This window comes from Scleropages formosus, chromosome 20 (assembly GCF_900964775.1).
Source record: "Scleropages formosus chromosome 20, fSclFor1.1, whole genome shotgun sequence".
Classification (NCBI taxonomy): domain Eukaryota; kingdom Metazoa; phylum Chordata; class Actinopteri; order Osteoglossiformes; family Osteoglossidae; genus Scleropages; species Scleropages formosus.
Window position 1 is genome coordinate 22,593,604 of NC_041825.1, and position 60,948 is coordinate 22,654,551.

The 60,948-nt window shown below is 42.1% G+C and overlaps 1 protein-coding gene across 2 annotated transcripts; it reads right to left on the reverse strand.

Moving 5' to 3' along the window:
- Positions 1–2,601: 2,601 nt before the first annotated feature.
- grin2bb (glutamate receptor, ionotropic, N-methyl D-aspartate 2B, genome duplicate b) lies at positions 2,602–59,724 on the reverse strand. 2 transcript variants are annotated; one of them, XM_018761578.2, is made up of 15 exons: positions 59,364–59,724; positions 47,298–47,924; positions 29,175–29,318; positions 28,486–28,756; positions 27,279–27,471; positions 20,709–20,823; positions 20,235–20,443; positions 17,397–17,568; positions 16,332–16,485; positions 15,981–16,106; positions 14,454–14,683; positions 14,124–14,284; positions 13,580–13,767; positions 8,957–9,195; positions 2,602–5,561 (listed from the first exon to the last, which is right to left on the reverse strand). In XM_018761578.2, exons 1-15 carry the CDS (start codon positions 59,370–59,372, stop codon positions 3,078–3,080), a joined length of 5,322 nt encoding a protein of 1,773 aa, XP_018617094.1. In that variant the 5' UTR covers positions 59,373–59,724; the 3' UTR covers positions 2,602–3,077. The 2 variants fall into 2 exon arrangements, with proteins under 2 accessions (XP_018617094.1, XP_018617095.1); XM_018761579.2 differs by lacking the exon at positions 59,364–59,724 and adding an exon at positions 57,332–57,377.
- Between the last annotated feature and the right edge of the window lie 1,224 nt (positions 59,725–60,948).

Sequence of the window (60,948 nt, forward strand, 5' to 3'; positions counted from 1 at the left end):
GCAAATAGAACTGTTTTCAGATTCTAATTCATATACACAACCACACACTCACTTAAATGGAACTATTCTGTCCTTTAAACTTTTCTTATTCTTATCAAAAATTGAAATCAATATGTGAAATGACAAAGATGTTCCAGAAAATCCTCAGACAATACAACGGCACTTTTACACATACAATGATTGCTCACATAGTCTCATACCTGCACCTGCACACGCATTCATCAGTGCATGCTGAACTATTTGTCCATAATTAATGAAAGTGCCAAAAAAGTTCACAAAAAAGTAAAATCATTTGCACAAATGTTTCATTCGGACAAAAGACATTAGGATGTTTTAATTCATTTGACGAAATAGTAAATAAAGCCAAATATTGTTTGATATAAAACAAGTCATAAAACTGGAAAATTTCACAGCACATTGACCAAGTGTGACCAAGTTCTATAGATTTCAGATCACCTACCTTAATGTTCTCCTTATTAACTGTGGAAACCATGGCATAAATTAACATGTTATGATCTGAATGTGACAATTACTTTACAGTTTTGGGCACTAGTCCCACTGACCAGTTCTCCGGGGTCTCTGCAAGAGTAGATAATAAGTGCTTGGCAAACAGCAGAAGTCCATCATTTAGTTTGCTATAATATTTATTGAAGTAAAGAACTGCAGAACTTTATATTACATATATATACATATATGTATAAGTACATATATGTACTACACATATACATGTGTTTGTGTATGTATAGCAAATGCATCAAAATTTCTCTATGACCTTAAATGTTGCAATGATCCCATAACTTTTTTAATTCCACAAAAAATTTCCATAACTATTTTTGACCGTCAGTTCTCAACATCTTAATGAAAATAAGCAAAAGCAGTGAAAATAACTGTGATAAATAACGTATATAAGTAACAAAGATATGTAAGTACCTAGAACCAAATAAAAGTATTCCTATTTGAAGCTTAAGTTGTAAGATTTTTCATTAAACATTTTTTTATTTTTTCATTTTTACTTTTTTCATTTTTATCTGATTCTATTTCTTGATTTTTTTGTAAAACAGTATATTGAAAGTTACATCCTTACTGTCTGCTTTCTGTGCAAAGTGAAAAGGTTTTTTATTTACAAGGATTCAAGATAACACACTGATACTGACCATGATTGATGTACTCTCCCTTCCTTTCCACCTACCCCTTGCTTTTGGCCACTGTGCGCTCAAAACACTTTCGCTTTCGTGTATAAAATGGAAAACAGAGAGCTTGGTTCAAAGGATAACAGCAACAACTTCATATTAGTCAAGAATTAGCCAAGTTCATTTTAATGGGATGGATGAGAAAGTAAGATAGGAAAAAAATACTGTAAATAACTTGTCAGTGGCAACTTGTCTTAACATTAACCTCCTCCACTGTATTTCCTTTCAAGTTTTGAAAAACTAATTATGCAAAACGTCATACACAGTATAAGATTATTTATAACTTTCATGAGATTAATCAAGTCAAATATATATTTCAACAACCAGAGAATGGTTTTCAGTTCAACATCTCAATCCACCATCAGCCCTTATGAGACATCTTTTGAGAAGTATGGTATTAAGCCTACTTCAGGCATATGATGCACACAGAAACAGGCTTAAGATAAACCCTATTCAATAACCTGTGTATTTAAATGAAGCTTGCATGACAGTGCATATTATTAGTTAGTGTGAGACTAGTGGGCTATACAGTGTTCTGTATATAAGGTCTTGAAAGAAACAGGTGTTGTGCTATGCTGTGTGGAACACTTTTTCACATTGTGATTAGTTTAAATTTACCAATGTCTTTACATTTATTACTACATATATCTGTGTATATGTAGTGAGGCCAATAAATAATAAAAGACAAATGCTTGAACTACAGTGTCCCATTTATACACAGTGTGCTTACTGCACTGCTCAGCAGTTCAAGGACATTTTTAGGAAAAACTCTGAGGTGTATTCCACACAATATGCTAAACCCTATTAAACTTGCCGAGACAAATCGTTTTATATAGTCTTTACGTCATTATCCAGTAATGCGCTAAGTTCAGCTCTGTGAGATGCAACTTTTGGAATCCGATTATACACACTCAACACCATTTCTTAAGCCCACTCCAATCAGCAAAACATACATTCTGACATTTTGTCAGCCAATAAGATTTGAGATATGTCTTTCAAAACACCATGAAACATCCCAAACAAGTATTGTTTCAGAACTGTGCAAATCATGCCTTTTACAAACTTTAACAACACTCCAAATGAGCAAATAAATAACCAAACATGGATAATAATAATAGTAGTAGTAGTAATAATAATAATAATAATAATAATGATAATAATAATAATAATAATCATAATAATAACAACGGGAAACCCAATTATGTTCAATTCTACAAACTACTCAGTTTCAACTGATTATAAGCTTCCTGTTATGTAGTGAGCTAGTAAAGATTTCTACAAATATTCAACAGCATAAAGTATTTTCATAAATATACAACCCAAAACTAAACATTGTTATTACAGTCAATTCCTATATTAACAATGCTATTTTATTAATAGCAATGCAGTGTATTTAATGTTTACCCTGTTGTTTAAATTAAGCATTTCTTTTTTGAGTCATGATTGTATTTCCACAGCGAACCAGGTTTAGGTGAAACAGTTTATTTTGTCGTTTTGCAGCAGTGGGAGAGAGGAAGAGTGAATGAGAGAGTTAAATGCAAAAAGTGCAGAGTAAAGGCATTTTTAGAATGTCCACAGTTATTTAGTCATGTCTGGTTTTTGTCTTTCTTTTAACTCTCTCTGTTCGCTGGGATATGTTCACAGGTAGCCCTTTCCATGTTGACGTATGTTGTAACTTTTCAACAGTTTCTAATTTTTACTGTCACAAATGGCACAGACTCATCTTGGCAGCCTTTCCGGTCTTTCAGTTGGTCTGCTCTCCCCTGGTTCCCTGGTTTATATTCTCTTCCTCTTTTCAGCAGATGCAAGGACTCTGTAGACGGCACTCGTCCATCCGTTCTTGCTGCGGTGCCTGCGTACCTCTTTCCACATGCGTACCTCCTTGTTTCAGACGTCAGACTCAATGCTAGACAGCTTCTCATACACATGCCCGTTGCTCGAGCTGTTGAAGGGCCTTTGCGTTGGCCCCAGTCCAAGTCCCTCCCTATTGTTTGGGCCTCCGTGGTGGTTTCCCAGTCCACTCCCAATTCCTCCCAGACTCAGCTCTTTAGGAAGCCGTGGAGCCACATTGGACATCACCCCAGTTGTGGCTGATGTAGGCAAGTAGGAAGTCACGCTCATCGAGCTTCTGAATTCATTTCGATTATTCTTCATGAGCTGCTGCTGCTGCTGCTGCTGTTGCTTTTTGATGTAGTATGATTTGGCACCATGTAACAGACACTGGTCATCACCAAAGGTTGGAATGAAAGGATTTTGGTTGACCTTATCTGGGTAAAGCGATTTGGACAAGGAGTATGTCCCAATCCCTCCTCCACTCCCACCTCCCCCCATCATCCCTCTCTCTCTGTCTCTGCTGTCCCTCTCCCCCATGGAACGACGATGAAGTCCCCCTTCTCCTCCACGGAACAAGCCAAAGGATGACCCTTCTTTTCCCCTGTCCCCTCCAAAAAACAACGGGTCTCTGTCTCGATCCCTGTCTCGCTCAGATCCCGCATGCCTCTCAAACATGTGGGCATATGGGCTGACTCCTTCCATGAATCTGTCTTTGTCTTTCAAGCTCACACTTCTTGGCTGTGGAAGCATGCCTCCCATCCCACCCCTCCCCATTCCCATGCCCATACCACCAATCCCACCTGCTTCTTCTTTCTGCAAGTCTACAAACGTATCGTATGAATGCTGCCTTCGCAATACTTTCCCTCCTAAGCCTGGTTTCCTTCGCTGAGCTTGTGTCTGGGTCTGAGCAGCCCCTGTACTACTCATTATTGCCCCCTTTCCACCCCCCAGTTGATCCAGAAGAGGGTTATTGTCCTCGCTGATGTCATACAGGTTACCAGTTTTCTTGCATGCCTCACACCGTAGACAGGCAGAACTGGGGCGTCCAGAAACGGAACTGTTCGCCCCACCTCCTCCACCCCCAGAGCAACTGCCTCCCCCTGCTGAATACACTCCACTACCACCACCATGCAAAGGCATTGGCTTGGACCCTCCGCCACACCCAGGGCAGTTTCGACATTCCCAGTCACCCCCCGTCAGCCCCCCACCTCCAATCCCAGTCACATTCTTTTCCCAGCAAGCCTGTGTTTGTTGCCCTGGAATGGCTGTGCTGGTTCCTGGCCCTACCCCACTTTTAACATCTGTCTTTTTGGCTTTGCCTTTGAGGAAATCATCCACTGCCACCAGACTGGTGCAGTTACCTCCTCCACCACCAACTCCACCACTGTTACCCCCAACTCCTCCACTCACTCGGCCCCCTCCACCTCCACCAGGCACATCCGTCAAATCTACATGCTCCCATTGTGGTACCCCCTCCTTGGGGCGAAACTGGTCCAAGTAGAAATCTCTCAAATTCTCTTTGTCACGAAATAAATATGAGTTTCCCCCAGGACCCCCTCCCCCTCTTTGGGAGTTTTGCTCCAGGGGCAACAGCGGAGGTGAGGTTGAGCGGTGCCCCTGGGAGCTATGGTAATGGTGGTGAGATGAATGATAGGCACGTCTCCGGTACCCCAGCTCGATCTCATCTAGCTCTCGCCTCGATTTTGCCGAAGCAGGCCTCTTCTTCAGGCTGTCACGGTACTGCTTCCGCCTCTTGGCATTTCCCTCCAGGTTCCCATAGGTGACAGTGTGGGTAGAAATGTCCGACACGTCTGATCGGATGTTGCCATCCTCACCTATTCCTCCCCCTCCCCCACAGTACCTGTCATGTCCCGCAATAAAGCCAGAGCTTGATGCCCCACCTTTGAAGGAAAACTTTCCATAGATATCAGACACACCTTGCTTGAACCCTTGGCCAGAGGACTGAGTGTGGCCTGCAATAAGGTCAAATTTACTATTGTTTCTGTGTGTCAGAGAGGCACGGGGTTGTGTGGTAAAAATTGGAGCAACCCCACCCCCTATGCTGTCGCAGTCATATAAACCTCCCTCTAGTGAACTTGCACTCCCTAGACTATGAGGTCTGTTGGGTGGAGGGCCAGTCAGTCCCAAACCTATTCCAGGCCCTGAGCCCGAGTGGTGGTGTAGGTAGTGGTCCTGATACAAATTACTGTCCTTCAAGTGCAGGTTCCCAAAAGTCCTCTCCACCTCACTAATGTAGTCACTGAACATGTTGTCCTCTGGCAGGTAAGGTGGCTTGCAGTCAGAATGGCCAGCCAGGCTACGGCGGTGTTCAGAGATGTCATATACACTGGACTCGCGACGGATGAAGTCCAGGGCACTGTGTGGTGAGCCATTGACCCCAGAGACAGAGGTCATATTCTTGGCGGTGCGAAGTAGCCTCAGGATGTTGGAGTGTGTGTTGTTCATGGTGGCTGAAGGGGAGTTGAGGGATGACTTGGTCTCTTCAATCTGCACTCCATGGATGCAGCTGTAGATACCCTGTTATAAACACAAATGACAGTTTACTTGGAGAGCAATGGAGATAGACTGTGCAGTACATTAAACACTGCTCTGACAAGCTAATTAACACAGTATATATTGTACTGACAGCATGGACTGGACCCAGTGGTGCTTCTGAAAAGCTTAGAGGGAATGGCTAGGAGAGGAGGAGACTAGGGCCAAATAAATTACTTCCGACAGAGAGATGCAGTAACCTTGCAGTTTTTACTGTCAGTCTGTTCATTCAACAGTATATCTTTGTAAATCCATGTACAAGTATATTACTATTGCAGCAGTAATGAATTAAGTTGGATTATAAAGTGAAGACTACTAGCATGTAAGCAGTTGTTCAGGAACAGAGGGATGGAGGCATGGAAAGATATAATGATTAATGTAAGGGTGCCCTAAACAATAAAAGTCCAATATGCATATTTTGCATATTCTGGGCTTGGAGTTAAGACCCTTTGCTGCATTCAGAGGTAAATTGCATGCTAAACAAACAGGGGTTCATTGTGCTGGAGTTTGCTGAATTCAGAATACATTTTTTTAAATTTGTCTCTTCCTGTGTAGGGGGCGTGGTGGTGCAGTGGGTTGAACCGGGTCCTGCTCTCCAGTGGGTCTGGGGTTCGAGTCCTGCTTGGGGTGCCTTGCGACAGACTGGTGTCCTGTTCTGGGTGTGTCCCCTCTGGCCTTGCGCCCTGTGTTGCCGGGTAGGCTCCGGTTCCCCGCCACCCCGTATGGGACAAGCGGTTCTGAAAATGTGTGTGTGTGTGTGTGTCTCTTCCTGTTAGCTCTATTTTTTTCTTGAGCATCTTAGCATAAGTATGTTACCTCTGCCTTCGATATATTTGCTTCTTTTTGGTTTGGCAGTAGGTTACTTGTGTTTATTGTCCATTGTGGGGTCTTTGCTTTAAAAATCTCTTTTCATATTCTATTTTTCTTGTCTGCTTATACTTGGTAAGATGTCCATTTTTCTTTCTCTGTTCTTCTGTGGTGTTGTCTTCCATCCTATGTGCAGTCAACCCATGGTGCTTAGAGGAACTGTTTCGGGTCAGGACTCAAATAGTTTCATTATGGTTGAGCACAGTTCTGGCCATTGGCATAGGATGTGTCGGGGGGACTCTGCCCTTAACTTTCCAAATGATATCATTTATCATCCACTTCTACAGATCTCTATTTTCCCTCCCATGCGCAAAGCTTTTTAAGATAAAAGTTGTACACTTGCTTTGGGCAATAGAAATGCATCATTTTAACCAAGGTCATTCCATGGGACAGATCTAAACAGTCTATGAAGTGAACATCTACTTCTCCACAATAGGTATTTCACAAAAAACACTTTCAGGATTTACATGGTTGGCAGAGAAAGGTATCAGGCATTTGTGCTGTTTCATTTTTCTTAACAGGTTTTAGGTGGTCAGTTTAGAGATTAATATGAAGGACAGAATTTGCATTACAGCAACACCTTTTCATAATTTATATATATAAACAAAAGTAGGAGGTGTGGGAAACACCACCCACCTTAACATCATGTGTTAGTAGGATGATAAGTCGAGATGTTACTGACATGTCTTGTACTGATGGGATGATTCATGCATTCCATCACTTGAGTTTAGCTTCACAGCATTAATTTTTTTTCCCCAACTGATTATGTTTTCATTTGATTTTCCACTGAATTATCACCGATCAGGTGCTTCAATGTATATGTTCTGTTCCACTAAAGCTAGCATGCATATACTGTATGGATGAATACATTTGTGTGTTTGTGTGTCTGTGTAGTGGCCAGTGAGAAAAACTGTTACCAAATTGTTAAAATACAGTTATTGATTAGTGTGACGTATAACTCCTTGTGACGTCATCATGTGTGGCAGGAGAAATGGGAATGTTGAGGCTGTCCAAGCCAACCAGCCTGCTGCTGTGAGTTCACTTCAGCCCAGGGGTAAATCAGCCATCTATAATTAAAGTCACTGTACAGCTGACCGCTGCATCAGTGACGAGGGGAGACGAGCCTAGCATGTGTCCCTGGGTCAGAAAAATCACTGCAGCGCACTAGCTAGCCCTTCCTGTAGCAACTTGCAGTGATGTCTTACACAAATATGTGCTGTCGATGGACCAGTGGGTCTCACATCTTTTGCAGGCATACTTCTCTCATCTCAACATTTATGCTAATTCATATTTGTGCTGCACAAACACTGCTTGCTCTTTACAGACTGGGCAATTAAGGTTTGCATTAATCTCTGAAAAAAAGATTTTATTTGAACAATCCACTGTAGAAGCAAAGCGAAATGGTTATGCCTAGTGTATCATGCAGTCTTCAACTTTTGCTCTTAAAATTTGAATGATCGATGCTGAGATGTTTCAGCATCCCTGTCTAAATTGTGAACATAAAAGCCATCTCGAAGCCACCTCAGTTTACTATATTGAAACAGAGGCATAACTCCCCCTCACTCATCTCCCTGAGAGCAGTTCTCATGATACAGAGGCCACAGTGCAAGACATGTTCACTGCATGGACTGAGGGCCTGTCAAGCACATACGATGTAGTGCCATGAAAACACTGGGATGCATTATCTGCCATGTAGACAAATGTAATGTTAAACTCACTGGGGCATCTCTATTTTTGGCTCTGTGCAGTGTCTATTAGTATGGGTTATTTCCAGTTTTAAAAAAAAATATTACAAAGCACATCAAAATATGCTATCCTTATATTTAGCACTGGTGTTTATATCTGTTACTGATATTGTATAGTCAATAGGTACAGTATTAGATTACTGCCACAGAAATATAAATCATTTATCATTTGTTTTCCCTTTGTCAGATTTAAATAATCATGATAGTGCATATCTCAAGGCTTTATTTTCAATAAAAGCAGCAAAAGTTTGCTTTCCCCTGAAGTTTATTTGAGAGAAATATTCCCAGCTATAACAAAGCCTAGAGCAGCTTTGTAAAGGTGAGTAATGACATTGGGGTTAATTTGCATACAAGATTCCGCTGCTGGGCTGAAACTCATGTATCATTTCCTGTCCCGGGAACTGCGCAACTGACAGTTGATGGTCACATTATTATCTGTGACAGCCGCTGTGTGAATCTTTAAACACATTTCCGTGACTTAATGTTCATGGGAAGATAATCAATTACCACTTATTCTTGGCCTAACGCGCCTTGCTCAAAGGTAATGAACCCCTAAAACCATGTTTAGCAACATGAAACACATTCAGTGGTGTTTTGGTATGTTTTATAGGCAATTGACTGCAAAGAAATAAAACAAATCTATTTTGAAGTACATGGGGCTTAATGACTGGAATCCCCAACTTTGTTTTTAAAAGCAGTTTCAAAACGTTGTTGCCACAGCAAAACAGAATGTGAAATGGTAACCATTTAGGTCTTCCCCACACTCACCCTGCTGATGGAGAAGGTGATGCCAGGCTTGCCAGAGCAGACTCCCATGAAGCAGAAGCGCAGCTGCCAGTAGAAGAGGTGCTCACAGATGAAGGTGACAAGTGAGAGTGCCATCGCTGCCCCCAGCATGTAGAAGACACCCGCCATGTTGTCAACATCCAGCTGGCTGCTCATCACCTCATTCTTCTCATTATGGCAAATGCCGGTTAACCACAATGCTTCTAGCTCCTCCATCTCACCTGATTTTGGATATGAAAGAGCCAGGGGTGAGGGAGATAAGGAAGGGGGGCCAAGAGGAGGGGTAGGTGAAGGGAAGAGAATGAAAAGACAGAAAAGTTAATAAAGGATAAAATACAGGGGTACAACTGAAAAGATGAGCAATTGTGGGTTTCAAGAAAGCATGACAATTAAGGAAGGTTGTGAAGAACAGCAGGACACAGGCATTTTTTTTTTTTACACTTGTGCACGTATGTACATGTCCATACAGTATGTGCCTGTAAAGTCTCCAAACGGTCATGTGTGTAACTTGTCATGTTCCATCACCCATAGTTACATTTGATAAAAGACACCTGATTTCTATTGTGTAAATATGCAAGTCGTACCTTATTTGCTTTTTGACAGGGCTTGCACCCCTTGCAGGTTGACTGTGGGTTAAGAATGCACATGGCATAAACCTCTCTCAAACACACACACACACACACACACATTGTCGGAAACCGCTTGTCCTGAGTGGGGTTGTGGTGACCTGGAACCTAACCCTGCAACACAAGGCGCAAGGCTGGAGGGGGAGGGGACACCCCCAGGACGGGATGCCTCATTTTATGAAAAAAGTCCCTTTTCTGGAGCGTGGAGAGTCAGTGACATGGGTTATTCTGAGGTTCCCTGAGATCAATATGAGTGACGTGGTAACAACTTCATACCGCTTATTCTTGGTCTGCCAATCTGTGCCAGGCTGTGTAACTAGGTTGCATGGGGCAGCTCTATATCTGCGTGTGTCAATATGACTTTGAAATTCTCTGATGGATCCCAGTTCAGGCAAGGATGACATTCAAGTTCAACCTACATTCAAAAACAGTTAAAAAATCAGAAACAATATGGCCACATTCTTAGTTGTGGAGCAGTTGAAAGAAGCTCTGTGAAGTTGGCTCCCCTACAAAAAGCACAAATGAAGAAAACCTTATGATTCGTTAGTGCTACATTTGTGCCATTTGTTTATTTCTTCATGTTTTCTGTTAAGTTGGCATTATTTCACAGGAAATTATATGTGTTGTGTACACAGGACTCTGGAAACATTGCAGTGAATTTGTACATATTTTGAGTTCTGTTGTTCATTAAAAAAAATGGAGGTAAACTGTACAGTGTTGGTTTTTTCACTTGTGTCCACCTGGGTGAATTAATACGGTTCACTAAGCAGCAGCAGTTTTTCTGTTGTATTTGACGACAACATGGACTGGTGCGTGAAGTGGGATAGGTAAAAGGCAGTAATGTCATACAGAGTGGAAGTCATAATACCCATATCATGAATATCGCCAGAAATAATGTCATATAATCACTAATACCTGAAATCTGAAATACTGCATGGATGTCATCTATAATATATTCCTTAATATTTAAAAAAGTAATAGAGGTACAACTGCGGTTTGAAGGGCACAAATGTAGCACTAATGAATGAGCCTGAATTCGAACGTCTAAAGCATTGTAAGGGGGCTGGTGAAATCACTTCCAGTGTAAACAACCTTCATTGTCTCCAAAAGTAAAAGAGGTACAACCACGGTTTAAATGGCACAGACTGGCACAAAGGTAGCACTAACAAATGAGCCCAAATTTGAGTTTCTGTGGCGTTGTGGGGGGTTCGAGTGAGGTCATGTGCCATGTAAACAACCTTTAATATCTCCAGAACCAAAGGAGGTAGAACCATGGTTTGAACGGCACAAATGTTGCACAAATGAATGAGCCTGAATTTGAGTTTCTGTGGCGTTATAGGCGGGCTGGAGTGATGTCACGTGCTATGTAAACAACATTTAATATCTCCAGAACCAAAGGAGATAGAACATTTGTTTGAATAGCACAAATCGGCACAAATGTAACACAAATGAATGAGCCTAAATTCGAGTTTCTGCTGCATTGTTGGGGAGCTAGAGTGACATCACTTCCAAAAAAAATAAATGTTAATATCTCAAAAACTGCAACGGCACAAATTCAAATTTTTACAGCACAAACGTAGCACTAACGAATCATACGGTCTTCTTCATTTGTGTTGTTTGTAGGGGGGACAACTTCATAGAGCTGTTGTAAGAACCAGGACCATTTTGCATCCCATGTTACATGATGCATGGTACAAGTGGTCAATTAATAAAAGTTAATTTTCTTTTAGGAAACCACTAGAATAAAGCTGCAATAAAGGAAAAATTCTCTGTATATATCCATTTACATCATATATATGATCCAGGCCTCCTCCAAACTATCATCTATAAAACCTCCTTCCTTCTAATCACCATACTTCCACCCTTCAAGTACTGGGGCTTTATCTGTTCTATTACCCTGCGCTCTTCTCTCTCCCTCTCTCACTCTGTCTGTTCAGCCTCTCCTGTCCACTCTACTTTCCACAACGCACCTGTCAACAGAATGCCGACATTTTCCTGATCTTGGCACTTAGTGACATCAGTTACAGTATTCCAGCATACCCTTGGAGCCTCATTTGTCCTATCACTCCTGCAAGTCTTCTAGTATCCTGCACAGCTGGCTGTATGCCCATTCCTCACTTCATTTCATCATTTTACTCTTTTGATTTCATATCAAAAATTGGGAGGAAATTGGGAATCATTCCAGGTAACTTGCTTGAAATACCCCTTAAAATCTATGCTAATATACAATTTAACTATAAACTATGTTGTGGCAGGTCTGGCCCAGTCAGAGGTAGAAACCATGTCCTTGAGACCCACAGCTGGTAACTACTATATTTAGGGTGCAAAGCTAAAAACCATATAAGCTAATCAAACTGTTGGTAGCACTGACGTCATTGTGGTAATGGAATCGTTTATTTGCAGTCTCCAAAGTAATATACTGAGCACTTGTGTCTAGTAATTTGCAGTGTGTCATACTTTGGAAGACCATTTGGCAAACAAATGTATAATATGATCTTGTATTAATGAATTCTTTCATTTGATAATGATGTGTAATAAGAGTCTGAACACTGACAAGAACAGGAAGTCACTGAACCTGTGAAAAGACTGGTTAATGAAAACCAGAGTAAGTTGAACAATGACCCAAAATAAATGTTTCTATGAGATACCATAACATACAAAAGAAAAAGTTAACTGAGATTGAAAGTTTTAATTTTACAAAAATAACTATAAAAATACCTTTTTTAAAATATAAGAAACTGAAATATAGACATTTTTAGATATTTTTATAATTGTAATTTATATCGATATTATTAGAAAAACAAGTAAAAAAATCCAAAAATTTAAAAATATCAGTATGTTGTTAGAATATGTTTTCCAGCTCTTTAATCTGCATATATCAAAGAAAACCTAATACAGCATGTTTTGTTGTGAATAACTGGTTTTATTGTTGTCCTGTTAAATTAATAATCGTCCCTCAGTCTCAATAGAAAAGGCAAAGTCTTAAGCTTTTAAATGAATTTTCATTCTTTCCATGTGAGTGAGTCCTTTGTTGAATTTCAAGGTATAAAATTTTAGTTCCATAATTATTTGGTTGTCTTGAATAGATATAAGTCATCAGCCAGACTCTAAATGGAATGAAACTAGTTTGCCTGGCAGCCTTTGTCCTATGATCAAAAATATGTGCTCTGTGCAAGTAGAGCTGATTGGCCATATATGCACTTGTGCTCAGAATAAAGGATACAGTAATTAATCTGCACTAAAGCAAAAAATAGAAAAAGTAGGAAATTAAGCTTGTTTCTCTTTCAGTTCTCTTTCGGTTCATTTTGCAAAAAAGTAGTGACACTTGCTGTGACCAGTACTTCTGATGAGTATCTTAAAGTCAGAACCTTTGTCACAGGCAAGACATTGTCACTTTATGATTGTTTTCAGTCGTAATGCTTCATAAGTCCAGCAGCACACAGCAATCAGTCTATCCCTTGACTATATTCTTGCACAGATTCTTTGACTATATTCCTTTTCACAGATATGCAATTCCTTGCCCAAAAAAAGTGTAAAGATGGGAATATTGCATGTACACACACAATGTACTGTAGTAAATTTATACCTCCAGAATTATTCTTAAGCACAACGTATATGTCCTTTTTATATTGAAAAAAGGGTCATCCTCAAACCCACTATCTGAGTGTTTGACAAATAATATCCAATTATTTCCGAAAGTTAGTGGTCCATGTCTGAGCAGATGTTTCATCCGGTTCCCTCCACATGGACTCCAAAGATTTAATAAAGGGAGCAGCAGTGCCAATTGGAAGGCCAAGCTCTACAAATACATGTATGGCTTTGCAATATATGGTCCCCATCCGCAGTCTCCACGTCCTCTCAGCACGTGTAGGTCACCTTGTCTACTCTAATCAGTGTCTGAAAGCAACACACCACTGCTAAGCCAGGAGTGCAAAGTCAAGTTGAAAGGTACAGGGAAATACATGTAATGAAACTATACCATCTCCGAAGAGCTGAAGTATAGCCAGGTCAACCTGTCTCTTCCAACCCGAATCCTTCTGTATGGCGATACCGTAGCCCGTTGAGGCAAAAACTTTGCCGCTGCCGATGGTCACCAGCTTGCAACCTTCATCCCGCCCTGCCATGTAGTTCAGCACAGCTGCATCATAGATGAAGGCATCAAGTTTGCTAGTTGGAGAGGAAACGGAGGGAAAATAACATTAGAGAGATCTGATGTTCCATCTGTGTAACAACTGCATTAATAATTTTCTCCGACATGCTTACAAAATAGTTTCATTCATCTCTCAGGCTGCTTAGACAAAACTATAGCTGTACGTAACAAATTTAGTGATGTTCGCTTTGGTATTTGAGTCAACAATGTGACACAAACATAGGTGCCAGCTTGTGTTCCCAAAAACATCTTGATTTTTAGCTGTAAAGACTGCAAAATATCTCAACATCTGAACATACGGCATCATCAAAGGTTAACAGGTCCCAGAACAGCCCTGTACCACTGCTTGCTCATCATCTCCTTGCAAACTCACCCAGACTTCAAGCTCTGCAGTGCCTCCTCCACATTCTTCTGGTGAAACTTCACCATGTAGCTGTGCATCTCCTTATAGTTGTTTCTGATGTTTCTTTCTGTGCTGCCATTGGGCACCGTACCGAAACGGAAAGGTGGAGAGAAGTCGTTTGGTCTCTGGAACTGAGAGTACAGTAGAAGGAACGGAATAAGCATCAGTCATAAGTGACAGAGTAAAATAGAGCACTACGAGGGGCAGAACTTCACACTTTTTCAGATAATTGAAAGTATCTTGCCTTTCCCATCACAGATGGTGTAACCCCCCAACCTGGGTCAACGAGGCATGGCATACCTTTTTATCGCTCAACCCAGAGACTTGGTCCACATACTCCTCCTGGATCATGAAGGCAGCCAGATTGGCAGTATAGCTGGCCAAGAAAATGACAGCGAAGAAGGCCCATACTGACACCATGATCTTACTGGTGGTGCCCTTGGGGTTTTGCACAGGCACGGAGTTGTTGAAAACCAGGCCCCAGAGCAGCCAGATGGCCTTGCCGATGGTGAAGGAGGGGCCACCAGGCTCTGGGTAGGGGGTTGGAGTCAGAGTTGAGAAATGGGAGGGAAGGGGAATGGAGGAGACGGTTGAGCACTATTGTGTTGTGTTTCTTGGTTGCTCAGTGTCATACAGGTGAGAATGAAAAATCTAAGACAAAAGCTTTACATTAGTTGGTGACAATAGTAAACTGTGACACAAAGACACAGAAAAGGCCATGAACTCAAAAGACTGCATATGAATTTTACTTGTACTGAAAACTGGCCATCATGCTTAAAGAAAAATCTGAAAGCAGTTCCATTAGGCAGGAGCACTAAATGTTGGGTTGAGCACTATTCATGCTGAGTGTAAATCAGAATGCAAGATAGAACTATGCTCATAAACTCGAAAGAACGTACAATGGAAGACAAACCGGATCAAGAGGTGAACTGAACTTTAAACAGAGACGTTCCAAAGTGCCTGCCCGACATCACTTACAATGTGTAGGCTGTAACCACAAACATACTTATTCTTGCCTAGGAGTATCCCATCAATATATTTATTTTACTGTAGCTAAACAAATCTATATCACTCTTTACTACAGTCCATATGCATTCTATGTACTCAGCTTTAAGTCCTTTGTTTTTACAAACACAACTCTAGGAGTTCATCTCTTGGCTAGCTGCCTGAAGAAGGCTGACCAGTTGAAAAAGGTATCACCTTCGAATATTTTTTCAGTATTTAATTTTCTGATAGCTATATTGCACTAAGGGGGGGTGCGGTGGCGCAGTGGGTTGGACCACGGTCCTTCTCTCCGGTGGGTCTGGGGTTCGAGTCCCACTTGGGGTGCCTTGAGACGGACTGGCGTCCCATCCCAGGTGTGTCCCCTCCCCCTCCGGCCTTACGCCCTGTGTTGCCGGGTTGGGCTCCGGTTCCCCGTGACCCCGTATGGGACAAGCGGTTCTGAAAATGTGTGTGTGTGTGTGTGTGTGTGTGTGTGTGTGTGTGTGTGTGTATATTGCACTAAATGGTCTGAAACATGCTTAAAACTGTTGAGCAAGCATGCCAAATTAAAAAAAAAAAAACAATAAACAATTAATTTAGATTGCAGAAATGGAGAATGTTGAAAAGGGTATGATTTAGGTTAGCTTGTCAGATGTTTCAGAGTTAACTTCACAAAGCTGTTGGGTGAACCTTCATTGATCCTCTTAAAACTCTAGTTATCCCTCCTGCCCTCTTGCTTTCAGACACACACAGTGCGTTTAGGGATTGTGAGAGTGCCTTTCAGACAATCGACATGGCGCGTGTGCCGAGTTGATGCTGTGCGGCCTCATCGTGAGCTCTCACCTCTCCCGTCTGCGAGACAGCGATTGTACCCCACTGGGCTGAAGTACTCAAACACAAAGACGGCCACCGCCGACACGATCAGGAGCATCACGAACATCATCACCCACACATCTGCGCTAAAGGGCTCTGGGGGGACAGACGGAGAGGGGGGGTGTCAGTAGAGGCACAGATACAGCACAGGCACAGATGTCCAATGCATCTTATTTACTGCGAATAGAGAGAGAAGCAGGCAAAAATCTGAGACAAACTGAAAAAATGGTTTGTGTGTATTTGTGTTTTCACATGTATATACGTGTATATGCGTGTACATGGGAGTGTATTTTTGTAGCTGCCTAAGAAGAGGACTCTCACCGAGGAAGGCAGAAGGAGAGACAGTGCCATTGCTGCGGGAGACCATGACACTAATGCCCGTCTCAATGAAGGGTACGGAAAAGTCGATGACCTCTGACCTCTCCTCGTTGATTGTGAGCGAGCCCACTGCCATATGGGCCTTTTTAATGACAACCTGAGTAAGAGGCAAAGAAAACAGGGTGGTGGGGAGGTCAGTCTCCAAGTGCAATTTTTAAATACTGACTGACTGAAAGGAACACAGTGCTGCAGATAGAGAACACTGGATAAACAAACTGGGTTACAACAGTAGGTCACAGTGGCTGGAAATAGACACCCTCCTCCTCCCGTCATGCTCTATCCTGCTCTCCTATCCCCGGCCCCCCATTTCTACAGGTATATTTAGCCATTAACACCTCAGCCCTACAGCATTGCTCAAAGTAGGACAAATTTGACTTGAGTGGAGAATGTTTGGGTGTTCTTCAGAGAGTGGGGATAGCAGTATAACAGGGAGCAGACCTGTTATCTGTGTGTGTACAGAGAGAACAGAAGTTCCTCTATTCTTTCTTTATCCATTGTCCCAGCTGCACCACATATTTGCAGAACTAATTTGTTTAATTTATTGTTTTTTTTTTTGTCACTGAATTAATTCCGCGGTTTTTTTACACATCACTCGGGCAAACGTATTACCATTTTTCCTTGATCCCATAATGAAACAGTAACACCATAAAAACATTATGATATTAATTCTGCAGTTTAATTTAATCATTAGGAACTGCAAAGTATATCACTTCATTTAGCCGCTTTCTTGTTTGACAGCGAAGCGAAACCGCGGTGATGTAAGTCATATTCATTTAAAATCAGTTTGAATCTTCATTCTCAGAATGAGCACATCCTGGGATGTGGTCAGTCCTCAGTATCTAAGTTATTGCCTTTAATCAAGCGGTTTTACTAATATTTTTTCGATTTTAGTATTTATAAATAAGTGCTCCTATTCAGCCAGTGAAAGTAGAGATGAATCACTGTAGAAGACAAAAAAAAATACTGAAGAAAAAGATACAAAAAAAAAAAACAGAAGAAATATCTCACCTCCCCGACCATGCCATTCCAGGTACCGTTCACCTTCTTTCCATGTTTTCCATTGGTGACAAGATAGAGGTCATAGGTGAACTTGACGGACTTGGCGATCTTCTTTAAGATATCAATACAGAATCCTTTGCAGCAGCGTTTAATGTACATGCTGGATTCCCCCGTCCCGTTGCTGCGAGAGAAGGAGGGGATCATGCAGGGACAGAGAGATGATGAGTTAAAATACAAAGATAACAGTGCAGATGACCAGCAAAGGCATTAAAGAAACAATAAAAGGTGTGGAAGGTCAAACATGATCATACAAGAAGGGCTAAAAAGAATAACTACTGTAAAAGGAGTAAAAGCAAGAAGAAAGTTAAAAGGAAACTCAAAAAGTGCAAAGAAAGAAAATGAGCAAGGAAAAGCAAGATCAAAAAGAGAAGAGACAAATAATATGGCCATCATGACGATTATGCAAAGCAGAGTACAACAGACAAGATATTTCAACTTGTAAATAAAAAAGGCATTTCAGCATTAAGCATTAACAAATTGTAAATTAAAATTTGTATGCCTCTTCTCCTCACAAAGTTACCCATAACATATCTTTTAAATATTAGTGCATGTTTAGCTAAACACTGTAGAAATGCAGAATGACCATAATCATTATCAGGAAAGATTTAATTTAGACACGCTACGTAACTGGGGGGGGATCAAGGTCTGCAAAGCTATATGAACAATAATGCATGTACATTAATGCTGTTAATTGCAACCTGTGAGATATTTGCATTGTTTTTTATTTTTGCCAGGAACAATAGATGCAAATGAGCTTGTTTGTTCATTTTTATGCAGCCAGCTGCTGTGCTGATAAATAAAATATTGAAAATACAACAAATGTATATAATATATAATAATGGGAGTGGCTGTCAGAATGTCAATGACAGAGACAGACATACTGCTCCACCAGAAAAGCCTAAGTACTGGCTCAGCTGTAGCTGTTTCTGAAAGCTCCTGTGAAGGTGTAACAAATGCATTAATGGTTCTCTGTGCAACAGGTTCACAATGCAGACTTTGGCAAAAACAAACATTGTGATAGGCGAGGCCATAAGACAAACCCACGGAAGAAGATGAGAGGAGATGAAACAAATTCTGAGCTCTTGAGGAAAATTGTTTGTCACAATGGCTTTTCATATACGCACACTGTTTGAAACCACTTGTCCCAAGTGGGGTTGCGGTGAGCCGGAGCCTAACCCAGCAGCACAGGGTGCAAGGCCGGAGGGGAGAGGACACACCCAGGATGGGATGCTAGTATGTTGCAAGGCACCCCAAGCAGGACTTGAACCCCAGACCCACCAGAGAGCAGGCACAGGTCAAACCTGCTGTGCCACCACATCCCCCCCCTTTTGTACACTGACATTTTTAATTTTTTATTGTTTCAAACCCTGACTACTGTCTGCACTGTTGACCAGTGCATTTAATGAAATCCTTATTGAAGCCATCACAACGGGTCTGCAGCATCTTTTCTTCCTAAACAACAATTTGACAAACGCAGCACTGATTTTCAACCATCATAGACGGTCATAAAGAACATGACACAGTTGCAATGAAGTCAAATGATCAGACACGTCAGAATATATTCAGCAACGTTAGATAGTCTTTCCAGTTATGGAAAGCATTGGACATTGTGTTCTCAAAGGACAAACAGATACACAGAATAATGATAATGATGAATGATTCACTGCTATTACTGTTATTATGTTTACTTGGTATAGCATAAATGATTTTCTCAAAGAAGGTGACGCAATTAAATTGCTACTTCACATGTAAGTATCTCATTACTTTCAGAAGCCCTTTCCTAAGGTAGACTTACTAAAATGTGATGGTTTAAAAAAAACCAAAAGAAAAAATAATAGAAAGCCCTTCGACGTGACCTTCATGTACTTCGCCAAATTTTAAATTGTGCCTGGAAGTATGCCCTTTGAACGGAAGACACTTTAATTCAGGATTGGCTCCATCTATACGTCCATACCTAGCTATTTTCTGTCCATGCCTTAAAGCCCTGCTTTACATGTGAAATGCCAGAGTGACTGAATTGCCAATAACACTTTAATTTAGGCTTGGATTACTAAGCTTTTTGTGCAGGCTAAATTATTCTGAGGGAGAGGGAGGGAACGTGCAAAGAGTGCTTTTAGTGTGGACTAAATGAGGCTTCCTCCAAGAATCTCAAATTCACTGCAAACATTACATGTTGATCAAATCTATTTTCTACATGTAATGCACGAAGAGATACATTCAGGGAAACTTGTAGTAAGAAATCCACACAACTAAACATAAGCCAGTGTTAAAGACCGGCCAATTTTTTAAAGGCTGAGAAAAAACTACCAATATTAAATGACTGCAGAATAAAAAAGAGTTTCCAAAAATAGAGGGGAGTCAAAACAGCAGATCAGGGCAAAAGAGAGTAAAATGTGGTGTTGTGAATGGATTGGGCTTCATGGAACAATGAGAGAGCAGAAAAGAGACAGGAATGCAAGTACATGCAACAGTATAGATGCTAAGGAGGGGGTCACACATGGCAGGATATGGAAGTAGGAGGCAATGTGACATATGAATGAGTTAGAGGAAATTAAGGGCAGTAGAAAGCAATCAGAATACGTGGATGCGTATGGACACTGGGCATGGACGTAGGTCAGCACTCAGGAGGGTGGACTTATGAACAATAGAGAGCTACGGCTAGCAAGTGAGAAAAGAAGATAATGCTACAAACAAGCAGCTACAGGGTTTGGATGTGAGGGAGAGTTATGCCGCACAGCAGGCAGGAGGAAGGTAGCTCAGGCGGGAATACACGGATGGCGTGCTCACAGGCCTTTGATCTGCTTCCGGCACGGCACTGTGTTCCTCATGCAGGTGCCGCTGAGCGGGTCCACATCCTCGACGATGACGAAGGGTGCTTCCTCCAGTGTGACGATGGAGAGGTGCTCGTCCTTGTGCTCCTCTGCGTCCGAGTAAAGCTCAAAGCGGGGCCACACATGGTACTTCATCGTCAACGAGCCATTCTCCCACTTCCCCACCTGTGCACAGATGGCCAGATGGAAGGAAGCATAAGGGCTAGGGTGAGGTGAGGATGATAACAACGCTGGGATGGCAAGCACTTATGTCCTTTGACCAACACTTGACCTGAATGAAGTATTGATGATGCAGGAGAAGACGACACAACTCGCTCAGACTTTTTCGGAAAAGATGGAGAAGCTACCAACGCCTCAGTGACAGGTAGCACAATAAGTAACCAGGGCAGCAGTACCGACAGTTCGCAATATGCAAGAAGAGGGTACTCACCCTGTCCCACTGTCTCCGCTTGTCCAACAGAATAATGACTAGTTTGGGATGCATCTGATACCCATCCTCACTGAAGGACAAGTTGCGCCCCTCAAAGGTCACATTCATGAGATACCTGAAAGCAAGATGGAGCCAATCAACCGCAGTTAGAATTATTCATCATCTGACTGCCCTTTTACGCCTGCTTTTCGGCTCTTTCCGCACTTACATAACTGCGTGTAATGGCTTAGCAGACACTTTTATTCACTGTGACTTGAACAGAGTTCATAGTTTGACTTTACATTTATTTATGCACTCAGATACTTATTGAAGTAATTCAGCCTAAGTACTTTGCTCAAGGGTGTCTCCTGGGGCTTATACTGGCAACCTTTTTGGTCACAAGCCCAGATGAAGCAATACTCCCTGAATAAAGGCACTCTCATCAAACCACTGATATACAGTATAAATGTAGAATACAACATTTAATTCAAGATTCCCAGGTTTAGTGCTGCCTACTTACAGTTCAGAGGCAGCACTGTATTGAACAGGTAACCGGTAGATTGCGTGTTTAAATCCTTGGATTCGACAAACATTGATGTTATGGTACCACACATCGAGGTACACTACCTTAATCCGCACAATGACCTTGCAATGCTATAAAAGGGTTAAAACTGTTAAAAAGGGAACCAAATGAGTAAACATGAGGCTCAGTTAGTGTTGAGCCTATTACAGACTGTACAGAAAATGTATGAAAATTTACTATACTGTACTGAAATTATTTGTATTCGTGCAAGATTTCAGGCTATTCACTGTGATGTGTTAATGTGTTATAGCTTACACATTAGTTACTAACTCCATTTAGATCACTGCACTCTGTGTCCCACCCTGTTACCACAGTCTTTATTAATTTTCATTCTTAACAGTCACTGGAGATTATATACGGTAGCACAACCCAGTTAAACAGTGGCAGGTGATCCTACTGGATTGAAACAATACAGTAAAAAGACTGTAAGAAGACCTACTAGTTACCTTCATTCTTTCCTCTGATTGCCATATATGAGACTGTGAGTTGTCATTGAGTTCATGCTTTTAAATGTTCATTTATTCAACTTGTCCAGGGGAATTCAAATTGCTTTAAACATGAGAGGAAATACAGGTGCACATAACAGCACCAGAATTACACCCCACAGTGCCACTTTTTACATGATAAAGAATGACATCAACACAGGGGTGGCCTGTTTGTACTCTTTAGGTGGTAATCTTGCACATGATTTTATGATGTCCGATTATCATTATTAGCTTCGGCCTCAGTTCAACTGCTCTGCCTGATAGTTAGTGGTTAAAGGAGCATTTCCCCCTTTCTTCTCATCTACTCTTCATATACCAAATACCTTGGGGTGTATATGTATATATATATATGCTTCAGACCATTTTTAAGTCAATCACGTGTATTGCAAGTTATTTTATTGTTCCATGAAAAACATGCACATTTCTGAAATGACCTAATTTGCTAGAATGACCTTTTTGTTCTCGGCTGTATAATTACGTCAATTTACTTTGGATTTAAAAGTGATCTACAGTATGTCTTGGAAATAAATTTAAAAAAGATCTATTTCTGGGCAAGACGTGGTCTTTACCATTCTCATTTCCTCCAAAGATCAGTTTCTATTAGTATTGGTCTTCAGGACAGCAAAGAAAAGTTTGCTAAGGATGCAATCACTTGTTCTGAACAATAGAGGAAGTAAAAGTTACAGTCGGCAATTTTGTTGAAAATGAGGTGCACTGTACCGGTAAATGTTCTGGTGCTTTGTTTTATGTTGCCAAACTCTGAATTAACATTATTTCCTGGATTTTAAAAAAAAAATTAAAAAGTTATAAAAAAATGTAGCTCAAAATAATATATCATTAAAATAGCGCTGAGACTTTCATTTCAAAGATTTTTTCGGCCATGACAAGCAGTGGGGTGTGTTTGTAAGATATTGTAGCACGCTGTGCTCTGGGTTCAGATGTGATGAAAAAGAACGCATGGACACTGTTCATTATGAACATTTATTGGAACACTGGTACACGGTGAGAGGTATAGGTGCCTACACAGGAAAATAATATTCTTGGTCTGAGGAACCCTTTATCTCAAGGACCTGCACCTCAAGCCAGTTTTTTTTAGGGCCCCTCACACTGGCCAACAGACACTCACCCCCTTATAGTTCCCATGAGTCCCCACAGCGGTCAAACAACTAATTCACAATTTACTCACAATTTTCAACTATTTACAATAAACCCATTTTCCTGCTCAAACATGACACTCCTCAGTAACGCTGGTCTTTACAGTATACAATATGGGTAATGTGAATATGGAATGTGTCTCTGCCAAGAGCAGAGGTTGGTTCAACTCATTAATGTAGATCTTTCTATGTGATATAGTCACATAGAGCCAGGATGTGAAAAGGGTAAAATTCCCTTTTACAGTACTACACCACTGTAATATTTCTTACTGTATGCTTCCCCCACTGTGCTTGAGGAAGCTGCAATTCAACTTACACACACACACTGGCTGAAGCCACTTGTCCCAAGTGGGGTTGCGGCGAGCCAGAGCCTCACCCAGCAATGCAGGCTGTGAGGGGACACACCCAGGACGGGATGGCAGGCCATCACGAGGCACCCAGCCAAGCCCGCTGCGCCACTGAGCCACCCCAATTCAACTTAAATATTCTAATGTAGAAGCTATATTCTGGGGGTGCAGTGGCACAGCGGGCTTGGCCGGGTCCTGCTCTGTGGTGGGTCTAGGGTTCGAGTCCCGCTTGGGGTCTCCTGTCCTGGGTGTGTCCCCTCCCCCTCCAGCCTTACGCCCTGTTTTGCCGGGTTAGGCTCCGGCTCCCCGGGACCCCACATGGGACAAGCGGTTTCAGCCAGTGTGTGTGTGTATGTTTAAGCTATATTTGAAAACAGTACTGAGCATGTTTATAAAGTGTGCAATAAAGAATTTTTTGGCAAAATCTAAAAGGTTTTAACCGCGTTGCCTATTTGGTACACAGATAATTGTGTTCAGCCATATGTGAAAGACATCGTTTTCATTTTCTCCCCTAGTGGAGTTTTTCTTGGACAAATGATACAATATTTATGCTAGTTTTTGACCATCTCATAAATTCTGTACCTGTGCTGGTGTACGAAAAGCCACAGCATTAGGTAAACGATTGTCATATGTTGTCATATTTTTAGAAAAGTGCACACACTCCTACATTGCCACGTGTTTCTGTTAAATATTCAGAGAGGCTTGCATCAATCTGACCTTCCCTGAAAGGTTGTGTAAACAGATAAGGACCAGGATCAGAGGAGAGAACAGCAGGGAAATGAATCCAAGTTTTCACTGAAATTATTATGCAGAAATGTAAACATCAGAAGTGGAAATATTGTTAAGGGCTTTTAAATTTAAGGGAAAAACTATTTGCATATTTCTAAGAACAAAATTTAATCTCAGCTGTTTCAATAAACATCCTGCCGTAATATGAATACCCTTTAACAGGCTTCCTCATATTGGCATCTTCTAAACAAATTATGTCCACTTATGAAGCCCTAAGAGTCTCACTGAGTACTTCTAACACCATGTAAAATGTGCTTTTTACACATTTACAGTGTATTTCAACCAGAGGAGCAGGGTTCTAACTGGCCCTGTCTCTGAGAGCAGATGTAACACGGAAACCCCAAATGTGTCCTCATCCTGAGGAGAGATGGCAAGTGACGCAAGTTCTCCAGCCATATTTTTTTTTGTGTGTTGCTGGCATCGATGTGACAGTGGGGTTCTGGAATCTGACAGATCTGTGTTAGCACATTACTACCCTGTGTGTAAGAGCTTTTGTGCCAGTTAACAGGTGTAGGTGTGCCCGGATGTGTCTCTCAGAGTTTGAATAGCCTCACATGTACACGTGTGTGTGAGAAGGGGCACGCTACTGTCAGATAAACTGAAATCATTGCTGTTCCACCCTCACCACCTCCCTACTTCTCAACAACCCCCGCTCTTGCTCTCCATCCCTCTCCCCCCTCTCTTTTTCGCTTTCTCTGGGGGTGGCTATATCCACAGCAACGATCAGCCTAAAAATTCAAGCGCAGCAGGAATAAACTGAAAATTTAAATGTCTTATTAAGTAGTCAGTTTATGCTACATCAGTAACCTGTAAATAAATCAGTGAAAAATTCATAATAATGAGAATGAGAGCCCTGACTCATGAGCGATATATACAAAGTCAGCTCATGTCTAATTATATTTAATTCAAGTTCTATATCCCTTTAAAGTGAAAATTGTTCCACCACTTCCATATTCAGATATAACCCACATATTAATAGCTGTTTGACTCCTTGTTTAACATTGACTATGTATGCATAAAGTTTAATGGTATGAATTATATGCTTTGTGGGTATTATATCACATATATAGTTATGTATTCATATATATCCTCTAAACTGATGTTGAGTCCTGGGAAGAGACTCACCAGCATATGTAATGTGTTGCCATGGCACCCACAACCACAGCGATTTCCAAGCAATCTGCCGCGTTGCCATGGGAACAATAATCTCACCCAGGAGAGAGAGGGGGGAGAGAAGAAGGAAAAGATAGGGGCATCTCTTTACCCTAACTGCTGCCCCCTGTACACTCAACCTCTCCCTGCACATGGAACAAACTCATGTACCCTGTATGTATTCCTTAGCCTGTTGAGGTTGTATTTTCACTCCTACGCTCAGTCTTTATGCTCTATTTCATGAGGTAAAAATGTCTACAAATTTATGTAGAAGAAAATATAGTCCTTTCATTGCCTACATTTAAAATTTACATTCGCTGAAGTATGTAGTATTAACAGTATACACACACACACACTTTTTTCACACAATTAGAAACACAAATGTCATGACGAACATATACCGTGTACGTTCTCTGTGAATAATGAAGAGGTCCATAAAATATTGATTGGGTGCTTTAATAACTTAGCTCTTCCATTAATTAGTAACGAATTACAGAACAACAGACAAATCAATTAGTAAAAACTAGTAGCAGGATTTGTGTGGTTCGGTATATGTGTAGCGTTGCAATGCCCCTGTCAGTCCACATACACATGCAAACTCATGTATCCAAAGGCTCCTTTGCACTGCAGACACAGGCATAGGTGTGCATGATACATCCGTGAGTTGGATGCTTATAAGGCGTGCAGAAGAAGCGAAATGCAGAGATGTGTGGAGAGAAGAGAAGGGACAAGGCTTGAAAAATGGGAGGGAGAACATGGTATTAAACTGTGTTAATGGGGAGACTGCAGGAGATGGAGAGCAGAGGAGCAACCAGGAGAGAGTAAGCAAGTAGAGAGAGAAGGAGAACGGGGAGGGGTCTCCATATTACACACTTTGCAGAAAGAGAGGGGTTGGATGCTAACATTATCTATACTTTTTCTGGCTTTTGCTCCTTTATCAGAATAGAACAGCTTTTTACCATAATAGGGAAAAATGGAATGCTTGAAAATGGCGAGTTGCGTCGAAAAAAGCGAGAAGGAGGTGCTGAAAGAGTCGGGGAAAGAGCACAGAGCCAGTCCCATTAAGCACTGTCATGAAAAGGGCCCATTTTAACAATGCCCAAAGCGCAGTGAAATAGTCCACTCTAATCCTAATAAACAGATCCACAGCCAAGTGTATTGCCTGTAATATATACCAAACCCATTGAAGACTTCAGCAACAGAGCTTACTGCCTCAGGAAGGCAACTTTAAAGGTAAAGCCGGCTAAAAATAACACTGAAACATTTCCATCCCCAAAACACAGCCGAGGTGTCAAACAACCAGAGGCCCTCAAGAAAATGCTAAACGGCTGGAGAGCGTGGCTCCAAAGCACTTACACATTTCAATATGTATGGGACACAAATTGTGGAGCAGTTAAAAGAAAAGCCAAGACAAAACCGTAAAAAGATAAACACTATTTCTATAAGATTCCTAAAAGGTTAACTGGTTCCAGACCCCCTTGAGCTCCAAAACAACCACTCACTCTGACTCCATTTTATGCTGAGCCAAATTTTCTTCCAGTCAAAGTTGCTATGAAATGCAGTTTCTGCCTAAAGTATATCCAAAGCAAAGAGAAAATTGCAAGTAATTCAGCAATATATGTCTAATTTGACAGAAAAAGTGTAGGATTCAATCAAAAATCACACACTGACTCTGAAAAACAAAGTAAATAGCATAAAATAAATAAAAATTATAGAATAAAGCATTTTAATTTATTGTTTAGCTTTCTACCAATGTTCATCTATGTCAGAGTGCTTCAGACAGACACAGGAGAGGACAACTGCCCAACAAGTGCCCAAGTCAACAAGTCAAACTGGAAATGGAAACATTATTATAGGACAGGCATTCAAAATTATATTGCACATATCTACCATGTTGTGCTATGTTTTCATATGTAATACCAACCAATATAAAGCCGGAACCTCAAATAAAGGCAATGCATTGAGTGTAACAACACAACATCACAAATACCTAGATTAAGAATAGCGTTAAGAAGCATAAACCTCAATTTGAAAAGTCTGTTGATTTCACATTCAAAGAACCCCAAACACTGCTGGCTCACCTGAGCACTTCATTGGGGTTTCCTGAGCTGGATCCTTTCTTGTCAGGAGCTCCATGGCACTCAGACTTCAGAAGGGTGTGTGGCCCCCTGTCCAGCATCATGGTGGAGGTTGCCATGGCGATGACTGCCACCGCATCCCGGACGCGAGCCTCCAGCCCATAATCCCACTCATCATACGACACAGAGATGAGACCTGAAGAAACACAGAAACAGTGAACAAACAGTCTGTACTGTCATAGGACCCACTAGGTAATACAGTACTATTTATTACCTGCTGCTGACCATAAGAAACATAAATGAATGCTTTTTTTTCCTTGAAATAATTCTTATAAAACTCTGTGCAGCACCCCTGGCCCTTCACACATTCTCCAGAAGACAAAGATTCCTTTTCCATGGATAAAACCATGAATCTCTTGAAAGAAAGCACTTTTCCTAGCAGGGTCATCACCTCTTAATCACACATCTGATAACCGTATAGTGATATATGCGGCCAAAACCTCTACAGCACTTTATCAAATACTTTTCTTCCAGTAGTTCCTTTGCACAGGGAACCACACACACACACATTTTCGGAACCGCTTGTCCCATACGGGGTCACGGGGAACCGGAGCCTACCCGGTAACACAGGGCATAAGGCCGGAGGGGGAGGGGACACACCCAGGACGGGACGCCAGTCCATCGCAAGGCACCCCAAGCGGGACTTGAACCCCAGACCCACTGGAGAACAGGACTGCGGTCCAACCCACTGCGCCACCGCACCCCCTACCGCAGGGAACCAGTCAACTGAAATTTAGAAAAATCCTTTCTTTAAGAGATTTGATAGCCTGAAAGTATGTATGTTTAATAGAGAAGAAATATTATGATGACTGAAATGTATTTTGTGCACTGATTTAACATCCTCATGTGTTATATTTTGCACCTGCTGGCAATATTACTAACCAGCCACGTAACAGCACCTAGACTGGTGACTCAGACTCTTGCAGTAGATGTCAGTCAAGGTCGAGGTATTTAGAGGAGGTACTTAGAACTAAACTAAAGGTATTATTTAGGCTTGAAAATCACTGTTACTGCTATAAATCACCAGCTCATTGGCGGATGGGCGTCCATTCTGTGGAACTGGTTCCTCAGAGGTTGCTCTCTGGCCCCAGTCTTACAGAACCCCTCCAGTGGACAATTGTCTTCACTCCATGCCCTGCCCCCCTCATACCTGAAGGGAATACCGAGGGCACATTGTCGGCATCCCCAGCCACCAGTGAGGGGACGATCCAGGTGTAGCCATATCCCGTAAGGCCCACCGAGTGGGCCACCTCAAAGATGGTGGTAGCCTCCTCCTTAGTGCAATAGAGCAAGATTACAGGACTCTGCAGCTTCTTCAACTGGTTCTGGATCTTGGAGTCACCATCGTCCACTGACATGTCCAGCAGCAGCACCTCCTCCAGCTCCCAGCCCACAAAGCTGTTTTCAATGGTGCTGCGGATCTGATTCGAACATGTGATACACTCAGCACTTTACAGCGCTGCGCTAATATTATTACTCTAAAAAATGGGTGCTTTACTTGCAAAAAAAAACAACTATTACTACTACTACTACTAATAGTAATAATAATAATAATTTTCATTAATGTTCAATAAACAAATGTAAAAATTAGGTTATATCAATTTGGTCACTGGTTTGTGTGTTTTCATTGCAGGGAGTTCACACACTACAGGTGCAATTTACAGTAACCAACATCCCTGGACCTGTGAGACACCACTGTGATCTGCTACAGCACCATGGCAACCTGTGAAAGTCTTGATATCTGCAATTTGGAATCAGACTTTAATTCTTTATCTAAATCTTAAATCTCAGCCTTCTGCTAAAATGCTGATGACAAGGATATTACTCCATTGGACTTACCTTGTTTATGAAGTCCTGATAGCCAGGATAGTAAGTGGTGACAATGGAAAATATGTACCAGTCATATTCTTCCATTATATTTAATATGACTGAGGCTTGTTGTTCAATTGAGGGGCCGAACTGGAAGAACATAGAGTGGTCATCCTGAGAAGAAAACAAAGAGGAAAAAAATAATAAAGAAACAAATACTGAGCATCTGTAATAATTTCGCAGTGTTTTTGTTCTGTTTTCACCATGGGCCATATACTGCTTACATAAGGCTGTTACAAGACTGATATGTGACTGATATAAGAGTGAGGAGCACGCTGCTACTGCATGTTGCGTGTGTGTATTAGCATAAGAGCCCAGTGGTATCTACCAGTCAGGCAGGGATGATGAACTCTTTGGTTCATGACTGTCCATCTCACTCCACATCAAAGCTCTTTCTGTGCCCACCCCCACACCCCCGGCCAGCACCTCCGGGGAAGGAAAACGGCTCATCTGATACCTCAATTCGGCATTAATGAGATGATCACACTGATGAGGCAAGGGGCATGGGTACGGCGCTCCGACACGTCCATAATGAAACACAGAAACGCAACCGCACACACATTTGGATTGCACTGAGCAGCATTTTTGTGCCATCCTTACTCATCTCTCCTTCTCTATCCCTCTTCCCTTCTGTTTTGTGCTTTCCTTTTGCCCCAGACCTCTTTTTACCACACTCCCCTGCTCCTGCACGCTGCATGATTCACTGCCTCTCTCCGCTCCATTGTCCTGCTCTCTATTACATTTATTAAGCTGAAATTAGTGCCAAGATACAGATATAATTCAATCTGAATAGCCCCCTCCCTCCTGTGTCTGTCTGTGGTGCCCAGTCCAACCACTGGACTTGTTTTTCCGCCATGTTGGACACCTACTGCCTTGTAATTCATTGAAAAAACTAATATTAGCACTAACGGCTCTTTTCTTTATTGCCACAATAATTACTAGCAGCATGTGTGCTTTATCATTTCCAGGAGTCCGACATTTAACGACAAGGAGATGTCGGCGTCCTGCAGAGCTCAAGTATTGCTTTGTCTTTAATGGCGGGTCTTTTTCATCACTACCATCCTGACTGCAGGGAGAGCACATTAAATACCTTGTATGCTGAGGCAGACTGCTGAAGGGCGAGCTCGAGACACACAATGCGTTGACACAGTCTACAAGTCTAGGAGCGGCGAGCGAACAAAGATGGACGGAGGCGGAAAGCAGCAGGTTACATGGTTGGATAAGGAACTGGAGCTCAGTGAGTCCCAGGAGGCCCCCATTGCTATACCCTTGTGCCATGACTTCAGTAAAAATGCATCCAGGTATACATATAGGTACGAACATAAGCTGACTTAGTCACTCTAGACAAAAGTATCTTGCTGTGCAACTAAATGAAACCTATAATATGAATGTGTGAGACAGAGAGCAAAGTGGGGGGGAGTGGGACAGACCTTGAGAGCAGCTTTAAGCAAAATCCACATGGGGCTTCCTGACCCACAGAGCACGGGTGGCCACTCTGTCCGACTGTTGCGGCCAAAAAGGCAGGCATGCAAAGGGCTCGGAAAAGCTCATCATGACCCCATTCAGTTTTCATCCACCAATATCATCTGGTGTCTGAGCAGGCCTGCTGCTCTGAGATGCTGAGAGTGCAATGTGCGTGAACTAAAATGTAATCTACACATGTACACACTCTGTGGAACACAAACTAAACCGTTATTACAGAGTGCAGAAACTTTATGCTGAGGCTGAACATGTGGGACTGATGCAGTGTATAAGATCACGTGTAATGTGTAACAATGGCACACATGCAGTGCGTATGATCCGCTAATTTTAAAAGCAATAGTTTTACAATGGGCAATTTCTCTCAAGCCTTCTTTCTTAAATTGTACTCATGACAGCATTCATATATTCATTCATAAATAAATTCTTGTCTAATGCAGTGCTGCAGTGGTCCAGAGCCTACTCTGGAAGCATAGGGCAAAGAATAGGGAACACCCTGGAAGGGATGCCAGTCCATCAGAGATCAGGGAACATTTATATGGCCAGGAATATAGCAAATGCCTCACCCAAACAGGTAAATAACTGTTTAGTATTGTGGTTAAGTCCATAGAGTGTGTAAAACCCAGTAAATGTGCAATTCAAAACATGTGTACAGATGCTGCTCTTTTGAGGAGGTAACAGCATCTCAATAGCTCTGCCAGCACACGTGTTCATACCGGCCACAAAACCGGCCTAGAACTCAGCATGCACAAGAGCAGATGTGTCAGTCGCTTCACTGTTCTCCTCGCATGGTGGGAAGTTAGAGAGACAGAGGGAACAGAGGTGGGAGGGAACAGCTGGGCCATGCATGGAAATTGAGGCAACCTTCCCAGCTACCAGAAACACACACACATACTAACAAGCACACTCATATGAATAAGACCAACCAATATACACAGACTGAGAGGGGAAAAATGAGGAATGAAGTTGCAAAAGGGAATTTTAACAGGACATGTACTGAAACACATTACGCACAGATAACACATACCGACTCTGGAATGCATATATTCTGAAAGAGGGCACACAGCAAGTGATGCAATATTACACTTAACACTTTTGGATTCACAGATTATTCAAATTTTATTATTAATCAAACACAGTCACATCTGGATATTGGATTAATAATACAAATACTCAACACACTACAAGAATAAAACACACACAGCTTAGCTCCCTAATAATGTTCAGCATTCATAAAACAGCATTCATTCTGCCACATGCTGCAAACCCATTAGCACAGACTTGCAGGCAACGTGCCTTTTCTCCCTTTATTTCCCTTTCCTCTTCCAGGCTCAGACACTTCCTTTTGCCTTATCATTATAATTTTTTTTAAATCCTCATCTTTAATCTAATACACATGGAATTAATTATGTCTTACAGTCGCTGGGCCATCACCTAATTAGCAGCAACCTTATTTTAACTATGGTTCTTTCCCCTTCTTTTTTAACTTTAATTAAAAACTGTAGCCTTGATTAAAGTATTTGTCTAATTTTGTCCTGGACATAATTCAGATTTGAATGTAACCCCTTCCGGTCCTTGAACATTTAATGGGAAAGAGGGAAAGAATGGGAGATGAGGAGATGGGGAGTGGGATAGTGCGGAAGAGAGAAACACTTCACCAGAGGAGAGTGAAACATCCAGGATGAACCACCAGGCTGACAAGTTGAAGAGCCAGTGGGGAGTAGTTTATCTCCCATCAGAAGCCTCCAGTGCAGCCTCTCTTCCCAAGACGATGCAAGAGACCTAATATGCCATCACATAACTCACAACCACAGCAAAGATTTAAAGTCAAAGGTAAAGGAGGAAGGCGGAGTTAGTGAAGAGAAGTGGGCTAGTCCACGAGGGAGGAGAAGCACAACAATGGGACTCTGGAAGATTCTCTCTTGTTCTGGAAGAGCTCTTCATTCATTGCTGTGCTCTCTTCATATGATTCAAACCTTCTCCTCTTTACTGACACATGAGGAACATTCCCTACTTTTGGGTTGCCTTTGGGAAATGAGGCAGCGTGAAGAAACTTAGATCTTGAACTTTTCACGTGACTGAACATGGTATTGTGTGCACAGTAGGATTTTAAATTCCATTTAAAAGTTTAATTTTTGTTAATTAGATGTTTAGATGTACATTTAATGTATTATCTACTGTTAAGTAAACCGAACAAGGCGATATTGTATTGCTGTTGTGTGTCCAAACAGGTGTTTAATGTAGAATTTTAAAATTTAGGTACAGTATATGGGAAACAGTTAAGGTGGTATATTACTTAACTTTTTCTCAAACTGTATGTGTTTTATCACCTCAAGTTTTATTTGAATCCGGTATAGTGAGCTGGCCAATGCAGAAAATAGAAGCTGCTGATATCAAGACCTGGAAACTCCTCACAATCCATGGAGGATTCCACCCGAAGTTCAGTACTCAGAGACTATACACCAGTCATAAGGAAGGGGGCTGGGGCTTAGTGAGTGTCAAGGCCACTACCCTAGATGAAACGCAGAACATCCAGAAATACATCGGAGAAATGGCTCTTGGGGATGACCTACTAATTGAATGCCTTAGACAGCACCAGACAGAGCAGGTGGTTAAAGAATCAACAGAAGTGCCATGGCAGATAGCAGAGATAGCAGTGGCTGACATCCTGAAATCCTACCAATGGCTGGAAAAGGCTCCACTGAAGGACAATACTGAGGCACTAATCATAGCAGCAAAGTAGCAAGCTCTAAGCACCAGATCAACAGAAGCAGGGGTCTACCATTCCAGGCAGGACCAAAGGTGCAGACTCTGCAAAGACACCCTTGAGACAATCCAACACCTAGTGGCAGGGTGTAAGTTGCAGGTGGGAAGAGCATACACTGAACTAACAATGTAGCAGGAATAATATACAATATCATCTACACTGAGTATGGGCTGGAGGCTCCCAGGTCCAAATGGGAGACACCACAGAAGGTGGTTGAGAATGACAGGGCTAAGTTCCTCTGGGATTTCCAGATGGTGAACCAACCAGACATTGTGGTGGTGGATAAAGAACAGAAGATGGCAGTAGTGATAGATGTAGCAGTCCCAAATGACAGCAAGATCAAGAAGATGGAGTATGAGAAGCTGGAGAAGTACCAGGGGCTGGGAGAGGAACTGGAATGTATAAGGTGAAAGCCAAAGTAATCACAGTGTTGGTGGGAGTCCTCGGGTCAGTGACACCCAAGTTGGAAGAGTGGCTCCAACAGATCCCAGGAACAAAACCAGAGCTCTCAGCCCAGAGAAGTACAATACTAGGAACAGCAAAGATACTGCGCAGAACCCTCAGACTCCCAGGCTTCTGGTAGAGGACCTGAGATTGGCGGGAGAGAACCACCCAGAGAGGTGAAAAAGGAATTTTTAAAAATTATTATAATATATATGTTCTTAAAAAATGAATGGGTTCATTCTGATGGACATGTGTTTGTTTGTCTCATGGAGACGAATACTGGTGTCCATTCCAACTGTCCATCGTCAACAAACGCTTCTCCAGACCAGGGTCACAGCAAGCGGGAGCCTTACCCTGCAACACAGGGCGTAAGGCCGAAGGGGGAGGGGACACACCCAGGATGGGACGCCAGGCTGTTGCAAGGCACCCCAAGCAAACCCCAGACCTGCCACACAGCGGGCACCGGCTGAACCCCGACGCTCCCCCTCCCAGAAATACCAACCAATCAGTGTCTGCAACCGTTTGTCCCGAGCGGGGTCGCGGTGAGCCGGAGCCCACCCAGCAACACAAGGCACAAAACCGAAGGAGGAGGGAACACGCTTTAGACGGGACACCAGTCTGCCGCAAGACATCCCAGGCAGGGCTCAAACCCCATTCCATCTACCGTCTGGCAAAGCACCTTATTCCAGTGAAGGTTTTTGGTGAGGAATACATCACTTTAAGTATCATCATTGTGGTTTATACGCCCTGGAACATCAGGAGACCCCTCCTAGGTACAGATTTCAGTGCCTGGTACAAAATGCAGGCCGCCAAGGGCAGAACACAGATGCATAGCTTTTGCTTGTCCTTTACACGGTAGAAGTCAGCAAGGTTTGGAACTATACATGCTCCTGAGGGCAGATCACTTGCAACAGGATTGCCCCAGGGGTACACCAAGTTTAGACAGCCAATCCGTGTACTATACGTGCACACAAAAACAGACACACAAACACACGCATACACAAACCAGTTGCCTTTGGCAGAGAAATCAGCTCACTCACTCCCTGTCCTGCCTGCCTCCTATTCCCTCTTTCCCTTCACGGGTCCACGTTCAAATCCAAATCTGCTTTCTTGGCATGGTATGAATGCTACTGAAGCATAAAGCACCACAGGACGGTGTGAGACAGCGAGCCAGTTCACCCCCCCCCCCCTCCCACCACTACCATCAGTCTGCAGGGACGCTGGCTTTCAAAACTTCACAGAGTTCTCAGACCATATTCCAAATCCATAGTCTTCAAGCTGGTCTCTTAGTCTAGTATTGGGGCTCTTCTCCATCTCTTCCACACCACCTCCCCCTTAGTACCTTGGTGTCTGACACAGGTGCTCATACCAGGTCACTTTGAGGTGAGCTCCTGTGTTGCTGTTCTGTACACCGCAAAATGTCAAAGTAGACTTATTAATTGTTGAAAAGGTTTTTCTTTTGCAGGATGACAGGTAATGCATCTATTTTTAGGCCTTTCTCCTGCCCTTGGATTACAGTATGGGATGAGAGAGGGCCACTGTGGTAGTGGCATGACGTTGGGACAAATCTTTCTGTAAATGGCACTGAATGAAACACACACACACACTTTCTGAACTGCCTGTCCCATATGCGGTCGCAGGGAACCGGAGCCTACCCGGCAACACAGGGCGTAAGGCCGGAGGAGGAGGGGACACACCCAGGACGGGACGCCAGTCCGCCACAAGGCACCCCAAGTGGGACTCGAACCCCAGACCCACCAGAGAGGAGGACCCAGTCCAACCCACTGCGCCACTGCGCCACCGTGCCCCCTGACTGAATGAAACATCAAACTGATCTGCAATCAGCTGATCAACTTCCACTGCAAGCACATTTTCTCCAGTCTTCTGCTTTCTCTCGCTCACTCAGATACACACAAACAGCAACTAACAACTACACACGCATACATACACACATTTGTTTTCTAAGCATTTTGGTCATTTTTAAGTAACTTCACCCACTACAACCCTAAAAACATATACATGCTTCTATCACATGACGAGCATAATTTTTTTCCTGAAGATTTGCTTGTAAAGCAAATGCACATAAAAAGAACACTTCATCACCATGCATTTAAAGGGTAAAATTAATGTCTTTCTGCAAATTAGAACTGCTCTAGACAACTTTAAATCCAAGATTAAGACACACATGTTAGAAATTAGTTATACATGGCACATCTTCAGGGCAGCATAGTGGTGTAATGATTAGAGCTGGTACCTCCGAGCACCTGCGTGGTGCAAAAGAAGTTGGGTTCAGTCATCACTCAGTCTATGTGGAGTTTGATGTTCTCCCCGGGTTTGCATGCATTTCCTCACTCACTCCAAATACATGCAGTTCAGGTGGATTGGTCTGAGCTGCCCTTGGTGTGAACGTGTGTGGGTAACCTATGATGAACTGTTGTTCCAACCAAGGTATAACCCTTTTTAGTCTTGTGCCCGATGCTTCTGAGATAGGCTCCGGATTACTGTGACCCTGCTCAGGACAAATGGTTTTTGAAACTGGATGGGCAAGCTTGTTTTTTCTATATCCTTTCAAGCTTATCATTTATTTTACTATTTTTTCCTCTCTCTTTTTATTTTTTCTTTTATTCTGTTATTCTTGGGCATCACTGTAACATAGCGGGTGCCTCAAAATTCCTGGTCAAACATTCCTGGTAATAGGAAATTCTACAGCAGAATGCCAGGGCATCTATCTGTGATCTAAACCATAAAAGAAGTTTAGTCATGCAAAATGACAACGATCCAAAATACAAGAGTAATTCAATAAGAGAGCAGCTCAAACAGACACGATTCTACATTTTAGAATGGCCAAGTCAGAGCCCTGACCTCAGTCCCATTGAAATGCAATCTGAGGCAGGCCATTCAAAGCAAGAAATCCCCAAAATGAACTGAACTGAAACAGTTTTGCAAAAAGGAATAGGCCAAAATACCTTCTAAATACCGTAGGGGTCTGAACAGCAGTTTTAGAGAGCACTCACCTGAGGTTATTGCCAATAAAGGAATCACCCGGTCAATACAGATAAGGTGATGAATAAGATTGTTTTAAAGATTTAAGATAAATAAGATTGTTTTCAATTATTACTATGATTTACATGAAGGTCAGATCACAGTTTATAGGACATTCAAGCCGATTTCCAGATAATTCCCAAAGATCACAAACTTTTTCTCAAAATGTGTTTTATCACCTTAAGTTTTATCTAAGGCTTTTGTTTGCCTTTTTATCCTTTGCTTTCTTCAAAATGTTTTGCTTTAAGACTGATTATTATTATAGATTTTAAACAACTGCAGGATTTCAGACATGTTTATGAGCAAATTTTCTTTTAAAAATCTACATTTGCTTGTCATTTGGAATTCTTTTAAAATTTTTTAATTATCCCTAATGGCAGAGTGCATGGATACAACAGCTCTTTGGCTCCCTGCTCAACTGAATTTTAAAAGGAGCCTTTGTTATACAAGGGAACGCTGCATTTAAGTTGATTTTAAAAGTTGTAGCACTTCCTGTTTTATCTAAAATGCTGACAAAATGCTAAAAGTACAGTTTTTGTAGGTTAGCCATTTCTTTTGTCAATACTATTTTTGAGGTATACGAAAATATACACAGGAGCTCATAAAAGCAAGTAAAAGGTAGATATGCAAATAAAGTCAGAGATTAACTCTGGAAGAACCCTGTTATCCTAAATTTGGTCAAACTGTGCTATGAGAAGTTAAGAACAAAAGGATATTTGAAGAAATTACTGTGTAAAGAAACGCGAAGTCAGGAAGAAGGACAGTGCTTTGACGGAAAAGGGTAAATGCAGAAACGCTATGCATTTAAAAGATACTGGAACATCTTCCATTTTCAAATTCCTAATGAAATGGCACAACGAAGCTGTCCCATTTATGGAAAACTGTTTCATGTTGATGTGCAAAAATCGGAAGTTAGAAATTTGCTTAGCTGACACCTTTCCAAATCAGATCACCTTTTTCTGCAGAGGGGAATGTTTACTGGAGACTTAATGCAAAGTGCTATACTCAAGGGTACTATAGAACCAGTAGACCTTCAGATTATACCAGTATGTCCTGATGAAAGCACTCAAGTTTGGTACACTGTGTCCCATGCTGTTCTGGCTAGACAGATGACTACAGCTGTAGGTACACCTTATGTGTGAACGGCACATATGGTACCCATTTACTGAGTGCAAACTGGCCACCCTGGCACACACAGCACTGTCTGACCTTTGTCTGCTGCTCCCAGCAACACACAGGCCCACTCTTTGTAGTTTATCTTTGAACAAAAAGTGCTTTTCAGACTCCAGCGGGTTCTTCTGACGTTAGCAGTTGACAGCAGGTAAGAAAGCGCTTTCTGATTTTGAGTAATGACAAAATGGGGCAAAAGCTTTTATCTCTGAGTAAGTGAAAAATTCCCCCATAACTTTGCTCCCCTGACACTTTGGTAAGGAAAAAGCGGCTGTGTGCTGTTTACCGGTCAGAGCGCCAGCCCACCATCCATTAACAAAGCCTGATTTACTTTCCTCCACACGCCTGCCTTCATCTCAAACCTTCTGAAACTCAGACCTTGCTCTCTTCCCCCCCCGACCTTTCACTTCCTGTTCGCACCTACATTTTTAGTGCCACGATACCCTCTTTTATAGGTATCACTATGCTAGACAATTCTCTCCACTTTCCCTGACCTTCTCAGTTCTTGCACATTTTTATCATTTTCATCTCTGCATTATTCAAATTAGCTTGATTAGTAGGATGGAACTTTTTCAATAATTCCAGAAACACTCCAGGAAGCACAATCAGTCTTTCCTCCTTTCCTTCTCTTGCAATATTGCTGTCATTCTCTCTATTTCATTCTCCAACATTCTCGATTTCTTCGTCTTTCAGTGAGATCCTTATGCCACTTCTTCTCTCCTTCTTTTTCTTTCACTCCAATCCTCCCTTTTCCCTACATTTTGCTAGCTGTCCTCACCCTTTCCCTTTCACCCCTTTTTCTACAGCCTTTCCAGCACTTCCTTGCAGCTAAAACTGTACCTCCAAACCTCTCTGGCATCCACCTCCCTCCACCTGCAACTCATCTCTCCTCTCTCCTCTCCCAGCAATATCTCTACATGTTTCCACCAGGATTAACTGTGCATCTTCAGGTTAGAGGAGAAAGCCAGAGAGACGGAGAAAGAGACAGAGGAGAGAGAGAAGTTTATGATTCAGAGAGACAGGCTGTGTTTCCGTAGCAACATGGTTTCCATCGAAACAGTCTCACTAAAGATGCCATTAGTGTGAAGTGGGGAAAAAACGAGTTACTTACACACAGGCACACTGTATGCAAACACTAAGCCTCCCTCCCTCAAACAGCACATTTTAGTACACCTGATATCAAGTGCAGGTGTGTGACCACGGGCAAAGAACCTCGCGTGAGGATCCACAGTCTTCTGGCTAATGACTTTGATGAATGTCTACGGACCCATCTTCACACTGCAACGCCCACAGTTTCATTTTTTAATCTAACTGGACCCTTCTGGCTGTGATTCTTATCAAGCAGCAGCACAACTCTTTTGAATCAGACTGAAGCCACTATGGGACTAGTGTTCTTTCAGAAATCCAAATTATTTGAATCTATAAAGGTGAGACAGGTCCTACTGACAGAGAGCAGATGGTCCTTAGTCTCTAGGTGTAGACTAGGGAGGAATGGGAGAGAGGAGGGAAAAACAAAGCAAATCAACTGCTACCATAACATTACATCATCATCTCCTGCCTTCCTGTTCTTCCAGAGATCCACATTGTCCCAAGTTACATTTACATATTGCATTTGCTGTAAAAGTTTCCACGAAACACTGCCACTTCGTGACAATGAAGCCTTCTTTGAATTTCAATTTCCACTGCATCTCTTCTAACAGCCTGCTTCTGTGTGAAACACTTGAAAATGTGCATCAGGGACTGATGGCTTTGATGCTGAAGAAGGGCACAAAAATTCTTCAAACTTAATATCTCGGTACACACTGTATTTCATAATGATATTTATTTATTTACTATGTGCGCCATACTCCCTGTAGCATTTTTGTAAATTAAACCAAGCAGTTGGTTTTACCGCACTGTCGTTGAGGCCAGTCAGTCCCTTGTCAGTTTCTGAGGAACGTTCTAAAGGGGAGGTACACTCCAGTCAATTGCCCCCCCAGCTGTCTCTTGATCAGACTATAGAAGAACAAAGGCCCTCTCTTGATACACAAGGCAGAGTCGTGATCGACATAGAGGCACTCTGTCACATATTTGCAATGTGAGATTTGTAAGCTTTTGATTGATATTCGGAACATTGCAGTTCCCTTTGCGGCGAAGAGTCAATACACCAAGACCTGCCAATCATGTTGTCTCAAGTCTCTGATTGTCAATGTTGCTTAAAAAAAATCTGAATGCATTATGGGGGTCTACTGTATAAAATCACTTGTTCCCACATATTAATATACATGAAAACACAGGTGCACAAACATGTAAAACGTGCAAAATAAAAATGGTCTGGACATTGGGTAAGCACCGAAGGTGTGATGTGTAGATGTACATGCAGCTACTCATGTGATGAACATTGGTTCATATGGTGGAAAGAAACAAACTGACTGTACTTAAGAATAAAACATCTGCAACTATGTCCCTTTCTCCTAATGTAATGCACAAACTGTATTTTCTATGAGACGTACATCGCTGTGGAGAAAAGCATCTGCTAAATGAATAAATGTAAATAAATGTAAATGTGATGACCCCACATGTGATAACCCCGGTCCTTCGATTCTACACATAAATGCAAATTTGTGAGCATTCGTGTGCAGCAGCAACCAACAGCAGGCTAAGTGTGTCAGAGCTCATATCAATCCTGGATCACTTCTCCTTGGAGCCAAGACCTCTGTGTGTACCACTGTTCCTGGGCCGAAAGAGCTTGTGACACTAACCACTGGCCCCAGGTGCCCAGTGGTCTGCTGTGAACACTGTAGCTACTTAAGCCTCAACTGGGTAAGTGCTAAAGACTCAGCATGTTAACACAGGGTGGGAGGGGAAAGGCAGTGTTTGCACTAATTCAGGACAGCATGGGAAGGCCATCATTGAAATTCATCAAAGCAGCTTGTTTTATTTTAGTGGGAATGGCAGGGAGGTTGGGGGGGGGGCAAGAAAAGAAAATAGTCCAACTCTTCTGTGGATGAAAGGGGTACAATAGCTTGGAATGCAAAGCAGTTTAGCAGACACACTTTATGCGCTGTTAAATTTCCACGGCAGCACATTCTCCTTGTAATGCTAATAGTGGACTATCTCAGCCTGAATGTGTCACTAGGGGGGACTGGCATGCCAAGGGGCACGTGTTTGCAGGGCTGTGGACCAGCAGTATGAAGCATATGGGTGCATTTCCAGGGCTCTGTGCGTCCATAATTGAGACACTCTCACTGAAATGGGTCTTTATTCATGACTTTCTGAGCACACTATTAATTGACTGGACACCTCTTTTCTCTCCCTCTTCATTAATCCCAGCTGGCCCCCCTCAGTGGAGGGACCCCACAAAGCCCCACTTGACTCACCCTGCTTTATCACTCAGTCCATCAAGGGGAGGGGGGAATATGAGACCCAGGAGACAAAAGGAGAGCAAGATGGGAGCAGCAGGGTCCAAGGGAAGTACAGGCACAGTAGTTTGACAAGAGAAGGCCAGAGGTACGGGAGAATGCAAGGGTGGTTATAGCAAGGAGAAGGAAAGTAGAAGGAAGGGTACAGGGGGTGAAGCTCAGATCAGAATGCAGACTGTGAGTATAGAGCCCATGGGTTAGGTGGATCAGAGGGAGAAAGACCAACGAGGAGGAGGTGGAGAGGGGAAGGACAAGGAGAGTGGAACAGCTGGAATACTGAGCTGCAGGCTGCATTTCCCAGTGGGCTGCTCATACCAGGGTTCTGTTCTACTTCTCACACTTGACCTTTGGCAAGAAGGGTATGCACTCCTTAAACATCCAGATGCTTTCATGCTTGGCAATCTGACTGAGTTCTGACAACATAAGCAGCCCAAGCATGAGCACTGCCCTTACTACTGCTATTCATAATAGAGTCAAAGTGGACAGACACTCTGTAGAACTGGCACAGATCAAAGCCACATTATCAGGAGGGAGAACACAATGAGAAAGGAGCAAGAGATCTTGTTGAGTGTAAAAAAAAGAGAATGAGGAAAAGGCCTGGAGGGCTACACAATGATGTGAAAAAGTACGGAGAAAGGGGCAATAGGAGGAATGAGTGAAAGGAGGTGAAGGTGAAGGGGTGAAAACAGGTCAGAGTTTATTCTGTTATTCTCACTCTGTGGGGAACTTTTAACAAATAGTACCCTTTGCCAAACCAGGATAAAAATGAGAGTTATGGGGTGGGGCCAAACAGAAGAGTATGAGAGGGAGTAACTGCAGAAAAAGAGAGACTGACATATAGTATGCAAGAATATTGACTTTATATTAGCAAGCAGGAGAGAGAAGAGCAGGACAGTCAAGCTCTATTTTAATCCCTTTATCTTTTGGGATGTATCCTAATTGAGCACACAGAGTTTTATAATGGCACACAATGTCGATCTATGGGGTGGAACAGACTATTGTAATAGAGTGTAGGACAATGCGCAATGTTATTACAAAATGAGGTATTGTATGTAAAGTAATTGGGTACATTTGTGGCCAGCACAATGCAATCAATCTTGGATTTAAAAAAATTATGCTTTCTGCCAGTCGTTGAGCCTCATGGCTACTTGGCTTCACAAGGCTGAGATGATTTATTTTGAAAATATTGTTTCCCTATTAAATATTCTTCAGCACAGCTCATAACTATAAATTGTTCCACTGTGACAGAATCCCGCAGTACTATCCACATGTTTGTCCCGTGGACAATTAATCCCACACACAATGCACTGCCATTATCGCTCACCCCAATGCACTAAGCCTTAGCAATGATTCCCTCCCAGCGTCATTCATTTTCCTAAAATTGGTCCCAGAAACAAACTAGCCTCACAGGCTCCACAGACGGTCCACAGTCGGTCAACCGGAACAATGGTGGAGTCATTACAAGACTGTAACATACTGTGGCACAACATGATGGGTACTGTATGGCAGGCCAGAACGTGCCTTCACATATTGCTGCTGTCACCCTGTATTGAATACACATGAGACACACAGATACAGCTGATCACACACAGTTACGGTGTAACACACACAGATAGAAGAGAATTACACAGTTCTGATGCATTGAATGCAGATATACACACATCACTGTCAGTAGCCACTACGTCAGTGGCAGATTCATATGTATCACATACAAGAGTGTGAACAATATGCACATAGAGATGCAACACATATATACTACAGCCAGTCCCCGGATTATGAATGCGTTCCGTGTCCTCATGTTGTTTTTAAATTGGATTTTGACGTAAGTCGGAACCGTTAGGTATGGTGGGTATCTAACATCAGTTTGTCAAATGTTTGTCTCAGTATATAGTATGTTGTGTACCTTTCTATGCATAAAAAACATTAAAGAAACACTTACAAATACATAAAAACATAATAATACAGTAATAACAACAACAATAATAATAATAATAATAATAATAATAATAATAATAATGTAAGTACAATATTTATAATAGAGAGAGACATAGAAAGAGATAATAGTAAATGTTACTACTGTCATGATAAACAGAAGACACGGAGAAGGCTGAACCCAGGTGTAGGATCATTTATTCAGATGAAAGGACGAGACGTGATCTTGTGGTTGGGGACGTGCGAATGGTTGGTCGATCGATCGGTGAACTGAACAGAAGCAAAGATCTGAAATCGTGGTTGGGGGACAAGGCGGGCGGTTATTATCAAAGAGATGTGGAACAGGACTTGCAACACATTTACGTCTTGGTGCCATGGTTAGAAGGGTAAAAGAAAAAAAATTAAAGCCAAATACAGTAACACACGAGACACTTAACGGGAAAAGAAGGAAGTCTGTCCTACCTCGGGCTCACGCGCCCTGCCCAGGAGCCAGCAAACTGCTGTAGTTGTGCAATATTTTGATGCGCGTAGCAAAGTAGCGCCCATTTATTATTATGAACTATTGTATGTACAGTAACTCAAATTTTTAATAGGCTTAATTATGAAGTTTTCATTTGATTGTTACTTAAGGGTGACAAAAATATTAACTTCCAGTCAGTAAGGAGGCGGTTTGTAACTACGGGTTGTACGTAAATCAGATGTTCATAACCCGGGGACTGCCTGCATATAAACTTAGTATAGGTACAGCACAGAAACATACAACATTCTCATTTACACTTGCAGGTAATGGACATAGATCCATATCACAGACATTGTGTCTTCAGATTTTTCTCCAGAAACTATAAAACACATACCAGGTATGACACTTTCACAGGCTTTTCACACCATATCCTGCAGTATTAAACTGAGAGGAAATAGAACGAACCCTTAGAAAGCCCAGAATTACTTAGAACAGATCCGTAGCAGTTTCTAACAAGGACTATAGCCACAGAATGTCATTTGACTGTACCCACAAAGAGACCAAATATCACTGATCCTCATTTGTGGTAATGTGGAATGACTGTATAATTTATGAGCACAGAAAGAGTTTTAAAGCAAAATTTCAAACTCTCCATATCTTTCATGCCAAGCCCTCCTCCACCTCTCATTGTTCCACTCCTGGCCACTTCTGGTTCAAAGCACTACGACTCCCTCCCTCCATCTCCCTCTCCCTCCCATCATCTCTTCATCCATGCCTTGTTCCCTTTCTTTTTACACATGGACACAAGACACTCAGCATGGCTTTGCTGCTCTGTTTTCTCATCTTGAGTTACCTCAGGCATACTCCATTCCTGTATCTTTGCTCTCTTTCATTTTCTTTAACTCAAAGAAATATAAATTCCTCTCCTCCTTAGATATAGATGTGTGCAGTAGGTTGCCATGCCAACTGTATCAGCTGTATTCAGCTTGTGTGTGTGTGTGTGTGTGTGTGGGATGGGCAGGCTGGACAAGAGAAAGGTAATCATCAAGGGAAAGACAGGAAAAAATATTTCCCCTGCAACCCCTTTTTTCATCTTCTCCCTCCGTTCTGTTTCATACTTTCTATTTCACGCTCAGTCTGTTTTTCTTCAGGCACTCTCTCATCTTCCTCTAGTTCTCTCCCTCTGCCTCCTGTCTGTTTCTCGCTTTTTTTATCCACCCTCTAAATGTGCTTCTCATCTTGTGCTGCAAGTTACACGTTTTGTCCATGTCTCTCTGTCTCCCTTCGTTTCCCATTCCTTGTATCACCACCCTGCACTTTTGTAAGGGTTAAAAGAATGTGAAATGCATGTGGAGGAAGCTTGTCTTCCTCCTTCACACCCACGCCTGCTTCTCTGCGAGTCTCTGTTTTTCCTATTGTTCTGCTCTACCCATTCCTTACACGTTGTCTTCCGCACATTGTCACATTAAATCTCTGATATTTGATTCCACTCTCTTTTCATTTGTCCCTGAAAATGAGCAAAATTCCCTGGCAAATTGTGCATGAAAAGGTTTTTTCAAAGGTGTGTAACAAGACCATCAATGGATTTCACTCGGTAGCTCTTGCAGCAACAACTGTTAGCCTTTTCAGCATGTCTGAAAACATGCTGTATGCGGTCCCCGTAACCATGCTTGCACAAGCTAAGCACAATCATACACATGCTTAACATAGTTCAGCAAAACACTTCCAGCGAAGAACACTTGTGCATTGGTTTCATCTCTACAAACAATGATGAGGTTACTTCGATCACTGTAATGTGACCATTTGTTGCCTGTTTTTTTTTCTTTCTGATCCTATTATGCCTTTTAGCATAAAATCAAAGTCCATATAATCATATTCATTAAGTACAGATCCAGTCACATCAAGCAAAGGCCACAAGCCAAAATGCACACTGTCAAGAAAGCTGCTCCACTACGCAAGAATCACAAATCAAAATACTGTGATTCAAACTAAACATCTTTAAAAGTTGATGAATCACATGTCTTTCACCATGGTAGATGGTTACACCTGCTAGCTTCCTCTTTTATAAAGATTTATGGACTAATTAAATAGGTGTGACCCAGTTTGGACTTTCTGACCCCAACTAATTGAATAGTTTTGTCAGACCTGAGAACAGCAGGCAGATCTTGCTTCTGGGGTGTCGTCCTTACAGGACTGCATCGTTCCATGTTGTGAGTGGCCCCATGGGCTCTTGCTATGTCACACTTACAAATGTGTCACAGCTGCAAGCTCTTCCCCCGTGGGGGCAAGATGCTGTGTAAGGACAAGGCTGGACACAACCAGGACGTCGGCAGGCAGGCGGGTGGATTACCATCCAGGTGGGGGAATTCTATTACTTTTCTCCAAGCTGCTACCAACACCAGTCGATAGGGGGCAAAGACCACTGCCACTACTGGCAACCCGCCTTAATTACTTGCATAGTGAGGGCAGAGGCCCAATCCTGTGTGAAAGGCCCGTGGCCACTTATAGGCCACTAAGGCAGGATTGTAACAGCCTTCAGGGCACAGGCTTTGTGTTGGTACAGGAGACAAAAGGACAGCAGCTAGTGGGGGGGCAAAGACAGGGTTCTAACCATAAGGTTCCTGGTTCAAGTCTCGATGAGGCTCTGCTGTTGTACCTTTAGTTAACAGAAGGTGCACTAGTACATAATGGTCTTGCATCTGTTATCCTTGTTATTTATTGAACAAACTTACTGTCTGCTCTGAATTGTAAGATGCTATAGAGATAACCATGTGTCAAATGCCTAAATGACTTTGGACAAAAGCATTAATGTAATAATATAATACTAATAAGCTTAAACATTTTAAATTAAACATTTATAAACAGATAAAAATCAGTGTAGTGACACATTAATGGTATTACTGGCTGAGAGGGGTATCTTGAAATACTGTCATGTTAGAATTTAAAAGTTTCAGTTCAATACTGTATATCCTGCACTCTCTAAGACAGTTGCACTTGAGTTATTCCTGTTTCCCTTTATCTTTCTCATAATATCAAACTTATCTTGTCACCAGCTTACTTCAAATTATCTTAATGCAACTCACATTCAGTGTCGCTTCATCTTAAGGCTGGTCTCAGGCTGTAACCCTCCCCTTCCAAATGGCCTATAGATTTGCTCACTCTTCAGACCATTTCAGTTTCATGACCTCTAGCAGTAAAGTGTAACACCTACATTAAGCCATTACTGTATTTTCTAAAAGACCTACCTGAAGTTTGCAGAAAGGACCAAACCAAGAAAATACACTAAATGCAATACAAAATCCATATGTCAGCCAAACATAAAGCATATGCGTGTGATTTTTTTCACAAAAACATGAAAAAACTTATGAACCTTAAATCTGAGCATCTCCTGACCTTACCTTGTCAGCCATGATCATGGAGGAGCCCCCACGGATGCCTAGGATGGGGATGTGTGTCTGAGCTGAGATGAAATCCAGGATCTGAGCGATGGCCTCCTGGTCAGTGTCATCACCAAAAACCACACCCTGCAACCAGTGCTTGGTCATCAGGTCACAGATGCAGGTGATGATGCTCTTGGGGTCTGTCTCGTTCATAGTGACCAACTCCACGTTGGGTGGCAGAGGCATGTATAGGAAGTCCTCTTTCTCACGGCCCTCGGCCAGGGCCACTTCACTAGAGTTGCCCATTAGGACCACAGCGATGCTCAGGCCCTGGGACAGCTTGGAAGAGGGTGGTGGAAGTGCCATCACAGGCGGGTAGTGTGGCGGGATGATCACTGCCCCGGTTCTTTCGCCTCCGCCGCCTACGCCACCCCCGCCCCCCCCTCTCCGGGATTCGCAGACTGGGATGAGCAGCAGAGAAAGGCAGAGGAGGGACAGGGAGAGGGAGAATGGAGAGAAGGGGGTCCTGTGCTGGGAGGATGAGCTTTCGGCCGGGCAAAGGATCAGAGAAATACGCCGCTCTTGGGGCGGTGAAGGCAAGGGGGGCTCGCAGAAAGGCATGATGGTGGCGCGTAAATGCATTTCCTGAAACAGAGAGACACAGGAAAAATATGGTCACTTCAGCACAAACATATTAATAGCAGACATCACAGGTCAGTACAGCAACATATGTATGATTAAATTCAGATTTGTATAGGAACATGTCAGTGTCTGAGAATCTACTTGGATGATGAGTACAGAAGAGGTAGAATGAGGAAAGTGAGAGAGTATTTTTGGCATATACAGCACAAGCAATGACTAAAGCACCAAACACACTGAAACAGACTTGGCATGTTTCACACATAGCAGACCAACAATTGACTAAATATCTGGTGAGGCAGGATAGCATTGCTGTGTTGCATATCGCACAACCTCTCCACACAGAAGCCTATGTGGCTCTCTGACAGACGGAGTGGAAGAGAAAGGAGCGGGGTATGAGGAAGTGACACACAGACAGGGATAAGGACGACTGACAGACTGACATGCAGGCCGACTGCCACACTAGCAAATGACTTATGCGTGCGAAGACCCGTCACAATGCGCCGATGTGTTGACTGGCAGCCAGTGTCACCCCATGATGGGCACATACCACCTTTGACCAAGCTGGTTCCTATTCATGCTACTCTCCTCTCACCCCTCCCTTCATCCATTCATCCAGCCCGTTTTACATGCCTTCTCTTCCTGCCACCTTCTTTCGAATCTCTTTGGATGTCTTACTATTATTTACAGCTTGTTTCATTAACAGTGATGTTGAGGGCTGGGGTAGATGGGGTAAGTACAGTCATAGTTGGGTAACGTTTGAGTTAAGACACTGCCAACCTGTATGCAAAATATCAAGCTATTTAGAGGCAAGGGTGAGACAGAGTGAGAGTAAAATATTGATGGAGGAGGCAAGCTACTTTGAGGGGGAAAAAAATGGAAAACAAAGAAGAAAAAGACCATTAGAAAACTCTAATAACGAAAAGAAGGGAAAAGGAGAGATGGGGGATGAAAAAGAGATGTTCCAGGAGTATGACGACAAAAACAAGCATCTTTAAGGCGACTAATTACTGGAACTTTGTCAGCACTAATTACAGGCCTGCATGCTAATTGTCAATTGACGACTTTTCTAAACGCAAGTTCGTGAAAGAAGAGGCGGAGGATGGAAGAAGGGAAAATGGAGGTAAGGAGGAGAGGAGAGGAGGAACTGGGAAACACAAAGTCGGAAAGCAGGCTGTGCACAGCAAACACACAAGAACTGCAGGGATGTGGACAGAAGAACACCTGTAGGTTTGCTCAGGGTTCATGGACAAATGCCTGCAAAACACACCCCGCGTTGAAAAGGGTAAAAATATGTTGAAAACAGACAATAGACCATAACTGAAGGCATGGTGATGGAAAAACACAACAGCTGAAGGAAAGCTAGTAAGAAATAGAAAAAAGGACAAGCAATACATAGATGAAGAAACAAAAAAGTAGAGGTGGGGGAGGTATGGAAAGAGAAAAGATGCTTCCATTTGAATCTGCACTTCTTTTTAACAGTGCTCTGTTTCCATGGAAACAATTCAAATAAGCCTCAACAAGAACATGTTGACGGACACAGTGATGGACACCAGTAGCATTTACACACCGATAAACACGGACACTTTGTACACACTACTAGACACGGCATGTAGCCTTGTGCCAGGGCTGCACTTCACATACACACTGATACACAGATAAGTCTGATGCATCTTCACACAGTCTTGGCACATTGATACCCACAGCAAAGCATTGCATACACACTGATACACCTCCACCCTGGTGTTAGCCCTGGGGTGAATAACTGGGCCTTCATCCTCTCAGTTCACATGTTTACAGAAACAAATCTAGAGGATACACCAGTGTCTATGTTCCAAAACACGCTTAAATACTGCATCTCAAATCGTTTCTGTCTATTGTAAATACTACACTTATGCCATTTACCTAAAAAAAATTTGACTGCAGACTAAAATGAATGATGTAACATACACAGATAAAATTGCATTGGCAAAATTTGCTCATAAGAAGAACCCAGGTAAAAGAAATTATACATTTTGGAACAATTAACTGATCAGATGCAAACCAAACAAATCATAGGTGTGCACTGGATCTAGACAGATGCAGGGAGGGAGAGATAACTGGTGAAGAAAGCCAACAATAAAGTAATGGCAAAATCTGCAAGCAGACTGTATATGATTTGTAAATGCACATATGAAGCGTGACAAAGGCAGAAATGGCATAGCTCCAGCACAAATGGCTATAGCAGAGATTCTGCCTTTTGTATGCACATACTGCAAAGTTGGACAAGTTCAAAGACTTACGGGATGTATGTGCATCGGTATTTTGCTGTTAAATTTGATCTAAACATGACCGAGATGTATGCTTTGATTATACATGTTTAAAAATTAAAATGTACACTTAGAATGCATTATGACTTAACTAAGTACGAGAAGTACTAACAAACAAGCTCGTGACACCCAGAAGTGATCAAACAAGTGCAGGACTAGGTGGTGCCTGTATGTGTAAGATATGATATGAAATGAGGTCAGTAGGTTCTCAAGAGGTGGGGTATTAACTGCTTCTGCTTCCACAGAAAGAGCAGAAACTGATAAAGAAGAAAGTTCAGAGACCCAACAAGTGGAAAGTTACTAATATGCATAACTGTTACACCCTGAAATGAATTGTGCATGAGCTTGGCAAATAAAAGCAAGCAATCAAGACTGATCGGGGAGACACCCAATTTCTGGGACTCTCCCGTCGGCCGATGTTGTGAAAAGTCTTTGTGTGTCGGAGTGTGTTTCTTTCAGTGTCTCCTACAGCTGAATGGGAAGGAGAACATTTCTTTCACAGTATATATTCCAGATGCTAACACAATTGTTAATTCCTGTTTTTTTTTTAATATTTTTACATACATGTCATATCATACGCCCGTGTGCAGATACTATACGTTCACAACTAACCAGGTACTTCCAATGTCAACCGTACATGCAGGTTGGATACTGAAACCAGAATACAGTATTAGTATTCCTTTTATTCTTAATTAATATCAATATTCATACCCAGAATAAATATTTCATCATTCAGATTATGAGTTGGTCACTTCATTGTTCCATATCTGGGAGTCAAAGCTCATGTTATTCAGCTGTCTGTTAGACAGGGGCAACGGGATAAACAAGAAACTAACTGTTTCAAAACTTAAACTGCATTGATTCTCAAAGACAAGAGTTTCAGTGCTACGAATTTCAGTTTAAAAAAAAAATACAGATTCTGCCATTTTGTTGTCAGGTGTTTATAGTTCATCTGCGAGTGTCCGTGTTTGTGTGGGTGCGTACATGCTATTAGATATACGGCCGAGTTTCAAAGTGTCTGTCTCAAAGACAGCAGCTTGGAACAACCAGCGGAGGAACAATGCGCCAGGGGTTATGATGTTAATAACTCTCATGCAAGCCAGAAATAAATTAAAATGTCAACCCATCCACTGATCACTAATTACAAATCTGGCAGAACTTTTGTTTTGTGGCTATCGCTCCAAAACACTGCAGCTGTTTTGAAAACCTACAGTATAAAGTAATACACTTACTTAAAAAAAGCACCTTGAGTCACACAAAAGCCATTACTACATTAAATTATTCATTAGGTTGTCAGATATTGACACTAATTAAAAATTTGCACAAACATACATCTGAATTAAATAAGGCAGTAAAGTATTTGTCTCAAGGGTACAATATAAATGAACCTAACAGGATTTGAATACTAAAATGAGCCAACTTTCTCATCCATTTATTCAGTCTTCTGCTCAGTTACCCTTCAATACATGAACCATTTAACCAAAAAAAATCTAAAAAAAAAAAGCTCAACCTTCAAGAAATGAAAAGTGAATGAATCAGCAGTACCAACACTGTAAGAAGTATGCACATTAACTGCGTTTTGTCTCAGTGACAAGCGAAAATAATGTCTCTCAATATGCTGGCAGCGTGCTTCTGTGCTGTGCCAGTCAGTAGGTGTGCCAACGGCTTCCCTGCATCCACACCGAAAGTCAGAAGACATAAGTTCATTCTCTGGAGGAGCAGCCATGTATGCAGTTGGCCTAGGTTACATAAAAGTGTCAAGAGCAAAAGAGTCCTCCCACGACCATAAAACAAAACAAACTGCAAGGTAAATTCAATAAAATACAAAGTGAAATGTAAATTACAAATCATTACATGAGAAGCATTTTGTTTGAAAAGCAAAAATTAATAGCGAAGCCTCATATGCAGTCTACAGTACAACATGTCTCTTTTGGAAATAACGTCATATCGGCCAGGACGCCGACTGCCTTTAAATCTTACCGTTAAAAAAATGAGTACAATGTGTATAGTGCATTAGTGAGGGAAATTTTGCACTTTAATGAAAAACAGCTCAGAAGCGAGTTGACATTCATTCCACAAAATCAGGAGTGCTAATGAAGCCGGTGCTTTAACGGACAACTGTCTGTCTGGAATAAAGGGGCACGAAGAGAGCAGGTACAATTTTATTCCATTCAGGCGCTTAAATTATGCAAGAACTTCCGAACAAATAATGAAGAAAGCACTGCTCATGTTATGTTCTCCTTTACCCAGTTTGAGTTTTTTTTTTTTTTTTTTTTTTTTTATGGATGGTTCTTCACATTTGGATTCCGTAAGGGTACAAAAATTCATGAATTAGAAATTAGGAAATTTGATGGAGACAAGGTGGAATTTTCAGAGAGACTGCTGCAGAAGAATGGCTTTTAAAGAAATTTGTGTTTTTGTGTGAATGTTTTCATTTTTTATTAATTTCTTTGTTTTGCTGTAAATAAGGTCCAAAGTTAAAAAGCATATTACATTTTTGCAATGTTTGAAATTTTCCATCATACTGTTTTTCAACAAAAATGGACTTGGGCTGTTTCTGCTTATGAACATTGTGTTTCAGGGTATAATGGTTTAAGGGTATAATGTATATCACTGCTATTACACACAAATAATTCCACTGAGAAAAAAACAACTGCAGCACATGCATTATGGTACATTATGTATAATGATTTCAGGAAGTATAACTACATAAGAAGGATTTAAATAGACAAAATATAGTAAACATTTTGATCTTTTTACAACCAAGAATCCTGTACAGGGAAGTTTTTAAAATGATTAAGTAAAGGAAATTTTTGATCGGCGCGGGAATCGACATTTTTGATTGTGACAGAAATACTGCTGGATACGTAACTCTTCTTTAAATAATGTTGATTATATTATAGTATATTATATATATTATATATTATATATTAAATTCAAGGTTTTATAAATTAAAGGTCACAGTTAGGAAAATATTCAGATGGATAAAGACATAAAATCTAGAAAGTTCTTGGAATAGCAGTTTTGCATGAGAATAAAATACACAATTAAAAACAAGGAATCAAACTGTAAAATAAATTGTTGTAGAAATACTATTTCTATACATGTTGCCTATCTCCATGTTTCCGTCGCTGCCTTCCCCTCAGACAAGCCGTGTTGTCTAGCGGTTTGCTTGCCCCCTGCAGAGCTGCCTCTCACTCCCCCCTGTCAGACCCCTTGATTGATACTCGGGCAACTGGAGCACACCCACCATGTGGAGAGCAGCCAGAAGCGCAGGAGAGTGCACAGATGCATGCCCATGCAGCCGGGGAGGGGGACAATGAGGGTGTGCTGCATAGCACCCTCCAGAAAACACACACACACACACACACACACACACAGACAAAGTATACAGGGGTTGGCAAGCCAGGATTGCCTGTGTGAACAGCTGTGTCTGACTGCTAATCCACCCTGACACTTTTCACGCAGCCTTTTCTCAGGCGTCTGCCTTGAGCCTTTTTTCTCATTACATCGGTACCATCTACAAACACGCACACGCGCTCTTTCATACGCACGCAAGGACACAGCATAGGTTTCCGCAGCTCCACCCCGACAGACCCTCAGGACCTGACAACTGTCTCTCCCCAGGTACTCTCTACCACGGTAGCGCTGCTTTTTGGTTCAGAAACCAAGCCAGCTGAATCCAGATGTGCTGCAAGTTGAAGAGTACCATACAATGCTGAAAGACACTCACAGATCCTTGGGGCAGGGCCCACTTAGGGCCATCCAGGGCCACATTTTTTCCCTCTGCCTGAATCTCACTAGCCCAATGACAGCCATCATCAACACTGATCTTCTGAAGTAACAATTCCGGCGAAGTGCCAGGCACATTGCATGCTCCGGCTCTCAATATTTCTAACCATTTCCACATCTGGAGCAGTTCAGTGCAAGCAGTCACATCTCACAGATGTGACAAGGCTCTCCAGCTCAGTTAATTGCATTCGTTGCTCTGGCCACAGGTCCAGTTCCATTACAAGAGCAGCAGCTGGGGCCAGTTACCACTGCGCGCCAGCGTGGCTGTTTCAAACACACAGAACACTTGTCAGTGTTTCCATGGTTTTGGACCACCGCTCTGTTCTTTAGTGTATATCTCTGCATTCACCGTGCTGCATTCCCACCCCTCCCTGCAATGGCGTTTCAGCACAAAATGCAGAGCTTTGTCTTTTTCCGCTGAAATATTATGCCACATGACAATTAATTTTTAGTACATTTTAAGAGCAGCTTGTCTATTACCACTGCATCTTTCATTGGGGAAACATGACATCCCAAAATTGAGACTCACGACATGATACTTTTGATTAAGCCCCCAACAGCAGCACATGGCACATTCACAATTGAACACTATTGATACAGCAAAAGTGTGTGTACAGTCTGCACGCACATAAGAGTTTGTGGCATACCTACCGAGGATGCCAGAGCAACAAATAAACACACCCACACACAGGCTCAGACAGACACAGACACAAGCGAATGAAAACACACAAACACTGCAGAGTGACGTCTGTCCCAGTCAATGGGAATGTGAATCTTAATTGTCTTGTCGGTGAAGGTATTGAGTTTCTGGGCAGTGACTGGGTTTCCCCACAGGTGACTTTGTCATGGATTGGTTCCCTGGGCCAACCCCTCCTTGTCACCATCATCCATAATGCCCCCCCCCCCCCCCCCCCCCCCCCCCCCTTTTCTGGTCCCCTCCCCCCTTTTCTCTGGTCATGGTTAATTAATTACCAAGCTGTTCTCAGTCAGTGCCAAACTGTAAGACAGACTAATACTCAGACACATGGACACTAAAAAGTACAGTATTACGACCAAGATACATTCAGGCTCAATAATAACAATAATAAGAAGAAAAAACATCTTGCAATTGATAATGACAGTTGTGAAACAATAATAACGATGATGATAATAATAATTACTGTTAGTACTGTTTGTACTCTTATAAGATGCATACATCTTTATTTATGGTATGGATTAACACTTTAACACTGAATGGATTAGATAGTATCTAATATTGAGCATTACGGCTGAGCGTATCCGCATTCATCAAAAAGCAAGTCATTTGTTTTATAAATTCAAGGATATAAATCAAGCTAAAAAGCAATAAATGCCAGGGAGCACAGATGTGGGATAGGACTAGGGAAACATGGGTTATTAGAGAGGGGGAAAATCATTGTTCATCTCTGCGGAGAGTCTCTGAGAATTCCTGAGAACAGGAGGCCACTGCAAGCTTGGATTAGAGATGTGTGCAGTTTGAAGACGGGGAACAGATATGCATGCTTCTATAGTTGGCGAGAAGTTCACTCAACCGCTCAGGAGACGGGGATTAGATTAACTGTGATTTGGGGATGGATAAAGCAGGAAGCCAGGGGAGAAACCGCCTTCCAAAGTGAAAGGGGCTCAGCAGACACACAGAAGACTAGGTACACACAGCAAGTGGTCACCAATAACAGCCGAGAGGTCTAACAACTGGACGTGATGTAGGGCTTTCTAAGAAGAAGCGGCGAAGTTAGGAGCGAGAAGTGAACAAGTTGGTCGCCCCAAACCATCATCGACTTTCACCGAGTCACCGACTCAGCTGATCTTTCCTAAGAGTTTGGAAGCACAGAGCTTGAAAGGGGATATTTTTGGATCGTTAGTAATGTATTCCGGGGGCAGTTTTTTAACTGATTTGGAAAAAAAAAAAAAAAAAAAAAAACAGCTGGTGCTTGCAGTGTTTTTGTTGTGTTCAGTGGAGTTCTTTAGTTATCTTTTAAGTTTCTCTTGCCGCACTGTGACATCACAGTTTTTCCCTGGGAATCTAATGAAGAATCAATTAAAGAGGCTATTTTTGTTCTCTTCACGCATTTTCTTACAATCCAGTGTGACTGCCACAGAATCTACAGTATGTGACTGCAGTTCAGGAACTGGCAATTACATAACGGTTCCTCACAATACGTGGGCGCAGTCAAGTAATCTATGGCACACAGACCCCATCAAATTTGAAACATGTGTCTTTGTCTAAAATATTGACCGGAAGCAAATCGCTGCTGGTTCTCAAGTGCCGAAGACGGGGAGGCAACGCTGGAGTATTTCAACTCCACAGGAAGGCGCACACACACACACACACACACACACACACACACACGCAAAGACCCAGAGCAGACACACTTGTTGTTCCCTTGCTCCTTCCTCTCTCCCTGTCTCACTGCTGTCTCTACCTGGCTGTGTACCTCAACCGCATGCATACTGAATTAACTGCACTGCCTCACACTCTTTGATGTGTACATGTTGAAAGTACACTTCCCTCGCTGTCATTCTCCCACTTGCTTTCTATCCAGAAATTTCTCGTCACGTTCCTGTCTACCGTTTTTTTTTTTTTTTTTTTTGCTGGATTCCTGGGTGCATATTAATCATGTGCTCTTTTACACTTTTCTAATATCACAGCTTTCTTACTCCTCCTTCCATTTGAAGCCTTAGTGTAAACAAGTTGGACTTGTTTTCCTTTTGTTCGAGTCCTTATTATCACACCTCCAAGTCTCACACCACTCCTCTTTCTTTACTGCATGTCAGACCCAAGATAATAAGAAATGTGTCTTCCTGGCATGACAATAAGGACAATACTGCCAAAAACATTGCGCTGCACCTTGATCATTCATGCACGAGTAATAAACTCATGCACGAGTAAATAAAACATGATATATTTGTTTGGCATACATTAACAAAGCAATCTAACACCAATAGCTTGAATATGTACCTGTGACCTCTGGGCCCAATAGCAGCAGGTACAATAGTGGTTAGAGCTGTGACCTTTGGGCCTTCAATCATACCTGCTGCTGTAGTGCCCTTCAGCAATGTACTTACCCTGAACTGCTTCACTAAAAATTACCCCGCTAAACTGAGTAAATGATTGCAGGCAGCTTAACATTGTAAGTTGCTTTGAAGAAAAGCATCAGCTTATGGATATCGCTTTTTAAAAAGTAGCACCTGCTCAAAGAATAAGACTGACCCCTTGGGTATAGAATTAACCTTAGAAGAAGATGTATTGAAATGTGTATTGAAGTAATTAGTTGGCTGTGATTGCAGTGGTACCTGCAGCAGAAGTACATTAGACCCTCAGGAGTAAATCCTTCTTTATCAGGCAGCCCTCTGTGCCCCTTCTGTGGAGAGCGCCGTACCTGACTGACAGTGCGTGGCGTTACACAGGGGGTGTCTGTTGAAAGTCAAATGAGGTAAGAGAAGAAGAAGAGACAGGGAGAGGATGAAAGAAAAGGAGAAATGGATGGAGAGTGATGACAAGAAAAAAATACATATTTATTCTGAGAAGGGGGCAGGTTAACCAAGAAGTGTGCGTGTGTGTGTGTGTGTGTCCCATTAAATGGTACAAAATATAATTTTAGGATTTTAATGAAAAGAGAAAGAGTGTGTGAACTGAGGGTTATGCTATGGACTTGAAACAAAGGGGGATGGATAGGAGGAGGAGAACAAGGAGGATAAGAGGGACGAATGAAAGAGGAGAAGGGGGAGAAGTGAGACTAGACTGAGAACAGCAGGAGGGGTGTCTGGGTGCACAAGAGAGTCTAGGCCACACATCACAGATTGGGAGGAGGTCCAACGTGGACAGAGAGAAACGGTTTTCCAAAAGGTGTGAGAAATACCAGAAAGGAGAGGTTCAAGCATAGATGGAGGAGGAATACATATGTGAGAGACTGAGGAGAAGATGGCTTGAAATTAATGAAGAAATAAAGTGAGTTAAACAAGAACGCCAGATAAAACCAAGGAGGAGAGTGTTGTGTTAACTTGAAGGGAGAAGGACAAGCATAAAGGTTCCAATATTGAAATATTACCATCGTAGGCCTTTGGGACAAATTCAATAAAGCATCACAGTTTGACAAATAGACCTTGGTCATCATTACTCATAGCAGGGTTTGCTTCTTCTTGTGTGAAAAGCTTTAAACTGACTCCCGTTGCACTGCTGTGAATATTCTTTCCTGCACATAAACCAGAACATGTTATTTATTTGGGATGTGGGGTAGGGTATATGCTGTCAAGTCAAATGTGACTCATATAAACCACTCACACGGTTTTTGTGGTATTAAAGGGAAAGGATGTGGTCTATCATCACCTCCTTCCACTCTTGTCTTTGCTTTCAAGACATGACGAGAACATGCAAACTCTGCACACCCTGAGTCACATTGGAACCGACGCCAAACCAAGCAACTCAGACACTGTAAAGCACTGGTGTTATAAGCTGTGCCAATAGCTTTCATGTTGCTTTTCTCCAAAGCAACTTACAGTGATTTACCCATTTATACAGCAGGCTATTCTTACTGTATCATTTCAGAGTAAATACCTTGATCAAGGGCGCTACAGCAGGAGGCAGGACTTGAACCTGAGCTTTTCGAGTGCAATGCAGCTCTAATCACTGTGCCACCTGCTGCCCATTTACACCATACAAGATGCATACATGAAGACACCTCCATAGTATTTCATCTGAAGAACCATGTCATTGAGAAATACTCAGTAATTGCTGGATCGGATGTCAGTTCAATGTGTAGTCCAGGGCACGTTTCCTTGTGCACACTAACAACAGCTTACACACAAGGATAAGCTCTACTTTTCCATACTACATATTTAAGTTTAAACTGTGCTGTCAGCAATCCAAGTCAAACAGACAAGCAGCTAAATAAATAATGTCATGATGAGGGGCCAGATGGCGAAGATTCTCAAGAAATTCACAAACCCCACATCTGTGGTGACCTCCGAAGTGCAAGCAAGGTGACCCTCAGCTACTCCTATGAAAGCAATAAACAAACCCAAGTTCCATTGCAGTTGTCTATTGTTAATTTTCTTAATCAGTCTCCACAACACATACCTGTAGTTTTAGAAGAGGTAGGTGAGTGAATGCTAAATTCCAGTAGACCTTCATACAGTAAAACTGTGAGACATTAAGGAGAAATAATTCATTCCGGAGTACTTTGTACCCAAAAATCAATGCTTTATAAGCAGCAGGGCAGACAGCATACAGACAGACAAGTGAATCACAAACAGCGACGGACACAGGAGAATAAAAGCTTTCCAGAAGAGAGCAGCGATGGGGTGTGGTACGAGCTCAGAGTCTTACCTTGTTCATGGCCAGCCCAAATCTGATCCCTGCTTCTCAGAACTGGCATGATGGTGAGACCTGGGCTGTTCCTCTAACACTCATAGCCTAAGGTAGGAGATGAACTGGTGAAGTCAGACAAAGAGAGCTGGAGATGGGGGTTGGGAGGGAAAGGGCACAGTTGTGGAGGAAGTATGGAATTTATAGAAGGCCAGCAGTGAGGGTTGAGGCCTTACATTCACATTAATGTTTCTTAAAAACAGAACAGATGGAACAATGTGGGAAGGATGTCCACAGTTCTGCCCGAATTAAAGTAATGGGAAAAACGCTTTAGAAAAAAACAGAGTGTGCTTCCTCTATCACTGACGGAAATATGCGTATAGATTAATATGAGCAAGTGTAATGTTTCATCTATACACAAAAAAGGACAAAGTAACAAATTATTGTGTTTAAAAGTGTTTTAAAGGATTTAGTTAAACAGTGTTCAAATACAAATCAATACTGTTTCATTAATAACTGTGTAAAAAGTTAAGCTAAACTGTACTTTATAACAGCAGCAAATTAAGGAAAACCTTAAAAACACCCAAACAACCAAATCATATAAGTGAATGAGTAATGAGTATTAAAGTGTCTTGTTTGAAACTTATCTAACTCACAGAAACATGTTACATATCAGATTGTTCTGTTGTTATTACAAGCAAAAAAGCATAGAAAAGTTGTACATAGAACTTGACATGAAATTTCTATCTATAAAGAACAGTAATCATTAAATTGTTTTTAATATAAAGAACTGTCTTGGGAGCTGATGAATTAGAAAAAAGGATAAGCCAGTGTAAAAAATCAAAATCCTGCTATCCCTTTTCTTGTTTCTTTTTGCTTTAACTATGTGATGAAAAGTTAAAAAAACAGAAATATGTTTATCGAAATATGTACATGCAGTAATAGGTGGTTTTGATGGTGACACAGAGAAGTAGAGTATGGAAGATGAGAGAGTGACTGAGGGATGAGAAGTTCTTTTTCATCTGATTCTTGTCCAGATCATAATCCCTTCATGGCTTGATGAGGAGCAGAAGCTTTTTTGTCACTGCTCCCTTTTATTCTGACTTCAGCCAGGCTGTTGAGCGGTACCGGCTGGGGGGTGCTGCCAGAGACAGCCGTCTTCTCTCTTCCTCTTTCTTGCCTCACTCCCCCTGTCCTATTTAGTCATCCACCCGACTGCAAGTTCAGTCCCACCTGGCGCTGTCTCTGCAGCTGTGGAAAAGAGCAGCAGAAGGGAGCATCAGATTTTGACTCATGGTTAAAGACAGTGTGATTTCAGCAAAGTGCAAAGGAAAAGCGTCAAACTGTCACACAGCAAATGTAGCACTGAAAGTTCGAAGGAGGACATGACATAACACACTTCAGGTGGGTAAAATACTTGGCCACTGGCCATGTGAACATCCACTGTTACTGCTGAGTGTGTATATAGCAGTTTTTGGCCACATTAGCATATGCCCATAATGGTAGTAAAGCTGATAAACTGTTACTTTAAAAAGAATACACACATACTTGACAGGGTGTTCTCAGTGCTTTACTCTTTCCACATGTATGAAACACCCATATGTAT

Excerpts from the sequence above, each read along its gene's own strand:
- grin2bb (XM_018761578.2), bottom strand. Across the intron at positions 27,472-28,485 it reads GCCCTCGGTATTCCCTTCAG|GTCTCATCTCTGTGTCGTAT; the intron begins GTATGAGGGGGG and ends GTGTTTCTTCAG. Across the intron at positions 20,444-20,708 it reads AGCGGAGACAGTGGGACAGG|GTGGGGAAGTGGGAGAATGG; the intron begins GTGAGTACCCTC and ends ATCTGTGCACAG.